Raw genomic sequence first — 72,089 nt, forward strand, 5'->3', positions numbered from 1 at the left:
CCTTCCGCTCCCGAGATGTAACGCCCCGGATATAACTTTCCCAATTTGTACTCCAACTCTTGCTGATTCCGGTGTTAAGTTATATTTATTTCTCGGGTTCGGGTCTTTGTCTCCGTGTGTTGTTTTCGTTTTCATGCATCTCATATCATGTCATCATGTGCATTGCATTTGCATACATGTTCATCTCATGCATTCGAGCATTTTCCCCGTTGTCCGTTTTGCATTCCGGCGCTTCGTTCTCCTCCGGCGGTCATTTCTAGCTTTCTTTCGTGTGTGGGGACAAAACATTTCCGGATTGGACAGAGACTTGTCATGCGGCCTTGGTTTACTACAGGTAGACCGCCTGTCAAGTTTCGTATCAATTGGACTTCATTTGATACTCCTACGGTTAACCGAGGGACCGAAAAGGCCTCGTGTGTGTTGCAGCCCAACACCCCTTCAATTTGGCCCAAAACCCACCAAACTCTGCTCCATCATCTAGAGCGTTCGATCATGATCGCGTGGCCAAAAACCGCACCTCATTTGGACTCTCCTAGCTCCACTTATGCCTATAAATAGACCCCCCGTTTTCGGATCTCTCTCCCCCGTCCAAACCCCTAAAAAAAAGTTCCAGATCCGCCACCGACGGACGTGTCCGGAGCGGACCGGACAACGTCCGCCCCGCCGCCTCTAGCCTACCCGCCGCCGCCACATGGCAGAGCCACCTCGCCGCCGCCACCGTGCCGGAGGCCCACGCCCGACCCCGACGCCGCCCCGCCGGGCCAAAGGAGCCGCCGCCCCGCGCCGCCGTCTTCTACCACCCGCGCCACCGCAGCTCCATCGCCGGCAGCCGCCATCGTCGCCGGCGAGCACGCCATCGCCGCCCAGCCACCGCCTCGCCCGGCCTCGCCTCGAGCCGCCGCAGCGCCGGCACCAACGCCCGGCCTCGCCCCGGCCATCTCCCTCCACGCCGGCAAGTTCCACGGCAAGTCCGGCCACCACCGCGGCCATCCCCGGCGATCCTCGTTGAGCGCGCCTGATCTGGATCCCGATCCGCTGCTACAGTAACCCTAGATCGGGGTTGACTTTTTCCCTCTCCCTCTAATTTTCGAGCATACTTTGACCAGTGATATCTCCGCATCTGTAGCTCCGTTTTGGACATAGAGTATATCAAAATGTTTGCCTCGACGAGTACATCATTTCATTCCATTGCATCATTTTCATTTGAGTTCATCTTGATGCCCGAAATGCTGCTAGAAGGAGGCTTCATGAGATATTTGTCAGATCTGCTAGTTCATCTTAGACTTTTGTCATTTTTGCCATGATTTATGTGTGCATGATATGCCTGTGAGTCCTTCATATGTTTTGTTAAGCATCTTGTTATCTTTCCAGAAGTGCAACCCATGCATTTTTAGGATGTGTGTGGTGACTTGTGCAAGCTTGCAAAGAGAGGCACCCGGGAAATCAGATTTCAGGGACTTAGTAGTTTTCACTAAGTCTGGGATTATTTAGTTCATGATGCCATATGTTCAGCTTGTTTCCTAATGATCCGTGCCTCTTTTGAGGATGATCAGTAAAGGAGTTTTGTTAATCATGTTATGCTCTATCCATCCATGTTTTTCTTGCAATTAGGGAGCAACATAGCTCGAGTCAGTCGAGCTCTACTTTTGCTTCGTTGTGAATCTGGGCAGATCGTCAACTCGTTTGCGATTTTGCCGATGCTATTGTAGTTGATCCGTGCATGCTATGCCATTGTTCTTGCCATGTATAGCTAGATTTTTGTGTCTTCTTACTGGATGTATACTTGCCTTGCCATGACTTGCACCGTAGTGAGTGCATCGAGCTCGTTTACATACCTTCGCGAGTTAAATTTCAGCATGTCTCAGTTTTCACTAAGTCTGAAAACTGATTGTGTTTAGCTATGTTCGTGTGCTTGTTAGTATATTTTGTGATCCCTTGTGGCCCCAGGTCACTTTGGGAATTTTGTTAAGCTTGTTGAGTAGCTCCATGCCATGTTCTTACTTGTCATAATCAGGTCATGTATAATGTTGTTTTGCTGCTCCGAAGAGGGCTTCGTGATCTGAAATTTCAGACTAGTGTTAATTTCACAAAGTCTGAAATCTGTTTTGCATTTGCGTTTTTGCCATGCTTGTTTGAACCTCATAATCGATGAATTGGCCGTGGTTCAGTGCTAGTCTTTTGTTAAGAATCTTGTGTGCATCCCGGCCATGTATTTTGTTGTCATGTTTGGTGGCTGTAGCATGTTCATTTCACTGCATTTAGAGGCCTACTTGCTGTAAATCGCAGACCGGAGTCATATCTTAAAACGCTTGCCATTTCCAAACCGTAACTCGGATTCCGATGATCTTTATATCGTTTTCAAGCGATTTCATCCCATCTTTCCAGTGGAACATTTGGTTTTCCAAGTTGAGTCCAGGTTCATGCATTTCCTGTCATATCTTGCATTTTGCATCCCGCATCGCATCCCGCATAGCATGTCATCTTTGCATCTTATTGTTTGATGTTGCACGTGATTGATTGTATCCTTGTTGCTTGTTTGTCTTGTTTGGGTAGAGCCGGGAGACGAGTTCGCTAATGAGGAGCCCGTTGAGTTTGCTTTTGAGGATCCAATCAACTCTGACAGCTTTGCAGGCAAGATGATCATACCCTCGAAATCACTACTATCTTTGCTATGCTAATTTGCTCGCTCTTGCTATGCCAATGCGACGATGCCTACCTTTTGCTTGTCAGCCTCCCAATTGCCATGTTGAACATCTAACCCACCATGTCCTAGCAAACCGTTGATTGGCTATATTACCGCTTTGCTCAGCCCCTCTTATAGCGTTGCTAGTTGCAAGCGAAGATTGGAGGCCGTTCCTTGTTGGAACATTTATTTACTTGTTGGGATATCATTATATTGCTATGTCATCTTAATGCATCTATATACTTGGTAAAGGGTGGAAGGCTCGGCCTCTCGCCTAGTGTTTTTTTCCACTCTTGCCGCCCTAGTTTCCGTCATATCGGTGTTATGTTCCCGTATTTTTGCGTTCCTCACGCGGTTGGGTTATAATGGGAACCCCTTGATAGTTCGCCTTGATTAAAACTTTTCCAGCAATGCCCAACCTTGGTTTTATCATTTGCCACCTAGCCTTTTCTTTCCCTTGGGTTCTGCAGACTCAAGGGTCATCTTTATTTAAACCCCCCCGGGCCAGTGCTCCTCTGAGTGTTGGTCCAAACTGTCAGCCGCCGGTGGCTACCAGGGGCAACTCTGGGCTGGCCTACCGGAAGTTTAGACAATCTGAGTGTGCCCTGAGAAAGAGATATGTGCAGCTCCTATCGGGATTTGTCGGCACATTCGGGCGGTGTTGCTGGACTTGTTTTAACCTGTTGAGATATCTTGTTGTACCGGGTTACCGAATCTGATCGGTGTGTCTCGGGTGGAGGTCTATTCCTTCATTGACCGTGAGAGCTTGTCATGGGCTAAGTTGGGACTCCCCTGCAGGGATTGAACTTTCGAAAGCCGTGCCCGCGGTTATGGGCAGATGGGAATTTGTTGATGTCCGGTTGTAGATAACTTGAACTAAACTTAATTAAAATGAATCAACCGTGTGTGTTACCGTGATGGCCCCTTCTCGGTGGAGTCCGAGAAGTGGACACGGTGTTGGAGTTATGCTTGCGCAGGTTGTTACTCTAGATTCTCGCTCGTGCTTTGCCTCCTCTTCTCGCTCTCTTTTGCGTATAAGTTAGCCACCATATATGCTAGTCGCTTGCTGCAGCTCCACATATACTTGCCTTATCCTTCCTATAAGCCTAAATAGTTTTGATCGCGAGGGTGTGAGATTGCTGAGTCCCTGTGGCTCACAGATATTATAACTCCAGATGCAGGTGCAGGTGTTACCGCTCCAGTTGACGATTACGAGCTCAAGTGGGAGTTCGACGAGGACTCTCAGCGTTACTACGTGTCTTTTCCTGATGATCAGTAGTGGTGCCTAGTTGGGGTTTGATTCAGGGCCTTGTCGCATGTTGGGTTCTTTTCTATTTTGGCGCCGTAGTCGGGCCATGAGTGTTTGTATGATGGATGTTATTTATGTACTCTGATGTGACGTGGCGAGTGTAAGCCAGCTATGTATCTTCCCCTTCTATTATATATTACATGGGATGTTTGTGATGATTGCCTAACTTGCGACATTGCTTTCAATGCGGTTATATCTCTAAGTCGTGCCTCGACACGTGGGAGCTATAGCCGCATCGAGGGCGTTACAAGTTGGTATCAGAGCCTTCCCCGACCTTAGGAGCCCCATTGCTTGATCGTTTTTAGCAGCCGAGTTGTGTCTAGAAAAATGTTTTGAGTCATTAGGAACTATATATCGGAGAGCTTAGGAATTCTTTTTACTTCCCAGTCTCCTCATCGCTCTGGTAAGGCATCCTGACGTAGAGTTTTGACTCTTCTCTTCTCAAATTTCACTAAAAAAAATTTTAGGATCACGCGAGTATCTTGGAATCGTTCCGATGGCTTATGATGAGAATACTGTCTTGGTGCCTCCTGTCAGGGGTTTAGTGGAAGTGTCCCGGGGAGTTGAGCTCTGAGGTGTTGTCATCATAATTTTATCGTTGCAATTCTGGAATACTTGAGATATGTTCGCCGACATCGAAAATCTCTTTTATGCAGTTCGTTGGTGAGATAACCTCGACGCCACCCAGTACTTGGGCAGGAGTTCGGGAGTATCGCCATAACTTGTATAACGGATGCTTTTCGAAGGTTGAGGTAGATGGTTTCCGAAGGTTTCTTGGTTATGTGTTGAAGGATGGATACAGCTGGATGTAGGAATTGCTAGTTTGGGTGAGATATTATGCTTCCGTGTATCCCCAACACCTGATTGCATAACCCGAAAATTTTGGAAGTTTCATAGGTGGGAATTCTCGTAGCTCTAGTTCTTCTTCCACGAATATTGGTTTGAGATTGGGATTTCTTACCGAGTATTCGTTCTTGAGCCATACCTTGTTGAATTAATTCTTCTACCTTCATTCTACGTGGCTTTGCAATTTAGGAATATGTGACCACTTCAAGAGAAATGCATTCGTTCATTTTGTTCGGATGTGAAGACTTTATGTTGCAAATTTCATTCCATTGGATTCAGCTTCAATATTTTATCTGTCAATGTGCTAATGGTGGTCAACCTGTTCAGGATGGCTCCTCCAACGCGAATGACTCCGAATCCTGATCCGCCGCCACCTCCACCTCCTCCGGAGGCATGGCAAGCTGTGATGGCCGCTACTAATGCAAACACACAGTTGATCATGCAATTCTCCAATAGCACAATCAAGGCAGGCAAGGGAATCAAGGCAACAATCAGCACCACTTTGCTACACTGAACCAGTTCCCTGCAAATGGTCCAAAGACGTTCAACAATTGTGTTGAAGCTTCCGATGCTGACGATTGGCTTGTGGATCTGGGAAAGCATTTTGAATGCAGCAACGTCAGGCCTGAATATTTCGTCAAGTTTGCTTCTTTCCAGCTCAAAGATCAGGCAGCAGAATGGTTCCAGCAGTACAAGGATTCCAGAGGTGGACGTCTGATCACTTGGGATGATTTCCATCGAGATTTCCGAGCTCATCACATCCCTCAAAGTGTGGTTGAAAGTAAGCGTCAGGAATTCCGCAACTTGAAGCAAGGCTCTTTGTCTGTCTATGACTACAAAAAGTTGTTCCAGAAGCTCGCCCGCTTTGCCAAGCAGGACGTACCTGATGAGAAGAGCATGATATATCAGTTCAGGGGTGGTCTACGAGAAGATATTCAGCTCGCTCTTGTCCTCTTTGAGCCGTTGAGATACGATGAGTTTTACAACATGGCACTGAAGCAAGAGGCTGCTCAGTTGAGGTGTGATGTTTCCAAGAAGCGAGCCAGAGATGTTACTCCTTCTTCCTCTACTCAAGTGGCTAAGCAGCAGAAGTTTTGGCTTCCTCCTCCTCCGTTCCGTCAGCCGTATCAGCAGAAGAGCAAAGGTGGCAGTGGTTTCTCCCACCCACCCAACCCAGGCTTTCAGAACAAGACTTCGTCTCAACCTCCAAGACCGAGTGCTCCGTACCACCGTCCGCTTTCAGAGGTCACGTGCAACAAGTGCCAACAGAAGGGTCACTATGCCAACTAGTGTACCAACCAGAGGCGCCTTCCTCCTCCTCCTCCTGTCAGATCGGCAAGTACAGCTGTGGTCAAGCACAATCCCAAGTACGCCAAGGTCAATATGGTGAATGCAGCTCAGGCAGAGGATTCTTAAGATGTCATCATGGGTAATCTTCTTGTCAACGATGTTCCTGCTAAAGTTCTTTTTGACACTGGTGCATCGCTTTCTTTTATTTCAACTCCATTTGTGGCCAAGCATGATTTTGTTACCGAAAGGATTCCTGTTCCGTTGAAGATTGTGTCTCCGGGCAAGCAAATGACTTCTAACAATTGCGTTCCGGATGTCTCTATCACATTGGGTGATTACAAGTTTCTCTCTTCTCCGGTGGTTCTTGGTAACTCGGATATTGATCTTATTCTCGGAATGGATTGGCTTTCTAAGCACAAGGCACATCTTGATTGTGCTGCAAGGCATATTCAATTGACTCATTCGTCTAAGGATGTAATTGTCTTTGCCGCTCGTGATGATACCATCCGTCTGTTTTCTCTCAATGAGAAGGGTGAACTGGACGCTATCTCGCAAATTCCAGTCATTTGTGAGTATCAAAACATCTTTCCAGAAGAGCTCCCAGGAATGCCTCCGCACCGGCCAGTTGAATTCGTTATTGATCTTGAGCCTGGCAAAGAACCTGTGTGCAAACGTCCTTACAAGCTCGGACCTGAAGAGTTGAAGGAGCTGAAGAAACAACTCGATGAGCAAGAAAGAATGGGTCTCATCCGGCCTAGTTCTTCTCCGTGGGGTTGTGGTGTTCTTTTTGTGAAGAAGAAGGATGGTTCGGACCGACTTTGTGTTGTTTACCGCCCATTGAACAAGAAGACCATCAAGAACAAGTACCCACTTCCCAACATCAATGAGCTGTTCGAACAACTCAAAGGTGCTCAAGTATTCTCCAAACTTGATCTCCGTATGGGTTATCATCAGATTCGTATCCGTGAGCAAGATATTCCCAAGACGGCTTTTAGGACAAGCTTTGGTTCATATGAATACACGGTCATGTCTTTTGGCCTCGTCAACGCTCCTCCAACGTTCTCTCACATGATGAACTTCATCTTCAACGCCTACACCAATGACTTCGTTTTGGTCTATCTCGACGACATTCTGGTTTTCTCCAAGAACAAGGAAGATCATGCCAAACACTTGCGTTTGGTGCTTGATAAGCTCAGGGAACATCAGTTCTACGCCATGTTCTCCAAGTGTGAATTTTGGCTCGATGAGGTTCTTTATCTTGGTCATATCATCTCTGCCAAGGGCATTGCCATGAATCCTGAGAAGGTGTCTGCAATTGTGAATTGGGAACCGCCTCAGAACGTGAAGCAACTCCGCAGTTTCCTCGGTCTTGCAAGCTATTGCCGAAGATTTGTTGAAAACTTCTCCAAGATCGCGGAGCCTCTCTCTAATCTTCTCCAGAAGCACGTCAAGTACGTTTGGTCTCCGGAGTGTGATATTGCTTTCAACACTTTGAAAGAGAAGTTGATCACTGCTCCAGTTTTGACTCCGCCTGATGAATCCAAACCGTACGAGGTATTTTGTGATGCCTCTCTCCAAGGTCTCGGTGTAGTTTTGATGCAAGAGAAGAAAGTTGTTGCTTATACCTCTCGCCAGTTGAAGCCTAATGAGAAGAACTATCCCACTCATGATCTCGAGTTGGCGGCAGTTGTGCATGCTTTGTTGACTTGGAGACATCTTCTATTGGGAAGAAAAGTGGACATTTTCACTGATCACAAGAGTCTCAAGTACATCTTCACTCAGCCTAATCTCAACCTCAGGCAAACTCGATGGGTCAAAATGATTCAAGAGTATAATCTGAGTATCGAGTATACTCCAGGCAAGGCCAATGTGATCGCTGACGCTTTGAGCAGAAAAGCATATTGCAACAGTCTGATTCTTAAGCCTTATCAACCCGAGCTTTGTGAAGCTTTCCGCAAACTGAATCTGCAAGTTGTTCCTCAAGGTTTCCTCGCCAACCTTCAAGTCTCTCCTACCTTAGAAGACCAGATTCGCCAAGCCCAGCTTCTTGATGCTATGGTGAAAAAGGTGAAGTTTGGGATTGCCAAGAGTCAGTCCAAGTACAAGTGCTACCGCCTTGATGACAAGGACACTCTCTTCTTCGAGGATCGAATTGTTGTACCCAAAGGTGACCTTCGTAAAGTGATCATGAACGAGGCTCACAATTCTCTCCTCTCCATCCACCCTGGGAGTACGAAGATGTATCAGGACCTCAAGCAAGCTTATTGGTGGACTCGAATGAAGTGCGAGATCGCTCAATTCGTGAATGAGTGTGATGTCTGCAGAAGAGTGAAGGCAGAACACCAAAGGCCAGCAGGTCTCCTCCAACCTCTTGCCATTCGAGAATGGAAGTTTGATCACATTGAAATGGAATTCGTGACTGGGTTTCCAAAGTCCAAGCGTGGCAATGATGCTATATTCGTTATCATCGACAAGCTCACCAAAGTGGCTCATGTTCTGCCTATCAAAGAGTCGATCACTGCAGCTCAATTGGCGGAACTCTATACCTCTCGAATTGTCTCTCTGCATGGTATTCCTCAAGTGATATCTTCAGACCATGGCAGCATCTTTACCTCCAAGTTTTGGGATTCTTTTCAGAAGGCCATGGGCACAAACATCCACTTCAGCACTGCTTTCCATCCTCAAACAAGCGGTCAAGTCGAGCGTGTCAACCAGATTCTTGAAGATATGCTCAGGGCTTGTGTGATCTCCTTCGGCATGAAGTGGGAGGATTGTCTTCCTTATGCTGAATTCTCATACAACAACGGTTTTCAAGCAAGTTCGGGCAAGGCCCCATTTGAAATTCCGTATGGCAGGAAGTGCCGTACCCCTCTCAACTGGTCTGAAACCGGTGAACGTCAGCTGCTGGGTAATGACTTAATCACAGAGGTAGAAGAAATGTGCAAAGTCATTCGTGATAACCTCAAAGCAGCCTAATCCCGCCAGAAGAGCTACTATGATAGTAAGCACCGTGATTTGGCTTTCGAGATCGGAGATCATGTTTACCTCCGCGTCTCTCCGATGAAAGGGACTCATCGCTTTGGTATCAAAGGGAAGCTTGCCCCTAGATACGTGGGACCTTTCAAGATTGTCAGCAAGAGAGGCGACCTCGCCTATCAACTCGAGCTTCCTTCAAACTTTGCAAATGTTCATGATGTGTTCCATGTCTCTCAGCTTCGAAAGTGCTTCAAGACTCCTGACCGCACAGTCAACTTCGAGGACATTGAGCTCCAAGAAGATCGCTCCTATCGTGAGCACCCTGTTTCTATTCTTGAAGAGACTGAACGAAAGACTCGCAACAAGTCAATCAAAATTTTCAAAGTCAAGTGGTCTCACCATTCCGACCGTGAAGCTACATGGGAACACGAGGATCACCTCCGTTCTGAGTACCCGGCGTTCTTTCAGTCCTAGATCTCGGGTCGAGATTCTTTCGTAGTGGTGGAGTGTTGTAACGCCCTGGATATAACTTTCCCAGTTTGTACTCCAACTCTTGCCGTTTCCGGTGTTAAGTTATATTTATTTCTCGGGTTCGGGTCTTTGTCTCCGTGTGTTGTTTTCGTTTTCATGCATCTCATATCATGTCATCATGTGCATTGCATTTGCATACGTGTTCATCTCATGCATTCGAGCATTTCTCCCGTTGTCCGTTTTGCATTCCGGCGCTTCGTTCTCCTCCGGCGGTCATTTCTAGCTTTCTTTCGTGTGTGGGTCCTTCATATGTTTTGTTAAGCATCTTGTTATCTTTCCAGAAGTGCAACCCATGCATTTTTAGGATGTGTGTGGTGACTTGTGCAAGCTTGCAAAGAGAGGCACCCGGGAAATCAGATTTCAGGGACTTAGTAGTTTTCACTAAGTCTGGGATTATTTAGTTCAAGATGCCATATGTTCAGCTTGTTTCCTAATGATCCGTGCCTCTTTTGAGGATGATCAGTAAAGGAGTTTTGTTAATCATGTTATGCTCTATCCATCCATGTTTTTCTTGCAATTATGGAGCACCATAGCTTGAGTCAGTAGAGCTCTACTTTTGCTTCGTTGTGAATCTGGGCAGATCGTCAACTCGTTTGCGATTTTGCCGATGCTATTGTAGTTGATCCGTGCATGCTATGCCATTGTTCTTGCCATGTATAGCTAGCTTTTTGTGTCTTCTTACTGGATGTATGCTTGTCTTGCCATGACTTGCACCGTAGTGAGTGCATCGAGCTCGTTTACATACCTTCGCGAGTTAAATTTCAGCATGTCTCAGTTTTCACCAAGTCTGAAAACTGATTGTGTTTGAGCTATGTTCGTGTGCTTGTTAGTATATTTTTTGATCCCTTTTGGCCCCAGGTCACTTTGGGACTTTTGTTAAGCTTGTTGAGTAGCTTCATGCCATGTTCTTACTTGTCATAATCAGGTCATGTATAATGTTGTTTTGCTGCTCCGAAGAGGGCTTCGTGATCTGAAATTTCAGACTAGTGTTAATTTCACAAAGTCTGAAATCTGTTTTGCATTTGCGTTTTTGCCATGCTTGTTTGAACCTCATAATGGATGAATTGGCCATGGCTCAATGCTAGTATTTTGTTAAACATCTTGTGTGAATCCCTGCCATGTATTTTGTTGTCATGTTTGGTGGCTGTAGCATGTTCATTTCACTGCATTTAGAGGCCTACTTGCTGTAAATCGCAGACCGGAGTCATATCTTAAAATGCTTGCCATTTCCAAACCGTAACTCCGATTCCGATGATCTTTATATCGTTTTCAAGCGATTTCATCCCATATTTCCAGTGGCACACTTGGTTTTCCATGTTGAGGCCAGGTTCATGCATTTCCTGTCATATCTTGCATTTTGCATCCCGCATCGCATCCCGCATAGCATGCCATCTTTGCATCTTATTGTTTGATGTTGCACGTGGTTGATTGTATCCTTGTTGTTTGTTTGTCTTGTTTGGGTAGAGCTGGGAGACGAGTTCGCTAATGAGGAGCCCGTTGAGTTTGCTTTTGAGGATCCAATCAACTCTGACAGCTTTGCAGGCAAGATGATCATACCCTCGAAATCACTACTATCTTTGCTATGCTAGTTTGCTCGCTCTTGCTATGCCAATGCTACGATGCCTACCTTTTTCTTGTCAGCCTCCCAATTGCCATGTTGAACCTCTAACCCACCATGTCCTAGCAAACCGTTGATTGGCTATGTTACCGCTTTGCTCAGCCCCTCTTATAGCGTTGCTAGTTGCAGGCGAAGATCGGAGGCCGTTCCTCGTTGGAACATTTATTTACTTGTTGGGATATCATTATATTGCTATGTCATCTTAATGCATCTATATACTTGGTGAAGGGTGGAAGGCTCGGCCTCTCGCCTAGTGTTTTGTTCCACTCTTGCCGCCCTAGTTTCCGTCATATCGGTGTTATGTTCCCGTATTTTTGCGTTCCTCACGCGGTTGGGTTATAATGGGAACCCCTTGATAGTTCGCCTTGATTAAAACTTTTCCAGCAATGCCCAACCTTGGTTTTATCATTTGCCACCTAGCCTTTTCTTTCCCTTGGGTTCTGCAGACTCAAGGGTCATCTTTATTTAAACCCCCCCGGGCCAGTGCTCCTCTGAGTGTTGGTCCAAACTGTCAGCCGCCGGTGGCTACCAGGGGCAAATCTGGGCTGGCCTACCGGAAGTTTAGACAATCTGAGTGTGCCCTGAGAAAGAGATATGTGCAGCTCCTATCGGGATTTGTCGGCACATTCGGGCGGTGTTGCTGGACTTGTTTTAACCTGTCGAGATATCTTGTTGTACCGGGTTACCGAGTCTGATCGGTGTGTCTTGGGTGGAGGTCTATTCCTTCATTGACCGTGAGAGCTTGTCATGGGCTAAGTTGGGACTCCCCTGCAGGGATTGAACTTTCGAAAGCCGTGCCCGCGGTTATGGGCAGATGGGAATTTGTTGATGTCTGGTTGTAGATAACTTGAACTAAACTTAATTAAAATGAATCAACCGTGTGTGTTACCGTGATGGCCCCTTCTCGGTGGAGTCCGGGAAGTGGACACGGTGTTGGAGTTATGCTTGCGCAGGTTGTTACTCTAGATTCTAGCTCGCGCTTTGCCTCCTCTTCTCGCTCTCTTTTGCGTATAAGTTAGCCACCATATATGCTAGTCGCTTGCTGCAGCTCCACATATACTTGCCTTATCCTTCCTATAAGCCTAAATAGTTTTGATCGCGAGGGTGCGAGATTGCTGAGTCCCTGTGGCTCACAGATACTATAACTCCAAATGTAGGTCTAGGTGTTACCGCTCCATTTGACGATTATGAGCTCAAGTGGGAGTTCGACGAGGACTCTCAGCGTTACTATGTGTCTTTTCCTGATGATCAGTAGTGGTGCCTAGTTGGGGTTTGATTCAGGGCCTTGTCGCATGTTGGGTTCTTTTCTATTTTGGCGCCGTAGTCGGGCCATGAGTGTTTGTATGATGGATGTTATTTATGTACTCTAATGTGACGTGGCGAGTGTAAGCCAGCTATGTATCTTCCCCTTTTATTATATATTACATGGGATGTTTGTGATGATTGCCTAACTTGCGACATTGCTTTCAATGCGGTTATATCTCTAAGTCGTGCCTCGACACGTGGGAGCTATAGCCGCATCGAGGGCGTTACACGAGCTTCCCAAGGTTGACCCTTCCAGCCGGCTTTCAGGCTTCAAATTTGGCCGGAGGCTGCCTGAGCTCACTGGCGACGACCCGTAACAGCTTGATTCTTGTCTTTATTTCTTGTTCTGCTGCTGAGGCTTGACGTCCACATCTCTTGGATAGGCCGGCGCCCGTAGCAAAGAAGCCGAAGGGAGCTCCTGAGGTTCCATCCGTGGCAGCGCCTCTGCCCGCGAAGGAAGGTGACCGTGACGCACGGGCTTCTCCTACCCGGTCTTCCTCACGAGGCCTGGCTGAGCCGGCTGGGGCGAGCTCAGCCCCCATGGCCCAAGTGACTCCCGAGGTGCCTTTGCCTGCTGCCGCCACTACAGCCGTTGGGGCAAAGCAGGCTCCGCCTCAGGATGTTGTGGTCGCGCAGCCGCCTTCTCCTCCTACTCCACCGACTGCTGTCTCTCCGACTCCTCCTGCCGTTCTGGATTGTGCTGCTGCTGAGTTGGACCGGCTGCGGCAGGATCTTCTTGGCGCCGACCCTCGCTTGATGGCCGGGCGCTTGGAGCTGGCTTCAGGATGGATTCGCTCCGACGCTTCGATTCGGGCGGTGCTGGTCCAGGCCTCGACGGCTTGCGATGAGGAGAGGCAGGCCATCCTTGAGGCGAAGGCTTCTCCTGACGCAGCCCTGGGGGAGGTGGTCGACGTCCGTGGTCGCTGCAAGGCGCTGGAGGACGAGCTGCAAGGCCTGCGGGACCAGCTCGCGAAAGAGGCCCACCTTCTCCAAGTGCAGGAAGAAGGCGTGAAGGCTCGCGAGGCGGCCGTCAAGGAGAGGGAGGTCAAGCTCAGGAGGTGCCGTGACCGCCTAGGCGCGCTGGAGCAGGAGTTTGGGGCGAGGAAGGTCGAGCTGGATGACAAGGCCCAGGTTCTTGCCGAGGACCATGTGGCCTTCGCGAAGATGGAGGCGAAGGCTCGCTGCTCACTGAGGACGCTTTACGACAGCAGCCTGGAGAGCCCGCTGGCTGGCACCGAGGACGGCCCTGCCAAGCTGCTTCCCTTCCTGGTTCGCGCTCTTGAAGATGTCGCCCTTGGCCTTGGCCCCACGGCCGAGGCCGAGGCGAGTGTCTTGTCTTCTGCAGTGCTGACGCGGGTCCTCACCCACATCGACCTCGACAGCTTGCTAGAGCCAGTAAGCGGCGAGCGTGCCGCTGCCGCTGCCGAGGCCGTGAAGGGTCACGCGGAGGCTCTGCTAGGGAAGTTCTGGGCCTTCAGCACCAAGCCGAAGCAAGGCGCTGCCGACCCCGCTGCTCCATGAGGCGAACCCACTCCGCGCTGCTCCACCGCCGACAAGTGACTCCGTTGTGGCTCCTGTCCTGCCTTTAATTCCTGCACATGTATCATGCCCTGGGGAGGCGTTTAAACTTGCGTTTGGCATTGAGATAACAGTGTGGACTGTAATATTTGCTTTTGAATTCCTTGAAATTTATGCTTTTCCTTCCTACTTGCTTATGTTCTATGCCGGCAGAGCCCGGCCCCGCGCATACCTCAGCCGCCGTTAGCCCCGACCGGAAACCAGGACGGGACCAAGGAGCGAGGGGCTACGTGACAAGTTAGGCTCCTGAGTCGTGATGCTCAGGAGTCCCCCTTGGCGCACGAACATCAAGTAGGGAGGTGTGATGTGTGTGGATCTATCGTTGTACGTCTGCAGAGCCCGGCCGCTCGCATACCTCAACCGCCGTTAGCCTTTCAGAACTAAGGAGTGAGGGGCTACGTGACCAGTTAGGCTCCTAAGTCACGATGCTCAGGAGTCCCCCTTGACGCTCAAACGGCCTTCGTACATTGGCTCCGCTCGGGGAGAGATGCGCGACGAACCAGGCCCTGGGGGGCCTAGCTGGGTGGCGTGCGTCTGGGCGTGACCCAGGCGCAGCCCCCGTGCCCAGCCCCCTCGCGCGGCACTCCCGAGGGGAGCCGTTACGATGAGGCTAGACACTAAGCTCTGGGCTCCCTGAGGTTGATGCGGCCGGGGGGCCACCCTTAGTTGTTTATCACCAGCGCGGAGCATAGCGCTTCCGTATGTGTACGGGCATAGCCGCTCCTCGGCAGTGTCGTCAGCCAGCGCGGAGCATGGTGCTTCCACTGGTACGTGGGAGGGGGCTCCCCTCCGGGAGGAGCCCCCGGGGCGTGTACAGCCCCGCCCTGACACGTGGCTGGCACGGTAGGGCCTGGCGAGGTGTATCTGGGCACCCGTGAGCTAGCGCGGGACTCACGGGGCCCTACCTCTAGGCGGGTTGCGCCTGGCACTGGGCCTTATCTTGTGATGTGTACCTGCAAATTTGGTTAGATGCCGGCACTCTACGTCCTTGGGTCTCAGCCCTCGAGCTGGTCTCAGCCGTCGCTGGTATGCCAGGTCGCAATGCCGTGGACAAGGCCAGAGGGTGAGGGCTGGAGAGCTAGTAAGAGCCCTGAGTCGCGATGCTCAGGTACCCCCCCTCTAACGTGCAAGTGGTCAGCATGGAGAAGAAGAGGTGTCATGGACCGGCATCAAATAATCAAGCATGGTGGGTCGAACGCATAGCCGGAAATAAACGCAAAAGGGATACATGCCGATAGGTCTGGCCCGAGCGACTTGGGGATGATGCAGCCCGAGGGGCACCCCCAACAAAGTAAGCTAACAACATGAAATAAAAGGGATACATACCGCAGGGACGGACCCACGCGGCCTGGGAATAATGCAGCCCTGGGGGGCGCTCCCAGCTGGAAATGAAACTTGAAAGATGTCACCTAATGATGTTGAGGACGAAGGAGTGTTGGTGCAGTAGACTCGGTGGGCTGCGGAAGCCGATCCTCATGAGCCCCCAGGCCCAGGGGCCTCGGGAGGCTCCGGAGGCGCTGGTGGCTCCTCGCGGACCATCTCCATCTCCGCCAGGGCTGCGGAACGCCTGGCCTCTTGAGCCTCCATGATGCCCCTCGTGAGGCGCTGGTACGTGGCAGCCGCGTTCGGCAAGCCGTAAGGCATGCGAACGTAGCTGTGGGGTGGACCTTCGCAACGCCCCACTCGCGAGGGCCAGAGGCGCTCCAGAGAGGCGACTCGATTGAGCCCTGGTATGTCGATGCAGACGCGCAGCCCACCATCCTCGCCTGGATGGGGAGCCACAGCTGGTAGGCGGCTGCCGCCTTTCATGACTCTTGACTCCTATAGCTCCTGAATGGCCTTGCTGACGAACTCATGAGGGTCTGGCCCTCTTTGCCTTACTCGTTCCTGAGGGAAACGTGCTTCGAAACACGCCTCCATGTGGTGCCCAAGCGCCTCCCTCGTGACCTTAGCCAGGTCGGTGGCCCTCCAGGGGAGAGCCCCCGAGCCCTGCCTGAGGAGGGCGCCGGGCGCGCTTTCCTATGCGATGGAAGGAGGTTCCCCCTGGGCAGGCGCGGGCCCTGAGGGGCCTTCCTCCTGAGGGGCCGGGCTGGACGATGTCTTCTTCTTCTTGGGGGCGGTCTCGGGAAGCCTCCTGCTTCCGCGATCCGGGTCTTCTAGTGATGCGGCCTGAAAGGCTCGTTCCAGGGAACACGCCGCGTCCTTCTCTTCACAGGGCACCGTGATGACTCCGCCACTTCCTGGCATCTTGAGGACGTTGTAGCCGTGGTGAGTTACGGCCATGAGCTTGTCCAGCGCTGGGTACCCAAGGATGGCGTTGTACGGCAGGCGAATGTGAGCGATGTCGAAGTCGATGAGCTCGGTGCGGTAGTTGTCGCGTGCCCCGAAGGTGACAGGGAGGCGGACCTGCCCAATCGGGACCGTGGAGCCGTCGGTGACTCCGGAGAAAGGCTTGGTTGGCTGAAGCTGGTTGTAGGGCACTTGGAGGTTGTTGAATGTTTCCACGGACAGGACGTTGAGCCCTGCCCCGCCATCGATGAGGGTCCTGGTGACCACCACGTTGCTGATGATTGGGGAACAAAGCATCGGGAGGACTCCGGCTGTGGCCGCACACTTGACCTGATCTGCTGAGTTGAACGTGATGGCGCACGCCGACCACCTGAGAGGGCGCGTGGCTTCGAGCTTGGGGAGGACTACATTCGCTTCACGGGTGAACTGTTTGAAGGTGCGCTGAGAGGCTGGGGCTTCAGCCCCACCCAGGATGCAGGCGATCGCGCGTGGCTCCTGGAAGCCCCCAGCCCCCTCGTCTTGATGGCAGTCCTCGTTTCTCCTTGGCTGCGGCGGCAGCGGAGGGAGGCTTGTGTTGCCTTGCGGGCGATCCTCGCGAGGCTGATCCCTCCATTCTCCCTCGCGAGGCCGGTCTTGCCAGCGATCCTCGCGAGGTCGATCGCGCCACCCTTGGCGCGGGCAGCGGTCTTCCCAGTGTCCTGCGTTGCTTCCTCCTCCTCGACCGTAGCCCCGGTCACCGCGGTCGGGACGACGGCCGATCCTTCCTTCTCGCACGGCTCGGAGCTCTTGACATTCGTTGGTGTTGTGGGTGTGGAGGTCGTGGTACACATAGTACCGACTGCCCTTGGAAGATTCGGGCTGATCTCTGCCCCGCTTGGTGTCTGGTTCTGCCGCGAACACGGCAGCCCCCTTGCACTTCACATCCTTGGCCTTGGGCTTCTTCTCTTCTGGGTGTGCGGCAGGCAGCTCGAGGAGGGAGAGACGCCCTTCCTCAGCCCTGGCGCACTTGGTTGCCAAGTTGAACAACTCCAAGGAAGTGCACAGGTCTTCATGCATCGCCAGCTCCTCCTTCATCTTGACGTCGCGCATGCCGTCGGAGAAGGCTGAGATGATGGCCTCCTCGGTCACCTTGGGAATCTTGAGGCGTGCGTTGTTGATGCGCTGGTTGTACTTCTGCAGGGTCTCTCCGAGTTGTTGCTTGATGCGGTGCATGTCGCTCACGGCGGGTGGCCGGTCGTGAGTACCTTGGAAGTTGGCGATGAAGCGGGTGCGCATCTCGTCCCAGGAGGAGATCGTGCCTGGAGCCAGGTTCAGGAGCCAGGTGCGGGCCCCGTCCTTGAGCGCCATGGGAAACCAGTTCGCCATGACCTTCTCGTCTCCGTTGGCAGCTTCGATGCCCAACTCATAGAGCTGGAGGAACTCCGCAGGGTCGGCCGTGCCGTCGTAACGAGGAGGCAGGTCTGGCTTGAACTTGCCGGGCCACGCGACGCTGCGTAGCTCAGTGGTGAAGGCACGGCAGCCTGCTGTGGCCACGGGAGGCCTTGGGTGACAGAGAGCTTGGTCTTGCATGTCCCCACGCGCTGCAGCAGGGAGCAGCGCGGGGTCTTGACGTGCGGGAGCAGGAGCATGGTCGCGACGTGCTGGAGCAGGGAGCGCCCGGGCAGCTTCTTGCGGGCGAGGGACTTCTTGGCAGCTCTGCTCTTGCTGCGCTAGCACCTGACGAAGCGGGTTCCGCCCAGGAGCCACGCGCCTTGGAGCCACGACGCCTTCTTGAGGAGGAAGCGGCTGGGGCGCCCCCGGAGATTCGTCGCCCGCGCGGGGCGGGGTGCGGTGTAGCGGAACGGACGGCGCAGGAGAGCCCCCTGCGGCACGGACGAGCTCGGCGACGCGGTCGAGCCATTCTTCGTAGATGTCGTCGACGGGATGGTAGCACAGGAGCTCGTTTGCCGCGATGAGCGCAGCTCGAGCCTCCATGGGTGCGCGGAGCGCGCGGGACGAAGAACCAGCTGGGGTGAGCGAGGGAGTAGCGGTGCGGCCGTCTTGACGCACGGACGGATGCTGAGACGACGCTTGCTGCTCGTTTCCCGCCGGGCCGGTGGCGGCATTGACGGCAGGTGACGGGGAACGGCGAGGACGCCCGCCGACAGGAGCCGTCTAGGCGACGCGAGAAGCGAGAGCGGCCCGGCGCTCGGCGCGGGCCCGACGAGCGTCATTCATGGACGCAATGGTCGGAGGAGAACGGGGCGGTGGAAGTCGAATTCCGGTGCACCCCTACCTGGCGTGCCAAATGTCGGATTTCGGGTTCCGGCAGACCCTTGAGGTTCGAACACTGGGGTGCGCGTGGAGATTTTGCCTTCTACCTACCTGCACCCCTCCGCCTCGCTAAGATCTAAGCTATGGAAAGAACAACACAAGAGACACAGGGTTTATACTGGTTCAGGCCACCGTTGTGATGTAATACCCTACTCCAGTGTGTGGTGTGGTGGATTGCCTCTTGGGCTGATGATGATGAGCAATACAAGGAAGAACAGCCTCGCGAGGGTCTATTCTTGGCTGAGGGGATGAACTGCTAGGAGGAGTTCAGTCACCCTTCTCTCTCTCTCTCTCTCTCTCTCTCTCTCTTCTCGATTCTCTCTCCGATCTCGATCCCTCTACCCTGTGGGTGGCTAGTCCTATTTATAGGCAAAGGACCTGGGCCTCTTCCCAAATATTGAGCGGGAAGGGCGCCAACAATTGGCCATTTTGAAGGGGAACATCTGGTACACTTATCCTGATTAAAGTTGGTCCTCGCCTGCCAAAAGCTCTGGTGGTGACGCTGGCTTGGGCTCCACAATGACTTCCTCCCTACCGTTGGACTGGTCTTGGTCTCGTTGCACCGAAACGGGTGCCTTTGCTTGATGCTCTCTCCTGCGCTTGCTCCCTTGCACCAAAGAGGAAAGGAGGACACTGCGCGGGCTGGCGCCCGCCTGGCACCCTTGGTCGTCATGTCTTGCGTCACGGGCACCTCGTGAGGTACCCCGCCTTGATCTCTCCGCCTCCTTGCGAGGCAGCCTGATGAGGCCGTGCCTGAGGAAGCTCCGCGTCATCTGCCCCGCGAGGCTTGGCCCCTCGCGAGGGTCTTGGGTCTGTGTTGATGAAGATGGGCCGTGCTGGGCCCCCTTTTGAGCCACACCACAGGCCGCAGGCAGGCAAGTCTGGGGACCCCCGTTCCCAGAACGCCGACAGAGGTTGGAGACGCGGGCGCCGAGGTGTCGATGCTGCCTGGAGCTCCCGAGGCATCATCCTCGGGAACCCGTGATTCCTTCCCTGGACGGCAGTTGCGGAGGTGATGCAGTCCGCTGTTCCTGAGGCCGAAGCTCCTGAGGCCTCAACAGGTCGTCGCGAGGGGGAGCCCGATATCTCTCCTCAGCATGGAGCTCCCGAGGTTGTCCCCTTGAGTGCTTCGCCAGTCACGCACCGCGCTGGTCGTCACGTGCAATGCCTGGGCCGGTTGCGCGTGGACTTCGTGGAACTCCGAAAGAGGAAGGGGTCTCTTCGCTGCAGCAGTGGCGCCGCCCGGATGTTGAAACATAGGAAGTACATTGCTATAGATGAGTAAGTAGCTTATCTCTGTAATTCCTCACGTGCCGCTTTCCTTCCTGACAGTGGTTTTCCAGGATCCCATCTGCCAAGGCATTGGAGCCCCTGGTGACGCAAGCTCCTCCTGCCTCGAGTCCTCCGCTGGCCCTGAGCGTCCCAAGCCGGCACGCTGCCCCCGTCACATGATCGGCCGGAGAGGCAGGTGCGTCAGCTTTGCACCTTGAGCCCGCGCTCCTGCCGTCTCTTCTTCGTGACCTCGTTGGGTGTGTGACGAGCGTGCCAAGGTCTCCTCCTATGGTAATGGACGGCGACTGGATGGCTTCGGTCTTAGATCCTTCTTCGAGCGGTGAACCTCATCCCAACCGGGTTCCTGCTGAAGCCCAGTTGGCATCCGGAGGGGTGCCAGCCCCCAGCCCCTGCAGGAAAAGGGCGAGACTCTTCGGGTCCCATCGACGGCCCCTACTACGGAGGACGGAGCCGGCTGCGCACGAAAGGAGCGTCGTGCTCCATGAGCTCTCTCGGGAGGCGATGGACACGATGAACCGGCTTGGTGGAGAGCTCGCGGATGTAGACGCGCGCCTCGAGGCCGAGGTTCTTCGGCTGGTGGAGGAGTGGCATAATATGAAGGTGGCCATCAACCTCGGGCGCCACCAACGTGAGCTTGATAATGCGAAGGCCGAGGTGTCTCTCGCAACCTCGCGCGAAGGTTGCACCCGCGCTTTGGAAGAAGCTCGGGAAGCTGGTCGATGTCGCGAGATTGCAGAAGAAGCGCGCATGGGAGCTCCAAGCGTATAGTGCTTCCCTGGAGCAGGAAGTGGAGGCGCGCAAGGCCGCCTTAGCGTCGATGAGGGGGACGCTTGTCGAGGAGGAAGAGATCCTAAGGTGCGAGGAGGTGCTGGCGCTGGAAGCCGTGGAGCGCAGCCTTGAGCTCGAGTAGTTGGAGACGAGGCAGCGCCAGGTTGCCCAAGCTGACACTACAAAAAAATACACTTCCGTCATGATACGTGTTTGTCACAGTAGGTCACGTTTTCTGTCATGCATTTACTTCCATGACAAATTTATGACAGAATCAAGATAGTCATACATGTGCTGTCGTAGAAGTGTTCCATGACATTACAGAAATTATCATCACGGAAGTGTCAACTTCCATGACGATAAATCGCGCGTCACAGAAGTGCTTTCGTCAAGGGTGACTGACACGTGGAATCCACCGTAATGGAAAGCCGTTAAGCTATCGGGTCCAGTTTTGGATCTGATAACCCGTTAACAGCCCCGACCAATGGGGATTTTCCACGTATAAAATCATCATTGCCTTGAGGGAACACGTGTCGGCTCGCCGATGGGACATATGTCATCCACTCATTGGACCCAAAGCGCCTATGATACGTCGACACGTGGCACGGCCCAACAGTGGCCCATTCTTGTGAAAAGGCTGGCCCGTTTGACTTGGTCAAAAGGTGGCGGGCCAGCCCACGGCAAGACTGTTAATGGCATGTTTGCATATAGCCCATTTACAGCCCGCTAACCTAGGGCCCGTTTACGGCCTATCCGAATTAGGCCCAGTAGCGTCATTTGGGCCGTCCAATATAATTCCAGCCCGTTTTAACTTCCGGCCCATGTATGGACCATGACGTCTTTCGGCCCATATGAGGCCCTTAGTAACCCTCGGCCCATTAACAGCCCGTGGTAAAACTGGCCCGTAATGAACAGTGTATTACTTTATACCCATTAACGGCCCATTATACCGTTGGGCCGTTTCCAACCCTTGTTATCTTTCGGCCATCTCAGGGCCCATTTATTCTTGGGCTCATTTCCAGCATTCGTTTACTTTCGTCCCGTTACTTTCATTTTCTGCTTGTGGGCCAAATTCAACCCGTGGTTACAGTCGGCCTGTTTGTGGCCTGTTAATACGTTGGCCGTTTTCATAGCATCATCAAATACAGCCGATTAACGACGACCCGTTATGGTCAGCCCATGAATGGACGATTTCAACTCTAGCCCATTTACGGACATAATGTGGTCTGCTATTGGCCCATGTTTGGCCAACTGATCATACGACTCGTAGAAGGCCCATTGATGATACGTCCCGTAGAAGACCCATTGTGTCTACGGCCTGTATAAGGCACATTGTTTCTACGCCCCGTAGAAGGCCCATTGTTTCTACTGCCTTAGAAGGCCCATTGTTTCGATGGCCCGTAGGAGGCCCATGTTAACTACAGTAAATATGTAGCCCATGGTTAATGTGGCCTAGTTTTAAAAAATAGGCTATTGCGGCCACTAGCAAACCACGAAAAAAGAACTGCAGTGACTACAAGAAAACAAATAAACAAGACAATAAGGAAATAAATAGGCAAGCAACTTACGCTAGGCTATGATGGCTATTACACATATTACATCCACTGGGCATCAAAGTTCGCCACCAGTGGAAATATAGGGAACAAAGCAGCATATAAACGCCGCAGCAAAAAAAGTCCAGAACTGTAACCACTTTAGAAGAGCTCAAGAAACAGTATCCTGGGTACCCATAATGCTGGCAAGATGCTTAGCAAGCTTATTAACTTTCTCTTGTTTGGCGCTTAAATCCTCCAGCACTTGCTGTTGCACCAGAAAGTATGCATCTGAATTCTGCAGGGAATTCCTCAGTCCTTCGGCTTCCTGTCGCATAACATCTGATCTATGCCATTCAACTTGAAGTTGAGACTCAAGAAGCCGAACTGATTCAGGAAGCAAGTTCGAAGAGCTAGTGCCAGCAGTAGTAGCCAGTAACTCGAACACTACATCAAGACAGGACTTTGGGGTTGTCTCAGTGTCTTCAATATAGTTTTTATCAGCTTTCTTGGAGACCAACAGGGATGTATCACTATCTTGAACCTTATCTGCATTAATCTGTGTACCATTACATAACGGGGTACTCTTCTCCAATATTGTATCCGCATTCTGAAAGAGAAACAAACAAACACATTACATCACAGGTTTACAATGTAGTATATGAAACTCGTTTTGGTAAATCAGTTCAGTAGTAAGGTGGACAGGATAACAACATGAAACAAACATATATCTATGTAGTATGGTCACTGTATGGTCTATATCATTCTAGTTTATGTTGCCAAATCAAGATAGATACAGTTTGAATCATATCTATTTAAGACAAAGCAGCTTAGACAGAATATAAGTGTGGGAAACTACAGAACCGTAACATCACTTGTAAGGTGCATGGCATGAGAATATAACTGTTTATTCAATTGAAACTGAAATCAACATAGAGCAAGTTACAACAGCAAACACGTTAAAGAAACAAGTTTATAACATACTTGTTTCGCCATTGGAGTTTCAATTGCATCCTTTAAATTTGAAATTAGTTGGTTTGAGTAAATAAAGCATTGCAAGAGTAAAGTAGTATGAACCATAGCTACGGAACCTGGCTTGAAAACAATTCTTCTTCTGCTTTAAGCGTTGAATTGGGGTTCGGAGTGGTGGTCCTCGTGCTCTGGGCACTGCAGTTTCCTTACTAACTGCTCGTGTTAGGGTGCTCTATTGTGGAGACGGTGATGTGTCAACAGGAACTGGGATACTATCTGCTGGGGTTAGGTTAGAAGGGGTGTAGCTGGTTCTCTATCCAACTGGGTAGGGGTACAATCTGCGCAAGTCTGGGTTATGTGTGGTGGGGCTGGTTCTTGGGCAAGTACAACCGTGGTTCTATCTCCATCGACAGGTAGCACAATCTTTTCTGAAGACCGTGTTTTTACTCCCACAGATACTACCATCACCCCCTCCAATTGAAATGGCTGATAAACAAGAAAAGTAATTGAATGTACAGACATTGTAAGATAGACAAGTGCAATCGATAGTAGGGAAGAAAACGGTGCATGAAATAATTCACATTTATGCTGTCTAACCAAACAGAATAGCAGGACATAATTTCACATATATGATGGCTAATTAAATAGGGTAGCATGACACAATTCCACATGTATGATGGCTAACTAAACAGGATAGAATGACATACTTCAAAATATGATGACTATGTAAACAGGATGACATGATATAACTGTACGATGTGTCTATTAACGTGGTCAGCATGCCATAAATCACAAACATGTCGTCGATAGAAACATGATGGCATGATATAATTCACGGATAGAATGACATAATTCAAAATATGATGACGATGTGAATAGGATGAGATGATATAACTATATTATGTCTTTAGAAAATGGGTTGGCATTCCATAATTCAGATACATGCTATCTATGTAAACATCATCGCATGATATAATTCAAATATATGATTTATATACTAAGGAAGTGAGCAGAGGGCAATCACATATATGATGTGTCAACTAAGGAGATGGCATTCAATATCATGTATATGATGTAAAAACTAAGCATTGCAATACAACATATGCATGATATGAGTAATATAACCCTGCCAAGTTTGAGCATACACCTCAGGGGGATAATAGGACTGGTCATCTTCCTCTGAATCCTCCTCTGAAGAGCTATCTGTAACCAGCAAGATATCTGCTTCACTAGGTAGCATTGTTTGCTTTGAAGACCTTGTTTTCACTCCAGATTTCTCCATCACCAATTCAAATGGCTGATGCACAGGAAGAGCAGTTGAATATACAAACATATATGACGCTTGGCTAAACAGCATGGCATTGCCTAATTCACATATATAATGCCCTGCAACAAGATAGCATTGCATAATTCACATATATGGTAATTAGACACTAAACATGTGGCATTCACACAAAGCATGTCTAAACTAAGCAAATGACATAACAATGCAAGATACCATACGCACGACATGAGCATCATAACCCTGCCATGTTAGAGCATGCACCTCGGGGGGGGGGGGGGTGAATAGGAATGGTCATTTGTATCTGAATCCTCCTGTGAGGAGCTATCTGTAACCAGCAAGGCATGCACTTCGTTGGATAGGATTGTCTGCTCTGAAGACCTTTTTTCCACTCTAGATTTTTCCATGACCGTGCCGAATGGCTGATGCATAGGAAGAGTAATTGAATGTACTAAAATTGTTGACAAATTTAACACGTAATAAAAAATGATGTCATGATATAATTCACATATGAGATGACTGGCTAACCAGGGTGGCATTGCAAAATTCACATATATGATGCCTGGCTAAACAAGATGGCATTGCATGATTCACATATATGATAAAGAAACTAAACAGATGGCATTGACACAAAGCATGTCTAAACTAAGCAGATGACATCTTTGATGTATACAGTAAGCAATGCAAGGCACCATATGCATGATATTACAAACATCAGCATGCCAAGTTAGAGCGAAGACCTCATGGGGTAAATAGGAGTGGTCTTCTGCTTCTGAATCCCCCTCAGAACAGTTATCTTCCTCTTGATTACGATCCTAAATGGGTGGAGGGGGGCTGACTTTGCACCCACCATGGAGCGACGTCTGCATGAAATTTTATTACCACGCCAGGCTCGTCTCTTTTGCTCTACATGTTTAGTTCCATTGTGTACAATAACTGACATGCATAGGAATAAAACATAGTGAGATTATGTAAGGAGTGCATGCACAAATCCAGGGTGATGGTAGCAAACTGTGGATAGACCCAAAACAAATGATAGCAGGCAGATAATAGCTTTAGTCAAAAAATACAGATAATGGCTCCTTTAATGTTTGTTTGCACCCAACATGAAACTCATAGTAGACACCCGAGATTAACCAGATAGTAGAGAGATAGTACTGATTGCTGCCCCCATATGTACCCCATAACCATTTAAAAACTCAAGTTTCAGCATAAGTTTGGACCCGAGTCAGAGTCTAATAGGTGAACACGACGATAAAGTAGCATGTCATCATATTAAGCGATGCATAACGTAAGCAGACACAGAAGAGTGCAACCTCTTTTGCGGACCCGTGTAGTCCTCAAGGTCATCTGCTGAGTTGATGCTGGTAATGCAGTTGTCATTTCTGCCGGCGGCGAGGAAGAAGATCTAAGTCGGCGAAAGACAGTCTGGAGAGCGGATCCCTACTGTGGTGAACCCTTCCGTCGTTGGAGCAGCTGAGCTAGGGTGGAACACAACACCGCAGGAGGAGGACAAACCACACAAGGTTTTCTTTGACACATATCTGTAACAAAAGTAATTGTGTAATGGCTTGTTTGAATTTGAGGACTCTAACAATGTAGGGATAGGAAATAGACAGGAATAGGATAGGAATGCACGTGCGAAATAGAGAATTTAAAAACACAGGATTCCTGCCAATCTGGGTGTTTGGTTCACAAGAATTGGAACAGGATGCAAAGAAGCATGTTGAGATTAAGTCAAACCACAAGAAGTGTACAACCACTTTGGCGAAGCCATGTCGATCTTAGCGTGATTGGTTGGCCGGTGAGGATGCTCCGGCTGACTTGGCTGTCGGAGGAGGGGAAGAAGATCTTAGGCGTCTGGAGATTGAGCCCGAGGTACTGCTCCACTGTGATGGAGGGTTTCGTCGTTGGAGCAGCTCCAGTGAGTTGTACGACGCTGAGGCTGAAGCAGGACATGAGAGACAACGTTAACCTGAGTGGAATTCTAATAGCATATCCAATGGATGACGTAAAATACATAACCACAAAGTGCTAGATGTATACATCAGCCGCGCATCTCTGAACTTAACTCTCGAAACTGAATTTAACTGTCGAAACTGAACTTAACTGTCGAAACTGAACTTAACTGTCGAAACTGAATTTTGCTGTCGAAACTGAATTTTACTGTCGAAACTGAACACACTAGAGGTGAGGCTACAAGTCAGTCGACTGACTTTTTCATCTCTGGTCAGTCGATTTTGCAGCCGTTGGATATGAAATCAAGGGCCTGTAGTTCATCTTGAACCTCCACCCCCTGAGCCGCCAGCCACCACCGGCCAAACAGCCACCCCCGCCGCCTGCGGCCGGCGGTGCGCTGCCCCGTCCGCCCCGAAAACACTCCCCACCACCGGTCCGCCACCTCCCCGGCCATCCTGTAGCCCCCCCCCCCCCCCCCGTGCCGAGCTTTTTCTCCGGCGATCCCAACGCCACCGCCCCACCACCGCCCCCACCCTAAACCCTAAGATAGGTAGTGGGGTACCTCTCTGGTGAGCCCTCCTCCCCGCTGCGTCTGGTTCTTCCTTAACTCTGGCGACACCCCCACCCCCTGAAAATCGACTGACCAAAAAGTCAATTCAGTCGACTGAAGTGTAGCTAAATTGGAGCAGCATCGCAAGCAAGAGTGAGAGCGAGAGGAGCAGCGCGAGCAAGAGCAAGAGAAAGTGTAGACCAGGCAGGGGACCGAGAGCAAGAGCACAGCAGCAGCGCGAGCGAGAGCTAAAGCAGCAGCGACTCCTACTGATGTGGACGTCGCCGCCGAGGGAGCGATGCCGTGGAGGAAGTGGCCGGCGATGCCGGTGTGGATGGAGCCACGCCGTGTCGGCTCGGGACCGAGCGCGGGCAGCACCGTGAGATTGAATCAAGAAGAAAATGTGGCGATTAGTGTACAACCTCTTTGGTGGCGCCGATTAGGCCACAACTTCATCCAAGGAAACGATGATGATGATGCTCTTCCGGTGGTGCAGGTGAAGACGGCGGTGTGGGAATGGAGGTGGCGCGAAAGACGAGGGGAACGTCAGGGCAGCTCCTTGGAGGTGGAGGATGGGGTGGATGAACCGACGAGACGACCAGATCAACGACGGATACTCATCCGGTACGGTGGATGAGGGACGTCGAGCTGTCGCTGTGGACGACGTCGTCGGGGAAGAGGCTCCGGCTGGGTGGCAGACAGAGGAGGGTGTGCGGCTTCGCGGGTTTTGCTGGCCTCGGTGTAGGAATGGGTGGGCGGATGGGATGGGAGTGGGGAACCATGGCTTAGGGACACGCTTGTCCGAAATGTGGGTAAGTTACGAAAGTACCCCCACCGATTTGAGGTAGTTCTTTTGGTTCAGGGGTATCACGGGCATTTCGCGTGTCGGGATTTCACAGGAGGTGGGATTTTTCGCACACGTTGTAATTTTGGAATAGCAAGGCGCGGGTTGAGATGGAGGGAGTTGTCAGAGCACAGCGAGACAAAGATATATCTTAAATATTTCAGGCTAACAAGGCGCGGGTTGAAGAGGCGGGAGTTTCGTAGCATGATAGATAGAGACGCTAGCTTGAAATTTCGGCATAATAAGGCGCGGATTGAAATTTCGGGAGACAAGCATAACGTGTACCCAAAAAAGACAATTTACACTAGAATGATATACTATGTACAATGTGTTTAACATGCACAACACACACAGACACCATTTAGACTAGTAAGGTACGCGTGCATTGCATGCATGAGATTTGGTATAGTGTGCGGATAATATATATGTGATGCCAAAGCCACCCATCATCTCCAATTAGAATAGTTTGTCCATGCACGGATGCAATGTGGCCAAACGTTGTCTGCCATCGGTATCTCAAATTCAAACCAATCTGACCTTGTTCAATGTGTATACATTGCAACATGCTCGTTTCCAAACCACACCGCGCAGATCGCCGTTATATTCATGCATGCATGGGTTTCAAACATCACGATCTCTTATTCAAATATTTGAATTCAACTTTACATTGATTATGACCTCACCTAGTCTTTTACACCCACACATTGGTCTTCTCTTTATAATTGTACCACTAACTTTCTCTCGTGCATGCATGCACACACACTACCAGTCAGCATTATCCATCGCACACATGTAATCTTTTTCTTCAGGTCGGTCTCCCATGAAGGCACACACACACACATCCCCCTCTCCATCATATCGGGCATTCTTTATCTCTGACGTGCATGCGCAATGATCGATGTTCCTCTATGTGTGTGTGTATATAGCTAGGTCTTTCATAGTTTTCCCCATAAACCTATCAATCTATATATCTAGTGAGGTCTCACCCTCTTTCCCACGTCCACATCGATCAATCTACACCTCTCTATACAGGATTACATATATAGCTAATACACCCACATTAATTATATATCCAACGCCCCCCTCTCATCATCCACGCCTTCTGCTTCATCTCTTAGAGGCGCGCACAATGGCCAAGACAGGGGGCAGCAAGGGCCCTGCCCCCCTAACATCACTATATATTGAGGCTAATATGAATGTGATCATTAGACAATTGCTGGTAAAAATGGTTTAAGTTGATGAATTGGCCCTCCTCGTAAAGGATTAGCAATGCTTGGCCCCCTAGCTCATGGGACATTTTTCTTGGATCTGCCACTGCGTGCAATAGCGCACGTTCTCGCCCCCTCTCTCTAAATATCGATCTCCCAGTTGTGCACTCCTTCATAGTCTCCCTCCACTCGGCCCCTCGCACCATCTTCTAGCCCCCCACCGGATTTTGCCACATGTACAATCTAGCAGACTCCATGGTTGAACTTAAGCATAATGCACAAATCTCAAAACAACAGTGGTTCTCCTTTGTTCTAGAATCTTCCGTATCGTAACTGCCCAAACTTTTTTCTAGTTGAATTGCCATTCTTTGTTTGTACTTTATGCTTTACAACGCACAATTCCATGAATCATAAAATAGATTAAGGGCTTGTTTGATTCAAAGGATTCTCGAAGGAATTTTGGAGGATTCTAATCCTTAGGAATTTTTCCTATCTTAGTTGTTTCATTCGTATGATTGTAAACCATAGGAATTTTTCCATATGATTCATTTGCACTAGATTTCATAGGAAACATCACATCCACTCAAACCACTTTCAAAGAATTCCAAGCTTTTTCTATGCACAATCAAACACTCATACCATCCTATAGGATTCAAGATGACATTCCACTCTAATCCCATGTTCTTCCTATTCCCGCGTTTTGTAAATCCAACGAATCAAAGAGGCCCTAGGTTTTTTTTATAAAAACTAATAGATTTTGAATGAGATGAACTATAAGAATTAAACGAAGGTCTACTAGGCATATATGACTCAGAGCTTACATGCTACAGTGTGGTATTTATTCATAATTTGGTTGCAAAATCTGACATGTGCAATGCACGTGTACCTTAGTAGTACTTTGAGTATGTGCAAAACACAATGGCACGCTACACAGTGTCTCTCTTACAGTTCATGAAGCCACATGGCACGTGGCATATGTGGAGGCGTTGTCGCAACATCCTTGTGTGGATTGATCACAGTGACGTGCTGCTAGTTCCAAAAGAATGTACTCGTCCTCCCTGAGCCGCACTGGCGGTACATGCACGAAGCGAAGATGTGCACGCACGCCAAGCACACACTCATTCCCTCGCACGCACACATGGCTACACGGGCGGACGCAATTTTGTACCAAGATCCACCCCATGTGATAATTTGACGCATGTAAAATCCTTCACTTCATTGATGGTCAATTAACACAGCGCATGCAAATTGAGTGGACGTGAGGGCAGAAGAAAGTCATTACTATTTTGTGCCTCCACTACGCGCATGCGAGTAGTTAAATCATGGGTTGCTAGTAGTACTTCCATTGGTCTCCTTCATATTTTGTGCCAATTCTTGACAGTAACATAATATTCACGCATCCGAGCAGTGCAGTCTACCTGAAATTTATGTTCCACTAAACTCATAGGGAGCCGTTTCGAGCCTCGAAACCAAAAATCATCAATTAATCTTTACCTTGTTCCCATCACATTCGAAAGTACTAGTGCTGCAATTAATTGTAAGCCTGCTCACACCAACCAGTATGTACCAAACCCGAACGTGTTCCCACTATGCAGGTTTTACTACTAGTGCTAGTACTTAGGTTATAAAAAGGGGAACTACCTAACCGAAAATTACTCTACCTTCCTCCTCATAAGTCCTGCTTCTTCGTCCATCCTTGTCATGGCCGGTGTGCAAAGCTCTAGTTCGAGAACTACTCGTAACAAGGGAGCGGCAACCAAGGCTGCGAAAAAAATAGAGGGCTCGCCGCCACGCAGAGACCTCGAAAGATCTCTCACACTAAACGCGGAGGCGAACATGCCGAGCTGGCGGCGCTGGAGCCGTTATCCCTCAACGGCATGCCCGATCAGCTCAATAAGCACCTCAATAAGTAGAAGGAGTTCATCCATGGCTTGGTGGAGCTGCTGAAGGAGAGCCTCGACAACATGCCCGCTGAGCTCAATGAGTAGGGGGAGTTGACCGCCGGCTTGGTGATGCTGCTGAAGAAGAGCATTGCCTCAGAGAAGAAGACGATCGGTGAAATCCTGCAACTTCAGGAGGACAACGCGAAGCTCTGCCACGAGCTCGACCTGCTGAAGGAGGAGAACGCCGGCTGGAAGAAGCTGCATGAGAATAGTAGTTCCTCGACGAAGATGTTGCAGGCCCTCATCATGGAACAGAAGGAGGAGTTGGCGAAGCTCCGTATCGAGCACTCGGCTACTGTCAAGGTACGTAATGCAGCCGTGGAACAGATGATGAAGGCTCGCGTCGAGAAATCCCGCGTCATGGACACAATGATGAAGATGGCGGAGGAGACGCACAAGGAGATGGAGGCCGTGGAGGCAACGAAGAAGCAGTTACGACTCCGCGGCCAACAACCTTCGTGTAGTGAGAGCAGCGCCCCAGACTTGTGTGTGCATCTTCCTTCTTTTTTGGGGGTGATAATCCTCCTTCTTCTTTTGCTCATGTGTTTCTTCTTTTGCTTCGGGTGTTTCGCCGCACGTGTCACCTTCTCTGCGAGGCACGAATAGAACAATGCTAAAATGAGATGACTAGCAAATTAGATCATTTTTATCGCCAATAGAACAATGCCTCTTTCTAGTAATATATAATAAGAGTAGAGAGTAGAGGATACGGCACTGGGCTGCCGTGTTTCATGCTCGTCCGTCGTACTCCAGTGGAAAACTTGAGTATACCGCACGGTTCTTTGATCCTCCTCAGGTCGTCGGCAAATTTATACTAGCAGTCAAATCACAAGGCCCCGCCTTCCAGCAGTAATGAGCTATCAAATCACAAAGGCCCTCACCTCTCATGAAAAGGACCAAGCTAGACTGCCTCGCCCTCTAGTCTTTTAAAAATTATATACATTTGTACGGTAGTAGTATCGATGGATTGCGCCATGGAGCAAAACTCTGCATATACTATATGACACTACCCACTATGAAGGTACTAGTAACATAGACTAGTAAGTGGTCTATGTTACTCTCCACTATGACCAGCCAAAGTCGAGGCGCGGATACCAACGAGGGACTGGTTGTATCTATACTTGGACAACTCACCGGACTACATGCGCACTAGACGGACGAAGCTCGTGTCATGTTGGCGCCGTGTGCGGCCCGCACATTAACCAAAACCTCGCGCCTCCATCTTAGCCTCCGCGTTTAAAACATCTCAATCTCAATGGCAAGGAGAAACGTGGAACCTATGATAGAGCCAATCGGATGGTTGAGAACACTACAATTCGTAGCTACAGATGCGTGTGTGAGAGAGGACGAGTGCATGCGTGCACCTCTTCTCAGAGTACAACTCAGTGATGGTGCGTGCGAGAAGTCCCGAAAGATAGGTGTAATGCATCTGAAAAAAAGACTAGTCTATAGCTCGCCACCAGGCTATTCCTGTCGAACGCCAAGCGTAAGATATGTATCGGACGGTGCCAGTTTTTGCACGTACACAACAGTAGAAAAAGAACTAGTGGTACCATGGCATATGCTATACCACCGCCGAGAAAATGTGCCGACGTTACGCCATCCGGGAATAGTGCCGCACTTCAAAACTAGAACCGTCAATAAATCTTGAGCGCGTCTCGTCACATTCCAAATTACTACTACTATCACTCTATGTTTAATTACAAACCTGTTCACACCGATCACAACCTAAACGGCTTCCCACTTAGGAGCGTATTAGTAGTACTCGGTTATAAATACTACTATGCTAAGAAGACTGCACATTCCTCCTCAACTCCTCATCCACAAGAAACAATCAAGCCATAGCCAGCATGAGTTCTGGGTCAAGAGATTTCCACCAGGGAGAGGTGAGCATGGAAGAGGAAGCAGGAGAGATGTCCCGCCTCGCCGCGAAAGCAGCCGACATGTACAGCCGCGCAGCAGTAGCAGCACTGCGGTTCCACCGCGTCGCCGAAGTAGCACAGAGGTCCCGCCGCACCGTCGATGTAGCAGACTGGTCCGGTGATACGTCTCCAACGTATCTATAATTTTTGATTCCTCCATGCTATATTATCTACTGTTTTGGGCAATATCGGCCTTTATTTTCCACTTTTATATTACTTTTGGGACTAACCTATTAACCGGAGGCCCAGCCAAGATTTGTTGTTTTTTTTTGCCTATTTCAGTGTTTCGAAGAATAGGAATATCAAACAAAGTCAAAACAGAATGAAATCAACTGGAGAAGTTATTTTTGGAAGGAAAGCAACCCAGGGAACTTGGAGTGCACATCAGGGGAGACACGGGCTTCCCACGGGGGTGGGGGGCGCGCCCACCCCCTAGGGCACGCCCCCTACCCTGTGCGGCCCCCGTGGCTCCTCCGACGTACTTCCTGCACCCATATATATCGTCGTACCCTAAAACTTCTAGAACGGAGATTAAATCAGGAGTTCCGCCACCGCAAGCCTCTGTAGCCACCAAAAGTCAATCAGGACCCTGTTCCGGCACCCTGTCAGAGGGGGGATCCCTCACCGGTGGCCATCTTCATCATCCCGGCGCTCTCCATGAGGAGGAGGGAGTAGTTCTCCCTCAGGGCTGAGGGTATGTACCAGTAGCTATGTGTTTGATCTCTCTCTCGTGTTCTTGAGATGATACGATCTTGATGTATCGCAAACTTAGCTATTATGGTTGGATCCTATGTTTCTCCTCCCCCTCTTCTCTCTTGTAATGAATTGAGTTTTCCCTTTGGAGTTATCTTATCGGACTGAGTCTTTAAAGATTTGAGAACACTTGATGTATGTCTTGCGTGGGATAACCGTGGTGACAATGGGTTATTCTATTGATCTACTTGATGTATGTTTTGGTGATCAACTTGTGGGTTTTGTGACATTGGGAACCTATGCATAGGGGTTGGCACACGTTTTCGTCGTGATTCTCCGGTAGAAACTTTGGGGCACTCTTTGAGGTCCTTTGTGTTGGTTGAATAGATGAATCTGAGATTGTGTGATGCATATCGTATAATCATACCCACGGATACTTGAGGTGACATTGGAGTATCTAGGTGACGTTAGGGTTTTGGTTGATTCGTGTCTTAAGGTGTTATTCTAGTACGAACTCTAGGGCTGTTTGTGACACTTATAGGAATAGCCCAACGGCTTGATTGGACAGAATAACTTTGAGGTGGTTTCGTATCCTACCATAATATCTTCGTTCGTTCTCCGCTATTAGTGACTTTGGAGTGACTCTTTGTTGCATGTTGAGGGATAGTTATGTGATCCAATTATGTTAGTATTGTTGAGGGAACTTACACTAGCGAAAGTATGAAACCTAGGCCTTGTTTACTAGCATTGCAATACCGTTTACGCTCACTTTTATCACTTGTTACCTTGCTGTTTTTATAATTTCAAATTACAAATACCTTTATCTACCATCCATATTGCACTTGTACCACCATCTCTTCGCCGAACTAGTGCACCTATACAATCTACCATTGTATTGGGTGTGTTGGGGACACAAGAGACTCTTTGTTATTTGGTTGCAGGGTTGCTTGAGAGAGACCATCTTCATCCTACGCCTCCCACGGATAGATAAACCTTAGGGAATCCACTTGAGGGAAATTTGCTACTGTCCTACAAACCTCTGCACTTGGAGGCCCAACAACGTCTACAAGAAGAAGGTTGTGTAGTAGACATCAAGCTCTTTTCTGGCGCCGTTGCTGGGGAGGTGAGTGCTTGAAGGTATATCTTTAGATCTTGCAATCGAGTCTTCTAGTTTCTTGTTTTATCACTAGTTTAGTTTATAAAAGAAAATTACAAAAAAATGGAATTAAGTTTGCCTCATACGCTTCACCTTTTAATATCTTTCGTGAGTATGATGGAAAGGATAATTGTGCTCAAGTGCTAGAAGAAGAAATCTATAAAATTTTTGGCACTAAATATTTGAATGATGAGCATGATCGCAATGTTATTAGTATGAATTCCTTGAATATCCATGATGCTAATGATATGCAAAGCCACAAGCTTGGGGAAGCTATGTTTGATGAAGATGATATTTTTTGTCCCCCAAGCTTTGATGAGCAAATTTATTATGATGAAAGCATGCCTCCTATCTATGATGATTATTGTGATGAAACGTATGCTTTAAATAATAATGATAACCATGAAACTTGTCATCTTGATCTTAATTTTCAATCACATGATAGTTATTTTGTTGAGTTTGCTCCCACTATTATTCATGAGAAGAATTTTTATTGTGTGGAGAGTAGTAAATTTTCTATGCTTGTAGATCATGAAAAGAATGCTTTAGGTGCTGGTTATATTGTTGAATTCATTCATGATGCTACTGAAAATTATTATGAGGGAGGAATATATGCTTGTAGGAATTGCAATAATATCAAGTTTCCCCTCTATATGCTTAAAATCTTGAAGTTATGCTTGTTTTACCCTCCTATGCAAGTTGATTCTTGTTCCCACAAGTTGTTTGCTCACAAAATCGCTATGCATAGGAAGTATGTTAGACTTAAATGTGCTAGTCATATTCTTCATGATGCTCTCTTTATGTTACAATTCTTATCCTTTTATGTGAGCATCATTGAAATCATCATGCCTAGCTAGGGGCGTTAAACGATAGCGCTTGTTGGGAGGCAACCCAACTTTACTTTTGTTCCTTGATTTTTGCTCCTGTTTAGTAATAAATAATTCATCTATCCTCTGTCTATATGTGGTTTTATGTGTTTAATTAGTTTTTGTGCCAAGTAGTACCTTTGGGAAGACTTGGGGAGAGTCTTGTTGATCATGCTGTAAAAAACAGAAACTTTAGCGCTCACAAGAATTGCTGCCATTTTTATTTGGAGAGTGATATTTAGTTAATTATTTTTTAAGATGATTAACAGATAAATTACTCAGGTCCAGCAATTTATTTGAGAATTTTATGAGTTCCATAAGTATATGTTTGATTCAGATTACTTCAGACTGTTCTGTTTCTGACAGATTCTGTTTTCATTGTGTTGTTTGCTTGTTTTGATGAATCTATGGCTAGTAAAATAGTTTATAAACCATAGAGAAGTTGGAATACAGTAGGTTTAACACCAATATAAATAAATAATGAGTTCATTACAGTACCTTGAAGTGGTGATTTATTTTCTTATACTAACGGAGCTTACGAGTTTTCTGTTAAGTTTTGTGTTGTGAAGTTTTCAAGTTTTGGGTAAGGATTCGATGGACTATGGAATAAGGAGTGGCAAGAGCCTAAGTTTGGGGATGCCCAAGGCACCCCAAGGTAATATTCAAGGACAACCAAGAGCCTAAGCTTGGGGATGCCCCGGAAGGCATCCCCTCTTTCGTCTTCGTTCATCGATAACTTTACTTGGAGCTGTTTTTTTATTCACCACACGATATGTGTTTTTCTTGGAGCGTCAATTTATTTTGTTAGGATTTGCTTGCTGTTATTTAGAACAATGTTTTGCATCCTTTATTTCAATAAAAGTGGCATTGATAGCCTTTACTATGCCTATGTTACAAGTATACATGCTGCTGTTTGAAAACAGAAAGTTTACCGCTGTTGCAATAATTCCCTAGAAAAGTCATAATGTGATAAAATGTTGAAACCTTTTTAATATTTAGATCTGATAAATTTACTACAGTGGGAATTTTCTTTCATAATTTTTGGAGCTAGGGAAGTATGGATGTTGCAGCATTCTTTACAGACTATCCTGTTTAGGCAGATTGCTGTTATGTTTGCATATGTTTGCTTCTTTAATGATTCTATTTGAGGATAGGACTATTAAATATGCAGAGGCATTTAGTATGCAATGTTTAATAATAATTTTACTGATTTTCTACAGTAGAGTATCATAAGGTTTTTGCAATGGTTTATACTAACTTATCTCACGAGTCCTTGTTGAGTTTTGTGTGGATGAAGCTTGTCAGATTTAGGGAGACCATGATATGAGAGGAATTAAGGAGACACACAAGCTCAAGCTTGGGGATGCCCAAGGCACCCAAGATAATATTTCAAGAAGTCTCAAGCGCCTAATCTTGGGGATGCCCCGGTTGGCATCCCACCTTTCTTCTTCAACAACTATCGGTTAGTATCGGTTGATCCTAAGTTTTTGCTTCTTCACATGATGTTTGTCATTATTAGAATGTCATTTTATTTTTCTTTGCTTGCTGTTTGAATATAATACCAAGATCTGAAATTATTAAATGTTAGAGAGTCTTCACATAGTTGCATAATTATTCGACTACTCATTGATCTTCACTTATATCTTTCGGGGTAGTTTGCCGTTGCTCTAGTGCTTCACTTATATCTTTTTAGAGCACGGTGGTGGTTTTATTTTGAAGAAATAGATGAACTCTCTTGCTTCACTTAGATTATTTTGGGAGTATTAAATAGCATGGTAATTTTCTTAAAATCCTAATATGATAAGCATAAAAGATTTGTAAGAATTCTTATGAGTGTGTTGAATACTAAGAAAAGTTTGATGCTTGATGATTGTTTTGAGATATGGAGGTGATAATATCAAAGTCGTGCTAGTTGAGTAGTTGTGAAATTGAGAAATGCTAGTGTTGAAGTTTGCAAGTTCTGTAGCATGAATGTATGGTAAACGTTGTGTAACAAATTTGAAACATGAGGTGTTATTTGATTGTCCTCCTTATGAGTGGCGGTTGGGGACGAGCGATGGTCTTTTCCTACCAATCTATACCCCTAGGAGCATGCGCGTAGTACCGAGGTTTTTGATGACTTGTAGATTTTTGCAATAAGTATATGAGTTCTTTATGACTAATGTTGAGTCCATGGATTATACGCACTCTCACCCTTCCATCCTTGCTGGCCTCTTTGGTACCGTGCATTGCCCTTTCTCACATTGAGAGTTGGCGCAAACTTCGCCGGTGCATCCAAACCCCGTGATATGATACGCTCTTTCACACATAAACCTCCTTATATCTTCCTCAAAACAGCCACCATACCTACCTATTATGGCATTTCCATAGCCATTCCGAGATATATTGCCATGCAACTTTCCACCATTCCGTTTATCATGACACATTCATCATTGTAATATTGCTTAGCATGATCATGTAGTTGACATAGTATTTGTGGCAAAGCCACCGTTCATAATTCTTTCATACATGTCACTCTTGATTCATTGCATATCCCGGTACACCACCGGAGGCATTCCTATAGAGTCATCTTTGTTCTAGTATCGAGTTGTATCATTGAGTTGTAAATAAATAGAAGTGTGATGATCATCATTCAATAGAGCATTGTCCCAAAAAAAAGAGAAAGGCCATAAAAAAGAAGAAAGGCCAAATAAAAAAAGGCCAAAAAAGGGACAATGCTACTATCCTTTTTCCACACTTGTGCTTCAAAGTAACACCATGATCTTTATGATAGAGAGTCTCTTGTTCTGTCACTTTCATATACTAGTGGGAATTTTTCATTATAGAACTTGGCTTGTATATTCCAACAATGGGCCTCCTCAAGTGCCCTAGGTCTTTGTAATCAAGCAAGTTGGATGCACACCCACTTAGTTTCTTTTGTTGAGCTTTCATACTTTTATAGCTCTAGTGCATCCGTTGCATGGCAATCCCTACTCCTTGCATTAACATGAATCGGTGGGCATCTCCATAGCCCATTGATTAGCCTCGTTGATGTGAGACTTTCTCTTTTTTTGTCTTCTCCACATAACCCCCTCATTATTCTATTCCACCCATAGTGCTATATCCATGCCTCACGCTCATGTATTCCGTGAAGGTTTATAAGTTTGAGATTACTAAAGTATGAAACAATTGCTTGGCTTGTCATCGGGGTTGTGCATGATGAGAGCATTCTTGTGTGATGAAAATGAAACATGACTAAACTATATGATTTTGAAGGGATGAACTTTCTTTGGCCATGTTATTTTGAGAAGACATAATTGCTTAGTTACTATGCTTCAAGTATTATTATTTTTATGTCAATATGAACTTTTTTCTTGAATCTTTCGGATCTGCATATTCATATAACAAGTAAGAAGAATTACATTGAAATTATGCCAACTAGCATTCCAGATCAAAAAATATCTTTTTTATCATTTACTTACCCGAGGGCGAGCAGGAATTAAGCTTGGGGATGCTTGATACATCTCCAACGTATCTATAATTTTTGATTGCTACATGCTATATTATCTACTGTTTTGGGCAATATTGGGCTTTATTTTCCACTTTTATATTACTTTTGGGACTAGCCTATTAATCGGAGGCCCAGCCCAGATTTGTTGTTTTTTTGCCTATTTTCGTGTTTCGAAAAAAAGGAATATCAAACGAAGTCGAAATGGAACGAAATCAACTGGAGAAGTTATTTTTGAAAGGAAAGAAACCCGGGGAACTTGGAGTGCACGTCAGGGGAGACACGGGCTGCCCACGAGGGTGGGGGCGCGCCCCCTTCCTCGTGGGCCCCCCGTGGCTCCTCCGACGTACTTCCTACACCCATATCTATCGTCGTACCCTAAAACTTCTAGAACGGAGATTAGATCGGGAGTTCCACCACCGCAAGCCTCTGTAGCCACCAAAAGTCAATCGGGACCCTGTTCCGGCACCCTGCCGGAGGGGGGATCCCTCACCGGTGGCCATCTTCATCATCCCGACGCTCTCCGTGACGAGGAGGGAGTAGTTCTCCCTCAGGGCTGAGGGTATGTACCAGTAGCTATGTGTTTGATCTCTCTCTCGTGTTCTTGAGATGATACGATCTTTATGTATCGTGAACTTTGCTATTATAGTTGGATCCTATGTTTCTCCTCCCCCTCTTCTCTCTTGTAATGAATTGAGTTTTCCCTTTGGAGTTATCTTATCGGATTGAGTCTTTAAAGATTTGAGAACACTTGATGTATGTCTTACGTGGGATAACCGTGGTGACAATGGGTTATTCTATTGATCCAGTTGATGTATGTTTTGGTGATCAACTTGCGGGTTTCGTGACATTGGGAACCTATGCATAGGGGTTTGCACACGTTTTCGTCGTGATTCTCCGGTAGAAACTTTGGGGCACTCTTTGAGGTCCTTTGTGTTGGTTGAATAGATGAATCTGAGATTGTGTGATGCATATCGTATAATCATACCCACGGATACTTGAGGTGACATTGGAGTATCTAGGTGACATTAGGGTTTTGGTTGATTTGTGTCTTAAGGTGTTATTCTAGTACGAACTCTAGGGCTGTTTGTGACACTTATAGGAATAGCCCAACGGCTTGATTGGAAAGAATAACTTTGAGGTGGTTTCGTACCCTACCATAATCTCTTCGTTCGTTCTCCGCTATTAGTGACTTTGGAGTGACTCTTTGTTGCATGTTGAGGGATAGTTTTGTGATCCAATTATGTTAGTATTGTTGAGGGAACTTACACTAGCGAAAGTATGAACCCTAGGCCTTGTTTACTAGCATTGCAATACCGTTTACGCTCACTTTTATCACTTGTTACCTTGTTGTTTTTATAATTTCATATTACAAATACCTTTATCTACCATCCATATTGCACTTGTATCACCATCTCTTCGCCGAACTAGTGCACCTATACAATTTACCATTGTATTGGGTGTGTTGGGGACACAAGAGACTCTTTGTTATTTGGTTGCAGGGTTGCTTGAGAGAGACCATCTTCATCCTACGCCTCCCACGGATTGATAAACCTTAGGTCATCCACTTGAGGGAAATTTGCTATTGTCCTACAAACCTCTGCACTTGGAGGCCCAACAACGTCTACAAGAAGAAGGTTGTGCAGTAGACATCATCCGGCCACGCCGTAGAAGCACCAGAGATGTCCCGCCGTGCCGCCGAAGCAGCAGGGAGGTCCCGCCGTGCCGTGGCGGCCTGGGAAAATTTCTCACTGGCAGGTGAGGACTCTTACAAGCGCATGCATGTTTTAGTCCATAGCTAGATGGATCAGATCTCCGGCTAGGCGAGGATGCAGGATGAGGCTACCGGCGTCATCCGGCAACTCGGGGAGGGCAATGCGAAGTTCTGGGGCGAGCGTGACCTGCTGAGGGCAAAGATCGCTGGAAGGGCGAAGCAGGAGGAGGAGACCGCTGCCGTGTTGTAGAGGACGGGCGTCATCATCAAGAAACTTATGGATGAGAATGACATGCTCCGCATCGAGCGCAACAGGCTGGTGGAGGAATCCATGGATGGTGCCAAGCAGCGTATTAAGGACATGAAACTTATGAAAGAGATCATCGCCCGCCGCGAGAACTAGTCTCCGCGACCTGCACCGCATGAAGAAAGTAGAGATCAGCGAGCCAGATGGTTGTATGCGTCTTCCTTCTTGTTTTTCCCTTGTGTATTTTGGGCGTAGCCACATGTGGCTTTTTAATTATATTCCTAATTATCTAAGACAATTATTATCCACTCTCGTCGTCCTGATATATATATATATATATATATATATATTCATTAGTCTTGCTATATGTCGCAGTAGATGCTATATAGGTCCGTCAGATCTTACATCAAGATCCATGCAAAATTTTCTTTTCAGATTAACTTTTTTCTCTCTTAAATCTCAGTCGAGTGAGACATTGCCATGCCATTAAACAGATCCTCGAGCGCCATTAATGGTACCTTGGGAGATAGGTGGACGGCAGATGGAGATCAAAGGGCTCTCCTCCTGATAAGCACGCGTAGGGGTCTGATCGCACGCCTCCCGTACTCAAATAGCTACCCTGCACGACGCCTCCTAGCTAATAAAAAAGGGGACACGTGGCAGCACGTAAATGGTAAATAGAACGCCCACGGTTTGAATAATACTTGTGTTTCCGATCGTAACGTGATAGCACTGTAGGGTAACGCAGCAGAAAATAAAAAAATTCCGACCTACGCACCAGCCCAGGACCACTATGGAGACTGCATACATGGTTTGATCTTTTTCATTACCGACTCGTACCACAGCGGGAAGTAGAGTCGATGACGATCGACGATGCAGATCCCCGTAACTAGGATTTACAACCTCCCAACCGCGAGGATGTATACCCTCATCTGATCCTCAGACAGCCCTTCGGGAGGCGGTCGAACAGTCCCCCGGACGGTGTCGCGGACAGCCCTTGGGAGGACCTTCGAAACTCGAACGGTCACTCGGACAGCCCTTCGGGAGGACCTTCGGAACTCATACGGTCACTCGGACAGCCCTTCGGGAGGCACTCACGAACTAAGACCGAAACTACGATCTCTCTATAGAGTTGCACATAGACGGTGTCATCTATATGGCAGGGCTTCGCCATCCAGAGCTAGTTCCTGCCGGAACCCAGATAGCCTTACGGCTCTACGAAACTCTTTTCGTGGGAGGGAGAGAAGAAGCCAGATAATGCATGGCATGTGTATGAGAGCAAGGGATGAGAATGGAGGGGTGCCCCTCCACCTCTATTTATAGGAAATCCCAAGGGGTAGGGTGATTTTACAAGAAAACCCAAAAGCCACATGAAATGGAGTCCTTCCCAAGGAACTAAAGAGTGAAAACAAGGGACAAGTGGGGCCCCATGGATGAGCTGCACCCATGAACGTCCCACCCCTTGTGGGTCCCCCTAAAAGGAGGTTCCCACCCTTCCATGTCATCCCTAGATCTTTTGGGCAAAGCCCCAAAAGGTGGCTTTCCATAAAATATCCCAAAAAGCACTTTCACTATTCACGACGACATTTTTCAGCGTCCGTTCGAACTGAAAATACTTATGTTGGCTTAGAACATTTACAGTACCCACCATAATATTTTTCAACATGTTCTGGAACAATTCCAGTTTAGTTATTTTCATCTGCGAAAAGCATCTGAACTGGTTCCGGCAGCTCCGGAACATTTCCGGTTTTTGTTTCTGAAAATTCAAAAAAGTTTCCAGAATGATTCTGGCACCCTCCAAGAATTATCAGGCATGTGCCGAAACCATTTGGACTTAATGGCATACCCCGAAACAACTTTTTCGGTTTCACCGAAACTCATCCGGTGACCTCTCTCTCCGGAACTTTTCCGCTGTCCGAAACATTTCGGTGTCCAAAACTTTTTCGATGATTTTGTCTCAGACTCCCTATCTAGTATTCAGCAGATGGATGACCCTTAAGCGTTCGACCCTATAGGTTCGGTGAAGTATAGACATGACCCGGAACCCCTTCCGCTCAATGATCAACATCGGAGCCGTGGACACCCATATTGAGCCCTATACCCACACGAATAAATATTCGAGTGAACCTCTAGTTGCAGTGAGCTATTCCTGTTGCTTCGCGATATGTCACAAATACCCGAGGTGAGATATATTTCATCCCCATGGATGAACAATTTGTCCACCATGCAAGTTACCTCGTTACTGGTTTTGTTCTCCTTTCTCATTTCCGTGTTCCGGCATCGCAGTGATCAAATCACAAGGTGTCTGGCCGAACGATTATGGATACCATAACACCGAGAGGGCCCGATAATATCTCTCCGTCGTCGGAGGAGAAAATCCCAATCTTGAGCTATCAAGTTACTTGACATACTTTTCCATGAACCCGTAAGCCGCCGTAATAGCCACCCATTTACGGATGACGTTTAACAAACCACAAAGTTCATGAAGCAAGCATGAAGAAACTCGATACTCTCCCAGTCTAAGGAATCATGCAAACGTTAACCATCTCTGTGTTATGTACCATTAAATGTGTGACGAATGAATCTCATAGCATAACATCAATCCAGGTCGATTCAACACAAATGTTCTCTTAACATTGTGCCCTCAAAGTTGCCGGCATAGACATGCCCATGACTAGGAAAACAGAATCATCATGCAACACTTGAGCTAGTCTTAGAGGCCATACTAGGAATACTTCTTACTGTTTATTATTCCACACGTGCATATGAGTCTTCCTCCGAGCCTCGTCTTATTGCAGACTCGAGAACCATAGCAGTTATCGCATGGAACATAAACATAATTATGAACATGGAGATAAGTAATAGCATTTATTATTGCCTCTAGGGTATATCTCCTATAGACTCCCACTTGCACTAGAGTCAATAATCTAGTTAATGCTAATGCACTTTACACCCATGGCATACCGGTGTAAAAAATGCTTCGCATGTGGTATAGCCTGATGTCCATCGGATCTGACAACTTCAGCTCCGTGTCTATCTCTGCATATCCTCGCGTTTTCACGCTTTCGCAAAATTCATATTTTGTGCGGACTTGGCTTTTATGTATGTGAATCACAGGTCGAACCTTGATTCCTCAGATTGAGTTATGGAGAAACTACCTGAAGTAGTGTCCCATTGACAAAAGCCATCTTGGAACCGTACTAAGTTCATGAATGAACTATATGATTCAACATCTTGTTTGTCGCTACTAAAGAGTCAACATACTTAGTCATTTGTTATAGAATTCACCACAGTATCCTGTTGGGAACAATTTCCAACTACCGTGCCACCATATTGTGTATTACACAAAACCCTTAACTTAAATCGAAAATCGCATGGAGAAAAGATGAAGACTGTATCGATGTAACATTTTACAACAAACTCTTCATGATCTCCGCTTGCGAGAAAACATATCATCAGTACTTACTCTAGTACTCAATGATATCTTTCACTGTTGTCCCACGATCAGTACTTTGATCACTTTAGTATCCATGCTCGCAACACCTTGGGAGTATAGGACATATCTGGTTGTTTTACATACCATGGAATACATGATTAATCCAAACACAAAAGTGTGTGGAATCTGCATCATGTATTTTGCTCATCAGTATTTTGGGACACCGAGTCTTGCAAAAAACTCTTCCATGTGACTCTGGCAAGAATCATTCCTTGGCGATTTTAAATTCTAAAAGGTTTAAGCCCCTTGTCAATATGTATTCATTGCTTAGCCCTATTAGGTAAATCTATCTCCATAGATCATTATGCCTAATATTGAGGCTATTCAGCCTAAGCACTTCATCAAAAAACTATTTTCAAATGAAGTCCTAATTCGTGTCAAGAAATTTATTTCCAATTAACAATGTGTCAAGCACACAAGGTTTTTAGAAATATTATTACACTCCCACTTACTTTCTTGAATTACAAGCATCTTCGTTACCTATTGATGAAGTCAAACCCCTTTGACCATTTCATCAAAGCACGAAGATTCCAACTCCATTTTGCTCTCTTCTGTCCATCGCTAGAACTCTGAAGTTTGCACCCTTACTAGCATCCTCTGGATAGAGAAAATGCCTTGGACTGTAACACATGCAAGTCCTTGGTTTCATTTCCATCAGATGGAAATCCAATTGTCATCCATGTTTCATATCTCATGATTGAAATATGTATTAATTGCTAGTTCAACCCGAACCGACATTAAGCATCGCTACGATGAAAACAACCTAATTGTAGTCAACTCTTTAACATGTTATTTCAACAAGTCGAGCTTTATGGATCAAACATTTTTATCCGTATCTGTTTTAAGTTCCCTAAATATTCGTTAGACTCTAAGTCTTCTGAAAGGTGTATCAAGGTTTTAATCTTGAATTACTTATATGGAAACTAACTCGGGTTGTATTGCCATTTAGCCAATTCCAGAGTCAGGGCCCATCAACGCTTCCTTGTGTATCGTAGGTATAATGTTGTCTAACAACAATATCTCATCTGTGCACCTGAGAGGTTTGCACGAGCCTTGCCTACGTGGTTTAGCTGCAAGTTCGACCGAAGTTCATACATTTTATTGTAGAGACTTCCGTATCAGTCACAGTAGGAAACTCTATAATTACTTCCAAGGTCTCTTTCCTTTGATCTGATGATGAAGATACCATTTATCTCGCCGAGCTGCACTATTCTCCCACTCACCTTTTTGAAAGAACCATTCTCTTTAAAAGAACAACATTTCGCGGCAAAACTATTTGCCTCGGTATAGTGAGGGAGGAATACCCAACATTTTGGTATAACCTACAAAGTAGCACTTGTCCGATTTGGAATAGGTTCGTAACCTTTTACACAAGAGCCCCATATTCCAAATGTTAAGAAAAGATATAACATGGTTGGGCGTACCATACCATGGCTTCATTTCAACAGACCCGATGTAGCTCTTTTCAGTGTAAAAGCTGCAGTCTCTAAAGCATCACTTTAAAAGGGATAATGGCAAATTTATTTATGTCTTCTTTGACCTTACCATGTCATAAATTGTTAGATTACATCTCCATGGACTTTTCAATTGCAGTGGTGTTCCGGGAGGTGCAAGTTATGAAACCCGTTCCACAACTCATCAGACAATCGCTAAACACGTAACTCAAATATTCCTTTGTGCAATCAAATTGCAGAAACATAATTTTCTTATTACAACAACTTCTACTTCATTTTTGAAAACCTTTCGAATGATTTCAAAAGATCCAGACTTACATCTCATCAAGTAAATATCCATATATCTATTTGAGTCATTTCTGAAGATAAATAAATCCAACACTAACAACACTTATCGGACTACACACATCAAATGTATGATCACTAATAAGTTTGTTCTTCGTTCCTTTTGGCCTGTGAACGGTATTTTAGTCACTTGACTTTTTGGAGGAAAGTTGCAAGTGTCAGATGATTCAAAATCAAAAGACTTCAAAATCCATCATAATGGAATTTTCCATGCGGGTTTCTCCAATGTGACCAAATGTAGTGCCACACTTGTGTGGTATTCTTTTAGTCTCGTGACATTTAGCGTCAGTGTTATGGATGTATCATATTACCATCAATATTCATAACATACATCCCATCTTGGATGGAAGCATGGCCCTTCATGTTATTCATAATACTTAACAACAATTGTTGTTTTTATGAACAACTCTGTTGCAACAAACATTGTGCAATGGGCTAGAGTGTATGAAACTCTAAAATGTATTATGAAAGTAAACCTAGAGGTATTGTATTATTATCAATATTCATAACATACATCTCATTCATAATGTTAGTATGGCCCTTGTGTTATTCATAACATCGAACATAAAAAGTTCTCTTATAAACAACCTTCTCGCAAGATACCTTATGCAATGGGCTAGAGTTTGTAAAACTCTAAATGAATTACGAAATAAATACAGACAACAATACACCGATGGAAGGTATAGTAACATTTAGTATATTCCCTGTGTATACCTTAACCTCATTTCTGGCTATCCGTTTAGGCCATAGTAGCTCTTACATTGATTCATAACAGAATGCAATTGAGCGGGTATCTTTGATTAACTCACAATACCCAAGAATTAGTGATTAACATGTTTAACCATAATTCCCAAGAACTATATCTTTGACCAACCTACTATACATCAAAAACTTGTATGACATTCATACATGAGCTGGATATTCCAGTCATCTTTCTTTCTGCCTTTATACTTCTAACAGTTTAACTTTTAGTATTTCTCCTACTCGCAAAAGAAGCACCCAACTTAAGAGTGGCGTTATCCCCGGACTTCCTAGGCGTGTAAGTCATACTAACACCCTTTGGACACTGCCTTTCACTTTAAGTTGTTGTTTTATTCACCTTTCATTATATGACAGGCGTTCTTCTCAATCCCTTTCCCACTAGTCAAATGCATAGTAAACACTTTTACTAATACTTGGAAACAAACATTGCTTTGTTTGTATCTGAAAATAATTTTCAATTCCATGAATATCATATAACTATCCCAACTTTCGAAGTTTGGGTTTCATGGAAGCAAACATATTCCACTTGACCGTAACATAATTCTAGCTTTTGGATTGAAGGACGAGAGTCACATGATCCATAGCATTAGCGGGAGGATACGGAAAGCATGCGATAGTACAAAGTCCTTCTCAGCACTTTTGAGGACAATCCTCACATTACGTTACCAATCGTAAAGTTTTAACCAGATATTTAACAGCTATTCAATTTTAACAGGGAAGGTGGAAACACGAACCATTATTCTACAACTATTTTGCAAGAAACACTTAGACGGTGTTCATAATTAATTGCACTAAGAATTAAACATGTTAATTCAACAGTGCGCTCCCACTCAAATCAATATCTCTCATAATTAATTTCGAGTGATACAAGATCCAGACTTCAATTCATCGCCATAGAATCATCATATCATAATGGGAATTTTAATCGGTAGGCCAAATTGCCGATCACATCTCTATGTGACTCTTTCTCATCTTTCGATGTGTGTGTTCCGAGCTCAAGACGATCCTTCCATGAACGTCAAGACAACCAAGTGATCTTGCTGCGAGGTTTGACCTCACCCGCCTCACACTTCTCTAATCGTTCGTACCCATGCATCCATGGCGCACCCCGAAAAGATAGGTGTCGTGACGGTGCTACACTTGGGAGAACACTAACTACTTGATATTTTAGTGAGAGATCACCCTAATAAAAAGCGACTACCGCGCAATCAATAAGGGTGCATCATAAGGGATAAACATCTCAAGCAACTCATAATATCATGATATGGTATAGCCCTTTCTGACGAAGAAGTCTTTCATTTCTTCGTCTTCGGCATTCATGTCGGTGTGCACCTTCACGAAGATTGCCACCACCTTGTCGATGCACCAGATAATATTGCTATCTCTATAGCTAATAAAATAAGTGCATTACTTAAGGTTGACACGCAGGTCACTAAAGTGACAATCATATGGCTCCAGCCATCGTGCCGAATCATGACACGCAGGTCATGTTAATCAATTTACATCATATAGTCATCTCATACATAATCAAATTATTATGAGCACTGCTATACCACATCACATGAACATGTAAAACCCTACTGCAAAACCAAGTTAGACACCTCTAATCGGTTCATGCAAAGACTTTTTTTTCGTGGCTTCTAAGGTTTCGAAACAAACCAAAGCTACCAACGTCCATCATTAAGTATGATAATTCAAGTCGCTAGATTAACTTCACGGGGTGTATGAAACACGAGATAATAAAATCTCGAGCCCCATACTGAACTTCATCATACGCATGACCCCCATGAAGATCATATCTGCATTGCCCTTTCGTCTGCTAAATTTCATCTTTCTTTTTAACTACGGTGGAATTCAATGAACTGTTAGCACTTCGTTGATCAATCAGGATCGCGGATTGCCAGAACATTGAAACTCCAACATAATTTTATCAAGATCAGAAATATGCAAATTCCAAGGAAGCAACAAGAACATCGGGTAATAGATTTCATCTGTCACTCGCATAAATAATTTTCAGCAATATATCTCATCTACTACCTAATTATATTATGCAATACCCATACATCTCTATGTATTCTAGATCGCAATCTGCATCTACGCATAGCACGGATCATGATGCCACTATAGGGTAACGCAGCAAAAAACAAAAATATTCCGACCTACGCACCATCCCAGGAACACTATGGAGACTGCATACATGGTTTGATCTTTTTCGGTACAGACTCGTAGCGCAGCGGGAAGTAGAGTCAATGGCGATCGGCGGTGCAGATCCCTGCAGCTAGGATTTACAACCTACCAACCGCGAGGATGTATACCCTCATATGATCCTCAGACAGCCCTTCGGGAGGCGGTCGAACAGCCCCTCGGACGGTGTCGCGGACAGCCCTTCAGGAGGACCTTCAAAACTCGGACGGTCACTCAGACAGCCCTTCGGGAGGACCTTCGAAACTCGGACGGTCGCTTGGACAGCCCTTCGGGAGGAACTCACGAACTAAGACCGAACTACGATCTCTCTACAGAGTTGCACACATATGGTGTCATCTATCCGGCACGGCTTCGCTGTCCAGAGCTAGTTCCTGCTGGAACCCAGACAGCCTTACGGCTCTACGAAACTCTTTTCGTGGGAGGGAGAGAAGAAGCCAGATAATGCATGGCATGTGTATGCGAGCAAGGGATGATAGTGGAGGGCTGCCCCTCCACCTCTATTTATAGGAAATCCCAAGGGGTAGGGTGGTTTTACAAGAAAAGTCAAAACCCACATGAAATGGAGTCCTTCCCAAGGACCTAAAGAGTGACAACAAGGGACAAGTGGGGCCCGATGGATGAGTTGCACCCATGAACGTCCCACCCCTTGGCCCCCCCCAAAGGAGGTTCCCACCCTTCCATGCCATCCATAGATCTTTTGGGCAAAGCCCCAAAAGGTGGCTTCCAATAAAATATCCCAAAAAGCACTTTCACTATTCACGACGACATTTTTCAGCGTCCGTTCGAAATGAAAATATTTATGTGGGCTTACAACATTTCCAATACCCACCGTAATAATTTTCAATGCATTCTGGAACAATTCCAGTTTAGTGATTTTCATCTGCGAAAAGCATCTGAACCGGTTCCGGCAGCTCCGGAACATTTCCTGTTTTTATTTTTGAAAATTCCAAAAAGTTTCCAGAATGATTCTGGCACCATCCAAGAATTATCAGGCATGTGCCGAAACCATTTTGACTTAATGGCATACCCCGAAACAACTTTTTCAGTTTCACCGAAACTCATCCGGTGACCTCTCTCTGTGGAACTTTTCCGCTGTCTGAAACTTTTCGGTGTCCAAAACATTTTCGATGATTTTCTCTTAGACTCCCTGTCTAGTATTCAGCAGATAGATGACCCTTAAGCGTGTGACTGTAATGCCCTCGATGCGGCTATATCTCCCACGTGTCGAAGCACAACTTAGAGGCATAACCACATTGAAAGCAATGTCGCAAGTGAGGTAATCTTCACACATCCCATGTAATACATAAGGGAAAGAGATACATGGGATGTGTGAAGATTACCTCACTTGCGACATTGTTTTCAATGCGGTTATGCCTCTAAGTCGTGCTTCGACACGTGGGAGATATAGCCGCATCGAGGGCGTTACAAGTTGGTATCAGAGCCATCCCCAACCTTAGGAGCCCCCTGCTTGATCGAATCGCTGGCGTTATTGAGTCTAGAAATGATTTGAGTCATTTAGGAATTATATATCATGGAGTTAGGAATTCTTTTTACTCCTCAGTCCCTTCGTCGCTCTGGTGAGGCATCCTAACATAGAGTTTTGACTCTTCTCTTCTCAAATTTCACTAAAATTTTTTTAGGATCACTCGGGTATCTTGGAATCGTTTCGATGGTTTTGTGATGAGAACATTGCTCTTGGTGCCTCCTGTCGTTTAGGGGTTGTGGCAGTGTCCCGTGGAGTTGAGCTCCGAGGTGTTGTTGTCACAATTTTATCGTTGTAGTTCTGGAATACCTGAGATTAGGTTTGCCGACATCGAAAATCTCTTTTATACAGTTGTTGGTGAGATAACCTCGATGCCACCCAGTATTGGGGCTGGAGTTCGGGAGTATTGCCATAACTCGTATAACGGATGCTTTTCGAAGGTTGAGGTAGACGATTTCCGAAGGTTTCTTGGTTATGTGTTAAAGGATGGATACAGCTGGATGTAGGATTTGTTAGTTTTGGGTGAGATATTATGCTTCCCCTGTATCCCCAACACCTGCTTGCATAACCGGATAGTTTCGGGAGTTTATAAGTGGGAATTCAAGTAGCTCTTAGGATTTCTTTCCGACAGATGTATGATTTGAAATTGGGGTTCGATGTCTAGTGGTCCGCCTATTCACGGTTGGTTTTACAGTGGTCTCGTTGTGTCTTAAAGAGTCCTTGGCTATGCCGACTCAGGGACGCTTCGTATGTCATGTGCACTGCCTTGTACATGATGGTACTGTACGATCGAGCCCGTGTAGGCCCCACCACGAAAACTTCGGACGAAATCTCTATCATATGTTTGTTCTGGCTTATTCTGCAAGCTGATCCTTGTTTTTTTTTGAGTTGTGCTATTCGAGTTGCTTCGAAGTCAAGTGTTGATTCCATAACTTCCCTAAGCGGTGTTCTCATATTTCTATGTGAATACCAATCCTTCATGATCATCGAGATTGCCATGTCAATCCTTTTCAACCGGTGTGCTTCTCTTCAAGTGGGTCAAATCTTGTCAATTTTTGCAAGATCAATTATCAGTCCTTCTCAACGTTGTTCGTTTCATCTGTCCTCAAGTTGCCTTTGTTTTTCCCACCCACCCACCCTTTTTCTTCAAGGATTCAGATTTCTTAATCACTATCCATTTTATTGATGGAATTCTCTCCATTCTTTTTCCTTCATGTTTTTACCCGGTGTTTCTCATGAAGATGCTCTACTCGTTCTTCATTCTCCATTCTTTTCTTCTCCGGTGGTTTCAATTCAAGCTTTTGGTGTTGATCATATCCTTTCCTCGTTTCATAAGTTTTATCATACCAGTGCACCTCATAATCATCCATTCTTCGCTATTCATTTGTTCCGAAGTGCTCAAGAAATCTCAGAAGATTCGTGTTTCCACTCTACTTTCGTATTCCTTCCAAGCCCTTTCGAGATTGTTTAGCTCATTCTAGCCATTTAATTCAACCGGTGCAACCTCTCTTTTAAATCTTTTCAACGGTGTATCTTTTGAGTGGGCCCTAACCCACAGGTCTTTTCCTAGGATCTTACCTAAGTCTTCTAATTCTCCCGGAGATATCCTTAAAATTCTTTTACATGTTTGACGTAAGAATGATTCATCATCAGTCATATGTTTTTCTCCAAGATCTTTCAAATTCTTTTCATCGTTGGTTCAAATTTTCCATTCTTCTTTATTCCGGAGTATCTCAACAATTTGGTGGTGTTTCTCGTCGTAATTCTTAGATTTCGATGACCGAAGAAGAGTTTTCCTCAAAATCTTAACCATTCTCTCAGAGATGCGTAGTTCAAGCTTGTTGCCATCCTCCCATAATTGTTTTCGATTGTGAGATTTCTTTTCACCCATCCGGTGCAAATTCAGGAGTCTTTTCAGTTTGATTCTCCGAAGGCCATCATCTCATTATTATTCATTTCAGCTGGCAGCTCACATTCTCCAAATCATACCGGTGCATCGTTCGAATATCCTCTAATCAGTTCATGATCTCTTCGTTATCATGGATCTAAACCCTCTCATGTACCTTCGTTCATTTGCTAATTTTTCCCGGTGTTTCTTTATCTTTACTTCGTTCATTTTCAATCCTACCGGTGTTTCGTTGAAGACCTTATCAAGTTATCGATATCTCTCCTAATCCTTTTCAACGAGAATAAGTTGTATGCAATCCGTTTGCTCGTCATCAATTTAATTGGTGAAGGAGGAGCATAACATAATTCTTATTCTTGATTCACAGAAATGATTAATTCCTTATTCCGGAGGTTCATCAAATTCCTGATTTCAATTGTTCATCTTCTCTTTTTCCCGGAGTTCCAATCTTTTTCAACTATTTCACCACGGAGATTCATCTAAATCGGTACAAGGATTCACCTTGTGTTTTCAACCTCTTTTTCCATCCGTTTGAGCATCCTTTTGTTACCGGAGTTCTTCATGGATGTTCTACACGATGGTTCATCAAGGAAATAATCCCTTCTCCAAGTGTTCATTGAGATTCTTTTCTAAGGAGCTCAAACATTCTTCTTCTTACATTCCGGAGTGCAATTCTTTTTAACTTTTCTTTTGAGATGGTGATATGTCTTTCTTGACAATTTCCCTTCATGTTTCATGATTCAAAAGTTGTCAGGAATGAGATATTTAAACCCATCAATTTCTTCTTTGGATTTATCTTGGTTTATATTTCACCTAAAGCTTTCCCTAAGGACTGTTGCTATTTATGGTGCTTATAAATGACCCAAGTTCTTCATTTATCCTTCCAGTGGAATAAGTTTTCCCGTCTCCTTGTTGATATCAATCCAATCCATTGTTTCCGTTTGTGGCAGAATTTCACCTCATAATTTTGAGATATTCTCCATAATCCCACTACAAGCTTACTCTTTTTGTTGTTGGTTTTCCAACAATTACGTTCAACCCTTCTCCTAAGATGCTTTCAAGCTCATTCGAGATAAAAGATATTGTTTTTCTCCTCCGTTAATTCCATTTCATTCTCTCTTTTCTTCCGGAGGCATTGTGATGTTGCTCTCTTCAACCCTTCTTCTTGTTCTTGTCAGGACCTTATTCTTTTCGTGCTTATCCTTTCAACCGGAGTGTTACCCAAATCAGTTCTTTCTTATCCTCTTTCTTAACGGAGTGTTTTCAACTCTGTTCATCTTCGCTGTATTCTTTCTTTCAAATTTGTTCAACCTCTCAAGGTTCGTGGTTTCAATAATTGGTCAAAGAAGCAACTTAGTTTTAGCTCTTCTCTTCCTCTTTCGTTTTCCCTCTGGTGCCATCCTAGATCTCGGGACGAGATCCTCTCGTAGTGGTGGAGTGTTGTAACGCCCCAAGACCGGAGCTTCAGATGGCTTCCATGATTTCCGAGTTTCATCGTGTGATTTGTTTGGTTCGTTGCTTTCTTATTTGCATCATTTGCATTGCATCATGTCATCATGCCATTTTTTTCTCAACAATCAAATCGTAAGGATCTTCGATCCATTTAAATTGAGGGAACTCGCATGGTGATTTCTCTATATAACATATCCTCCCAATATATTAGGGAGCTATAATAAATATTCCATTCTTATGGAATCAACCAAAACACACTTGCATCTTTCTCTTGTCAGCAATCCTCATCAAGTGCAACACCCAATCACTAGTTTTCTTCCTTTCAATTCTCACCCATTTATTGCAAATGACATTTTTTTGTCACCTAAAAATGTTCATTCATTTCCTATAATTATTGGACCATGATATTTACCTCTCTGCCAAATCTCATCTTTTTCTGAGTTGTTTTGGTTGGGTCAAAAATGCGTCAAGTTTGAATTAATTCAAACTTGGATCATTTTTCTACCTCTAAAAAAGTTGCCAAAGCATTTTATTCTAATATCTCAGAAACGCAGGATCCGAGGGATGTTCTTATATACTCCACACCATTCTCCTTAACCCCCTAATCTTTTCTTGTAACATCTGTTTTTTTTAAAGACAGAATATGAGAATTAGGAGGGAGAAGAGAGAGGGTGAAAGGAGCCCAACAGCTCCAGCCGGCCTCTGACCACTTCCCTCTCCTTGGGCCGGCCTCCAAGGCCCAGTCTCTCCCCTGATCTAACCTAGACCAAGCCGCTCCCTCTCCATCTCCTTCGTTCCCTTCCCTCGTCTCCCTCCTCACGCCGCTAGGAGCGCCTGTGCCCGATGCCATCTGCTCGACCCCTGTCCTCTCGATCTCTCCCTCGATCCCATCTCTCTCGCCGCAGCGCCAGAGACTGGGTCATCCCTCGACGCGCCATTAGAGAGGGAGAGCAGCGCCGCTCCCTTCTTCGATCCACCTCCCTCTCCCTTCGTTCCCCTGCTCTCCTTCCCTCGCGCCGGCGACCTCCTGCTGCCTCTTCCACCACCAGATCAGGCCAGCCTCCACCGCCCTGCCCGTTTCCGGTCGAACCTCGTCGACAGGACCCCATCCCCGCCTCTGGTTCCTCCTCCATCACGCCTCGTCCTTCCCTCCTACATCCTCCGCGCCGCTGCCTCCTCTGAATGCCGCGCCCGAGACCCGGCGAACCTCCCGCTCGTCCGCCACGCTCTTGTGCCTCCTCCTCCCTCCCACCGGAGCCCAAGTCCAGCGCCTCCTCCCTCCAGCGCCGCCTTGCTGCTCCCTCCCGTGCACAAGCCCCTCCTCTGCCATGGCATTCCTCCTCCTGTGTCTGCAGCGACGTTGTGCTGCTGCAGCTGCTCTTCCTGTGTGCTGCCTTCCTCGATGAGCCTCGTGGCGTGGCCCTTCTTCGGCAACTAGCGCCCCTCCATGGATGAACACCACCATCGTCGAAACACCCAGAGCAAGACGACCACAACTCTGTGGCTTTCTGGTGTAATTGGTTCATTTTGGCCTTTGGGTCACTGTTGTCATTTTGTTGCAAGTACCTCGACGATCACTGGTTTCGAAGACCACAAGCACCACTACATCGACGTGTAATCGCAAAACTGTTGGTGACCTCGAAGCATTTGGAATTGTTAAGTTCGACCCCATGGCCGAGTACCCCTACAACAAGTGTAACTCTACCGCTATCTTCGGAATCGCTAAGAATGCCATGTGCCCCTTCGAGTTGACGAAACCGGCAAGTTTGAAGACGCCAAGTACCACCAAGTTCCTAATGGATGCGCCAAGTCCCCAGCGAGACCCGTTTTCTTCAAGTTCAACTACACGGCTATGACCTCGGAGTCGGACCGCAAGCGCCAAGTACCCCACCGGCAAGACCACACGGACGCTCGAACGACTACAGACCGAAATGTCAAGTACCTCGTCGATACTACCGTCGCTTGGGTTCAACAAGACACCGAGTACCACTATGTTTGCCATGTACATCATACACCAAGACCGGACCGACAAGTACCCTGAGAACGTCTGTACCGCTACCATCGATGTGCTTTCCGTCAAGTTCCACTACCGATGACCCCGAAACGACTACTTCGACTACCGTCGCGTGAACCACTACTTCCCTCGACGTCCGAGAACGTCTACTTCCCCTACACCGCTTCGAACTCGAACCCCTCCGATAATGCACGCTTCGAAGGTATAACCCCGAGACGACCATCCGAGAACATTTGCATGTGTTGTATGAGATGCACCCGTTGTCTGCACCGTGTCCGAGTTGTCACTTGCTCGGTCCTCCTCTTTTGCCGCTAACCCGTGGGGACCCGGTATCCGGGAGCTCCCCACCATCCTTACATGACACGCAATGTCACTTTTCCTTTTGCATCGGCATCTCAATCGAGTTACCGGAAACCGGGACGTTGCCGTGGCATCGTTTCGTTATCGTTGCCATGGCACTCCTTTTCTTTTCCGCCAGGATGACAAATGCTTCTTAATATACTCTTATCAATGTTTCCATAAATACAACATAAAACTTGCACATGTCATTCGCATCATGATAATAACATTTAAATGTTTAAAATTGGTATTTGCATTAAATTTCTATTGCATATGGGGATTTTCCAGGTTTGTTGTTTATTATATCCGGCCCCATTTAAATTGTTTAAATGGTATAGTTTTGTTATGACTCACCTCTTGCCATGTTTAACAACATTTAATATTGTTGGGTACCTAAACGAGAGAGAACTAAATAAGTCCCGTGGTGTTTCGTCAATATGCAACTCCTTGCATATTGAGCTCCACTTAACTTGTAGCTTTGCTTGTGCACTTTGCCATGTCATGCCCTCTTTAAACCGGACATGCATCATACTTGGTTGTGCATCGTGCCATGCTTATGTGATGTTTGTTTACTATGTTGTTTGCTTCTTTCCGGATTGCTTCTCGCGTTAGCTTCGGTTTCGTTCTGGAGTTGTGAGGATCCATTCGACTACATCCGTTTGTCTTCTTCATGGACTCGTTCTTCTTCCTTGCGGGATTTCAGGCAAGATGACCATACCCTCCAAATCACTCATATCTTTGCTTGCTTAGTTGCTCGCTCTTTTGCTATGCCTATGCTATGATACCTACCACTTGCTTATCATGCCTCCCATATTATTGAACCAAGCCTCTAACCCACCTTGTCCTAGCAAACCGTTGTTTGGCTATGTTACCGCTTTGCTCAGCCCCTCTTATAGCGTTGTTAGTTGCAGGTGAAGATTGAAGTTTGTTCCTTGTTGGAACATGAATATTTTGTTGGGATATCACAATATCTCTTATTTAATTAATGCATCTATATACTTGGTAAAGGGTGGAAGGCTTGGACTTATGCCTGGTGTTTTGTTCCACTCTTGCCGCCCTAGTTTCCGTCATATCGGTGTTATGTTCCCGGATTTTGCGTTCCTTACGTGGTTGGGTTATAATGGAAACCCCTTGACAGTTCGCCTTGAATAAAACTCCTCCAGCAAGGCCCAACATTGGTTTTACCATTCGCCACCTAGCCTTTTTTCCCTTGGGTTCTGCAGACTCAAGGGTCATCTTTATTTAACCCCCCCCCCCCCCCCCCCCCCGCGCGCCAGTGCTTCTCTAAGTGTTGGTCCAACTGAGCGATGTCCGGAGCTACCAGGGGCAACTCTGGGCTGGCCCACCCGACGTCTTGCTCATCCGGTGTGCCCTAAGAACGAGATATGTGCAGCTCCTATCGGGATTTTCTCGGCACATCTGGGTGGCTTTGCTAGTCTTGTTTTATCATTGTCGAAATGTCTTGTAACCGGGATTCCGGGCCTGATCGGGTCTTCCTGCTAGAAGGAATATCCTTCGTTAACCGTGAGAGCTTTTGATGGGCTAAGTTGCGACACCCCTGCAGGGATTTGAACTTTCGGAAGCCGTGCCCGCGGTTATGGGTAGATGGGAATTTTGTAATGTTCGGTTGTAGAAAACCTAAAGTTGACCTTAATTAAAATGCACCAACCGTGTGTGTAACCGTGATGGTCTCTTCTCGGGGGAGTCCGGGAAGTGAACACAGTGTTGGAGTTATGCTTGACGTATGTTGTTCTAGGATCACTTCTTGATCATAGATTTCTCGAACGTGCTTTGCCTTCTCTTCTCGCTCTCTTTTGCGTATATGTTAGCCACCAAATATGCTAGTCGCTTGCTGCAGCTCCACCTCATATCTTTTACCCTTCCTATAAGCTTAAATAGTCTTGATCGCGAGGGTGTGAGATTGCTGAGTCCCTGTGACTCACAGATACTTCCAAAACCAGCTTGCAGGTGCCGTTGAACCGTGCAGATGACGCAACCAAGCTCAAGGTGGAGCTCGATGAAGATCTTGTCCTTTTGTGTTGTTTCGTTCTAGTTGATCAGTAGTGGAGCCCAGTTGGGGTCGATCGGGGATCTGTGTAGCATTTGGGGTAGTCTTCTTTTTATTTTGGTTCCGTAGTTGGACCTTTGATTGTATCTGGATGATATAATGCTTTATTCATGTAATTGTGTGAAGTGGTGATTGTAAGCCAACTATGTATCTCTTTCCCTTATGTATTACATGGGATGTGTGAAGATTACCTCACTTGCGACATTGCTTTCAATGCGGTTATGCCTCTAAGTCGTGCTTCGACACGTGGGAGATATAGCCGCATCGAGGGCGTTACAGTGACCCTATAGGTTCGGTGAAGTATAGACATGACCCGGAACCCCTTCCGATCAATGATCAACATCGGAGCCGTGGACACCCATATTGACCCCTATACCCACACGAATAAATATTCGAGTGAACCTCTAGTTGTAGTGAGCTATTCCTGTTGCTTTGCGATATGTCACAAATGCCCGAGGTGAGATTTATTGCATCCCCATGGTGAACAATTTGTCCACCATGCAAGTTACCTCGTTACCGGTTTTGTTCTCTTTTCTCTTTTCCGTGTTTTGGCATCCCAGTGATCAAATCACGAGGTGTCTAGCCAGATGATTATGGATACCATAACACCAAGAGGGCCCGAGAATATCTCTCCATTGTCGGAGGAGCAAATCCCAATCCTGAGCTATCAAGTTACTTGACATACTTTTCCATGAACCTGTAAGCCACCGTAATAGCCACCCATTTACAGATGACGTTTAACAAACCCCAAAGTTCATGAAGCAAGCATGAAGAAACTCGATACTCTCACGGTCTAAGGAATCATGCAAACGTTAACCATCTCTGTGTTATGTACCATTAAACTTGTGAAGAATGAATCTCATAGCATACCATCAATCCGGGTCAATTCAACACAAATGTTCTCTAAACATTGTGCCCTCAAAGTTGCTGGCATAGACATGCCCATGACTAGGAAAACAGAATCATCATGCAACACTTGAGCTAGTCTTAGAGTCCAGACTAGGAATACTTCTTACCGTTTATTATTCCACACGTGCATATGAGTCTTCCTCCGAGCCTGTGTTATTGCAGACTCGAGAACCATAACAGTTATAGCATGGAACATAAACATAATTATGAACATGGAGATAAGTAATAGCATTTATTATTGCCTCTAGGGAATATCTCCTACAAGCACTTGTTCCAAAATGACTTTGTTTATTGTTAATGTGTGCGCCTTCGCAAATTGGACAGCAAAATTACCATAGCATGTTGGTGCCATGTCATGGCACCAAGACAAGTTTCATGATTTTCATGCGTGTTTCAGATTTATAGGAATTAAAAAAATGAAGTTTCTCAAGGTTGACACTCGAGCGGCGACGCCCAGATGTTTGAATTTCATTCCCATTTCTAGCATGGGACCTAGAAATTTACCCGAGGACGCACATGTGATTTTTCAACCAGCTTTGGTGCACTGGAGCATGTGCTTGTATTTAAAATTTGAATTATGCACACAAAGGTGACATGTTCCCTCTCAGAACCATGAGCCTTCTTGACAGAAGCTCCGGTTTGCAAGAAACTTATACCAAAACTTGTTCCTATTCTGCATTTTTTTACCACAACAAGGTAGTACCTTGACATGACACCATGCCAAGTTTCATGATTTTCAGGCGAGTTTTGGATTTACAAGAATTTTAAAACCAAGCTTCTCAATGTTCTCGGCCGAACCACGATGCCCAGATGTTTGAATTTCATTCACATTTCTTGCATGGGACCTAGAAATTCACCCGAGGAAGCACATGTGATTTTTCAGTCAACTTTGGTGCACGGGAGCATGTGCTTGTAGTTCAGATTTGAATTATGCACATTAAATGACTAGAAACTCAATTAATGTATAAAAAAGGCCAAACGAACCCGGAATAATTCCAAAATTTAACAGGGCACTCATATAGTTCTATGTTGCCTCTGTAAAGAAAATCTGGCGGTAGGCAGTGTATATTGTTTCGCACACAAAGGTATAAAGAAATAAATAAATTAGCCCTATTTAATTCTTGGGTTCTTATTATTTATGCCACTAGTTGTGTATCACTACTCAGTTTTGCCATTAGAAGTTACAACTACTCAAAAAATGCCATCGATCCGTGAGATGCCTGCTCAAAAATGCAATTAGATATCTAAAAAATGCCATCGTGAAGTTACATGTTTGCTCAGAAATACCATTAGACATTGTTATTTTCACGTCAAACCCCGTTGACCATGTTACATGACAAAAATAAGCCGATTCTCACAATGATAAGTTAATGGTGTCCAGCACAACACACCCCTCAAATAAAACTAAGCACGCTGGAATTCTTTGACAAAACTAAGCACCCTGAAATTCTTTGACAACTAAACTGCTGGCTATATGATATTCGCCATATATATTGTACGTATATAATGTCAAGAAACGAGTGGTAGTACTATACCAACTAAAAGATGAAATGTATGAAATATAACTAGAAGAAGCATAACATAGTTCTGCTAGGGATCAGCACAACATACCACTCAAATAAAACTAAGCACACTAGAAATTAAACTAAGCAACTAATCTGGTAGACACTACATTAGAACCACCATGAGCAACGACACTGCCCCCTCACTCAGAGTCCTCGTCCACGTCCTCGACTTCGTCCTTGTCCCTCTTCCTCTTGGGTGATACTTCTTTGCTTGAACCGCACACTTGGCTCTTGCTCTTCATCCAACCCTTGTAGATATTGAAACAAAGGTAGCCATCCATTGCAGCGTAGTGGATGTGGTCCATATATAGTACATTCCGCTGCCATGCATGATGATGAAACGTGTACGGAGGTTTCTCTAGTTTACCATACGAAGGATGAACCATGGCTCCTGCCAGGGTCAGCATTGAAGGCTAATCAAGGGAGGGAACCAGCCCTTCCTTCTGGAGGTCGAAGGGGTCTCCTACAACGAGGCCTGTCCGACCCAAGATTTCCTTGATGTTCCTAAATTCTACAGTAACGAATTTGACTCGGCCACCCTTGAGGAACTTCTTAAATTCCTCGCACTCAACGTCGGCATGGCATATCTGGTAGACCAAGCATAAGTCATGCACACAAACCTGGATCACGGCAGGCTTCTTCTTCGCTGCCTCCTTTAGTTTCTTCTTGCTTCCCAGGAATGTGGTGTACTCAACATCTCGCACAACGACCCACTCATCATTTGAGTTTTTGAACATGCGTTCAAAGCGAGCAAGGCATTCTTTCACCGTTGCGGAAGAACGGGTGTAGATGACGTCGAACTCATTGCTGCTGATGGTTCTAACCTTGTACTCACCGCCGATCATGGAGATTTGGGATGCCATGGATTTGGGAGGATGGTTAGGATTAGTGGAACTGCCATAATGTGAAAGGACGGGACGACTAGGAGCGGTTTATCAATTGTAAAAATGTCGAGTGGGGGGGGCGTGCGAATGGCAGGGTAGTGGCTTGCTTGGAGGATAAATGGATTCATGCACAGTACTATGGGGGCCCAATTGGATGTCATGTCTACTCGACACCAAATTAAATGGCGTTCGATGTCATGTCAAGCGTCGGGAAAATTACAGGTCATACAAAGCTTTCCATTCTCCCATGGTACGGGCTTCTGAGAGCCCTTGGATCTGAGATCGAATGGTTGCATGGCGTGATTCTAGACCTATGGGTGAATATCCTATCCTGGAGAGTTATTCTACAAATTTGTAGCAACTTAGCATGCGACCGTTCAAGGGCTGCTAGCAGCCTGTATCATGGTCGCACCTACCATGACCGTCGCCTCGCTCACGTGGTCACACCCTTTGAGATTTAACATGGTGCGTTAGGTTATCTGATGTTGGCATGTCATACATAGTAATCACTTACTCCTACAACAAGGTTAGCTATAAGGTTGGCTATAAGAGTATTTTTTGTTTACTTCTCTCTATCTCTTTCTTCGTAGTATTTATTGCATTTGCCAAGGAGTGATCTCTCCCAATGAAATGGTGCTTCGATGAGGTGCTATGGGCATTAAATGGCTTAGCAACTCAAGTCCCCAATGCATAGGTGCTTAGTTTTTTATTGCTAAGTTTGCTTCATCTAGGTACATGCGCTTAGCACCGTTTCTTCTTGGGGTCCCCAAACTAGTCTCTCTCTTCTTAATTAACTTGCCACATCAGACTTTATGCCTATGTGGCAGGCTTAGCACCTATAGGATCAAGTACAATAGTGGGCTATAAGCCGGCTTTACATGGCATTTTTGCATATGTGGGGGAAAGAGGCAAGGAAAAAGTGGAGTAGTGGGCTCTCAAGCAAGAGCTAGCCTCTACATGGTGGAGCATCGGAAGAGGCACCTGTATGGAGGTGGTCAGGAATCAGGAGACTCAAGCCGGTCGTAGAGCCGTAGTTAAAATGACAATGGCAAGTCAAATCACCGGGCCCCACCTGTCCAGCAGTAACTCACTGTCAAATCACACATCCCTATGTTTGCAGCAGCCTACTCCCTCAACTTCTCGTGTCTCTGTCGAACCGACTAGGCGGAACTACCCGCCTACCGCACGGGAAAAGCCCCGCCCTCGACTTTTAAATAGTACAGTATACTAATTTTATATCCATGGATTGCGCCATGGAGCAAAGCCTCAAGAAAATGGCGGCACACATGTACGGAGTATACAGAACACCCGTCGCATTCGCGTTGCACCCCAGACGGTCGGTCGGTCTGGCACGCCGCTCTCCGAATGGAATGCACGTCATATTGCGTTTGCACACACATGTGGGACCGCAATTGAGAACCGACCATAGGCACACTCCCCCACCCCGCAAGTCGGCTGAGTTAATAGAAGCACATACTCCACCTTGGTACCTGGACGATCCTTGTAAGACACCAAAGATCAGTTCGACCATGCATGTGACCAGACTCTAGCAGACATGCCTGGATTGGCTATCATCTACATATCGTGCAGGCTGTGTTGTATAGGGCTGTAGTTCTGGTGAGAATTTTAAAAAAGGTTTCTTGTCATCTCGCAAAATTAGGTGTCATGTGCTTCAGATCACTGCGAGGGTTAAACAGCGACAACTGAGTTGGGCTAGTCCTTGGGGGCACATGCACGAAGACTACTCGGCTGCCATCTAGGTCAAGCCGGCTATGTTAATTAGGACATCTATCGCTAGACCCCTTTTCTACGAGTTTATCTTTAATTTGAGCTTTGATCCTCGTCTAGTTTGTCCGTCGGGATTCATCTTGTCTCCTTTGGGCAGTGAGGTTATGATTTCTTGTCATGTGGCATTTTTTCGTGTTATATGTTATAATCCGGTGCTTCAGATTAAAATGACAACAACTACGCCTCTGGGGCACGTGCATGAAGAGTTCTCGATAGCCATTGTCGAGGTCAAGCCGGCTCCAGCTGGTAGACAAAAGAAAACTAGTACTCCACTATATAGGCAGGAGCCTCCATGCTTGCTTGCTAGTGTTGCTCTCTTCACACTGTCTCGTCCTCTGCAGATATAAACACGGCAGCGGTGGCCACACTCTCTCTCTCTCTCTACTCACTGCTGGTCACAGATCCAGTCGGATCGTCTCCGTCGGGGAAGGTGATAAGGTGCAATGTTCACGTGGTCGTCCTCGGTGACGGCTCTTACCCAGTGCCGACGCGTCCCGATCAGCGTGCCTTGCCGTTCTCTCCCAAGCACCGCTGGCGAGGGAGGGCCTCCCACCCCTTCTTCCTCGCTGCCGTAGTGTGGGCAGATCCGGCCTCCCGCCACCCACCTAGCGACATCCCGGCGACCCTCAGGTATAACTTCCTTTGAAACCGGCCTTGCTCTACTTCCCGAGCTCCTGACGTCGCTGCATTTGTATCTTTTACTATTTCTCAGGCCCCCTCGTGTAGATATGATCGGCTGTTCGATAACCACCTATTTTTTTACTGTTAAGAGGTAAAACTAGTTCATGCACTCGAATCTAGTAGTACTTGGTTCAAACAAGGAAGAAAGGGGGTGGGGGTGGGGGAAGATTTGCTACCTGAATCTAGGACTTGGTCGAAAGAGGAAATAATGGGGACGAAAAGTAGCAGAGACTGGCTATCCAACTAGTCTCTAGGTCTAATAGGGAAATAGAGGGAACACAGTACAAACTCAATATAAACCCGATCTATTGGTTGAAAAAGGAAAGAAAGTGTGGACTGGGGGACAAGTCAACAGAGTAAGTCCATCACTAGATTTGCTAGCCTCACACATAAGGTGGATATATACCGAACAAAAATGGGACCAACCCAGATATCCTCTTCTGATGTTTGTTGACCCGAGCCGCTCTTATGTAATGCCACTGGTAAAATGTAGCAGTCGCACTGTTAAAAGTAAGGACACGTTAAACCAATGTTGTTTTCAATGTAATGCCTCCAGTCATATGAACCAATGGCACTTTTTCATATCCTGCTAAATTTCCCATTAAGATAAGTTGCTTCTTTTCGTTAGAGATGCAACTGTCCTGGTCCGCCTACTCTCCAGGAGCTTCACGACCAACCTTGATGTTGCTCAATTTTATTGCAACTAATGAAGAAGCTCTGTGGGTTTTGTTTTCTAATGGAAATGGAACTGGGGCTGGAGCCCTTTTCTTTAAAAAGAAGAAGAAGAAGCTGCTAGCTCATGGGACATTGCTTCCTTTTAGGTGAACTGCACCAAACGGTCCCATGAATTGAATCATCCATGTTGGTGACTGGTGTCATGCCTTCTACGATGGCGTTGACTGCAGATATGGTTCCCATCACGAGGTATGTTCCTTTTTGGTCTGATCGTTTGCCAAAGATCATGCACGTTGATCCTGCTCTTGTGCTACTGTTTTGGCACTGCCATGATAAAGCAGTAATGCTATTGTTTTGCACCTTAATCTAGTGGCACTATTAAATTGAGGCAATGTTTTGGCACCGCTAGTGCCATTGTTTTTTTAATATATCAAAAGAGGGGGATCCCTCCGATTTCATGAAAGAAACCCAACCATAGAGAACCATTATCCGACAACATCTCAGTGTAAACAGGCAGTTATGCAACTACTACTAGGACGGACTGAGTACTAGCAGGAGACAAGTTCGCCACATAAGCTAGGCAGGTAGGGGGACGTAGCACCAGCTCGACCAAGTTTGGATTACAACCCAAATGCTATCAGAGAAACATCAAGGGAAAGATAGGGACTGAAAGAGCCAGCTTCAGCATCCCAGTCTAAGCACTCCCGGCCTTCATCCTTGCGACGCACGGTACACCTCGTTTGCCACCTGCTCGACCCTAGTGTCACTGATAAAATGAAGTAATAATACAGTTAAAATAGAGCCAGTGTCCTCTCTATCATTTCATTTCCAATGTAGATAAAGAAAGTGCTTCTCTTTGTTAATGTATGTTTCATCAACTAGTCCCATTGTTAATGTTTAAGCATTTCTGCAAACTGGGGTGCTTAATTTTGGTTGATCTGCACAAAAATATAGATTTGAATGTCTCAAGGCCCCTCCTTATACTACCGCCGTACACTGATGTTCATCACTGGCAGAAGGTGTATCGGGGAGACTTGGGTCGATTTCTAGTATGATGTAATATTTTCTTCTGTTTATTATTGTATGTTTCATCAACTAGTGCCACTATAATCTAATCACGCCTTTTCATTATTTTTGCAAACAGGGTTGTTCAGCTGCATTTTGGTGGAACTGCATAAATGTACGGATGGAACCGGCATATATGCAGAGTGCGAGGTGCCAAGTAAAAATTACTGACACCAACCCTGCTCCATCTAAGCATTGGCATCCACCACCATCAGTGGGATGTGTGGCGCTAACTGTGGACGGACCTTTCTCGGCAGCAAATCCTCTAACCAAATACTAGTAGCTTAGACTTAAAAAAATACTAGTAGCTTAGACTTAAAAAATACTAGTAGCTTATATTGGCAGTTTTCTAGGGGTGTACTCTTTTCTGAAAGAAGGACGAATATATTTTTCTTTATTTGTACACAGTGTCACAACTTTCACCCAAAGGTCCAGAGCTATTTTAGGGTGATTGGCGTAGTACTCGGAGACTGATTGTAAGCATTAGCAGATGGAAGATTAGGTCAGTGCGAAGCTTACCTTAAACCCTACCGACGCCGTTGAAACGAGGCGAGCATTGAGGGAACCGTGGAGATCGGCGGGGAAGCGACGTCGCGCCATCCGGCCTCCTCTTGCGGTGGGAGAACGAATAAGGATCTCCCACTCATCACCGTCGTCTCGCTCTTTCGCATGCATTGCCACATGGCCCTCACTGTCCTTGAAATCTCCCACTCATTTTCAAACCAAGTAAGGATCTCCTTCAACCCGGCTAACTTTGCCTGGTCACCGCCGGTGATCTGCTAGATTCGCTGCTGCATCCCCTCCATAGATGTGCTTCTGAGTGGTCCAGTGCTAGGTTTGGAAGATGGGAGGAGAGACAGTGGTCTTGCAACAGAGAAGAGGGAGAGGCGAGACGGTGGTTTCGTAATGGAGATGATGGAGAGGAGAGGTTCCCCCTGCCTTTTGGTCGCTGACAGGTGGCCCCCGCGCTTGGTGGGACCCATCTATCAGTGTCTCAATGGCAGGATGGGCTACGTCAAAGGATCCTCGTCCGAGGAGAGAGGAGGTGGTTTTGCAATGGAGTAGAGGGAGAGGCTTGATGGTGGTTTTGGAATGGACATGATGGAGAGGAGAGGAGGTGGTTTTGCAATGGAGAAGAGGGAGAGGAGCGTGCGGCAGCGATTTAGGATTGGACGATAGGGCCAGCGCGCTGTGACTGGATCAAAATCAAAGTCAGTTTACCCTTCAATTAAGAAAGCGACCGCACATTAACTAGTATCCCTTTTATTCTGGGTCATAATTGACCATGATTTTCGCAAATAAAATATATGTTATACACTTCAAAAATAATATAATTTGCAAGTACATTCAGATATGAACCAAACGATACAATTTTTGGTGACATGCATTCATATTTTGCTTGTCAAATACAGTACGTGGTCAAACTTTGACCCAAAATACGCAAAACAAAAAAATACTTCCAAGACCGGAGCCACTCTTCCGCTCTTCTCCTCTTAAACCACCGCCGCTCCTCTCCTGTTCCAATCTAAATCCAGCGCCGCTCCTCTCCTCTTCCATTTCAAAACCACCGCCCCTCCTCTCCTGTTCCAATCCAAAACCAGCGTCGCTCCTCTCCCGTTCTAAACCAAAACCAGTGCTGCTCCTCTCCTCTTCCATTCAAAAACCACCGCCGGCAAGTGAAGGTGCTGTGGAGAAGTAGATCAATGGAGAAGTACAACTAATACGTGAGGATCGCAAACGGCGACCCTGTGAAGCTAGCTAGTATGTTGGAGATACAGTCTTGGTTTGACAACAAGGACCAGCTAGCAGCGATGGCGACATCCATGGCCAAATATCTGCAATAGAGCGAAAAGGCGGTGATACTCCTAGAGGGAGTCGCGCGGGAGTACATAGAGCTGCTCCTCTGGGCCATGGAGCAAACAGATTCACCGAATCTGATCGTGAGGGGGCAGTGGTGGTAGTATCGATCCTAAATGAAGCATCCACTAGAGATTTATGGATCGAGCATCTATAGGGTGCCGTTTGTGAGGGTTATGTGCGAGAGAAAGCCGGTGGAGTCTTCGTCGACAACCCAACTGCAAGAGGAGAAAAAAAGTTGCCCCGACGATGCTTCCCAGCCATCCTCTCCCTCGCTGTTCACATCATCTCATGGGGCGGCTGTTTCCCGCCGAGGAATAGGAGGGATTTGCCCCCCCTGACCAATAGTCGGGCAGGTTGTGAATTGTCAGGACAAGCTTAGGGTTGTTAGTATTTGCAGGTTGTGAATTGTGTTTTGTGTTGTGTATTTTGAGAGTACTTTCAGATATGAATGTCTTTTGAATTTCAGATTTGCAGTATTGAGCATATGAAGTATTTTATGAATTCTAGAGATCTATTTTTAGCACTTAAAAAATGTAGTTTCATAGGAGTATAAAACTGCACACAATGTGATTCTCAGAGAAGAAACTACAAGTTTCCGTTTCAGATAAGAAACTCCAAGTTCAGTTTCAGATAAAAAACTGCAAATTTCAGAGGCAGATCATTTATATTAACACGGCCTTTCCAGCGCGTACTCCTGGTCCATCATGCGGGGTACGTAGGTCTCCGAGGCCGCCGCCTCGAAGACCTCGCCGTAGTGCCCCACGCTCCATGTCCCCAGGCCCAGCGCACCGCCCAGAGGGCGGTAGGGTGGCACCCCGCCGGGGCCGTAGGTGGTGACGCTCGTACCTTCACTCATTGGAGGGGGCGGGGGTGCGATTGGGCGTCCTGTGCCGTTGGCCATGCCAGTGTCGATGAAGCCCAGAGGTGCGTACGGGGGCGCATCAGCGCGACGAGGCCCGCCATGCGATCCGACCGCGGTCTGAGGTGTGAGCATGGAGCAGAAGGGAGGCGCTCCTGAGGCCGCGGGGTCTAGTAGCTCGGTGACGCGCTCCAGTAGTGCATCCCGTCCGCTCTCCATCAGTCGGCATCGCAGCAGCTCGCGAACCACCATGAGCGCGGCCCTCATGTTTCCTTGTTCCTATCGGGTGTGCGGCGCCGTGGCCGCGGCGTGGTTTGAAGCCCTTGCAGTTGCCCGTATTTGGCGTGGGGTAAAGGTGGATGGCGCTTGACTGTGCCGCCCGTGCCCTGCAGCGCTTGGCAGCGCGCGTGCTGCCTGGGGCGCGGGGTTGAGTTCTTCTTGGGCAGGCGGGGCCACTCGGGCCGGCCAGGCTCCCAACCGGTTGACGTTGGTCCTTGGGTCGCCGGACATTGGAGCCGTGGAGTGCGGGTGGATTGATTCGCGAAAGGAAGACTCTGGCGCACCCCTACCTGGCGCGCCAAATGTCGGATTTCGGGTTCCGGCAAAACCCTTGAGGTACGAATACTAGGGTGCACACGAAGATCTCCCCCCTCTCTAGCTCGCACACTCAACGTTCTCACGGCCTAGCTTCAACGGACCCAAAGAACACGAGACACAAGATTTATACTAGTTCTGGCCACCATTGTGGTGTAATACCCTACTCTAGTGTGGTGGGGTGGATTGACTCTTGGGCTGAGGATGAACAGTTGCAAGGGAAGAATAGCCTCGTAAGGTGAGGTGTTCTTGTGCTTCGGGAACTTGTGTGTTCAAGGAAGATCTCTCCCTTTCTATGGGGGTGGCTAGTCCTATTTATAGAGGCCCTAGTCCTGTTCCCAAATATCGAGTGGGAAGGGATCCCACAACGGCCAATTTGAAGGTAGAAAACTAGTACAAGTTATCCTGATAAAAGTAGTCTTTGCCTGCCAAAGGCTCTTGTGGTGACGCCATCTTGGGCTCCACGGTGACCTTCGTCCTGCCGTCCTGCTGGTCATGGTCTTTTTGCACTGATATGGAAACCTTTGACTGATGCCTTGGAACTCCTCGCCTGCACTTGCCTCCTTAGCACCAAAGAGGAAGCGAGGACACTACGCTTGCTGGCGCCCGCCTGGTCTTGATCATCATGGCTTACGTCATTGGAACCTCGCGAGGTTTTCCTTGCCTTGATCTCTCCGCCCCTCGCGAGTCAGCCTGGTGAGGCCGCCCCTGAGGGGGTCTTGCATCATCCGCCTCGCGAGGGTCTTGGGTGTTTGCTGGTGAAGATGGGTCGTAAGGGGCCACTGGAGGAGCCACGCCGCGGGCCGCAGGCAGGCAAGTCTGGGGACCCCCATTCCCAGAACGCCGACAACTTTAACATCTCTTCAGCAATGATGCCATGTGATATTTTCCTGTTTATTCAGCTGGGGACGCCCCTCGGGCTGCATTATCCCCAGACTGCATGGGACTGTCCCTGTGGCATGTATCTTTCTTGCATCTTCTAGTCGCTCTGTTGGGGGTGCCCCTTGGGCTGCATCATCCCCAGGCCGCGTGGGTCTGTCCCTACGGTATGTATCATTCTTGCATTTACCTGAACTAGCTGTACCTCCACCCATGATTTGCTTTATGATTATTATAAGGCTGTTCAGTACTTCGATACCATGAATGTCGTACACCCTTGCAAGCCCACCCACGACCGCCTGATGACTAAGGACTGGCATGGCGTCTGTGCTCGGGTCTGTCCCTGCAGCGTTGCTCAACCCAAGAGGCTGAGCTCTAGCTCGTGGGCCAGCTCCCATGTACATCACCTCCCATGGTCCTCGGTGCCTTGTCCTCGCATGAGGTAATCATGGGCAGACGAGCTAGGGCGCGCGACTAGGTGCCTCGCCACCATGGGGCGGCACGCCGGTTGTCTTCCTTCAGGATTTTCGCAAGAGAAGACGGGGCACGGTGTCTGTGCCTAGGTCCATCCCTGTAGCGTCGATGAACCCAATGACTGAGCTCTGTCTGGCGGGCCGGTCCCATTCACGTCACCTCCTGGGGTCGTTGGTGTTTGGCCTTCTCATGTGATCACCTCAGGAGATTCATTCGGCGCAGGTTGTCTAACCATCTCACAGGGCCATCACAACTATCAAGAATCAAATTCAGGTGCAACCCGCCTTGAGGTAGGGCCTCGTGAGTCCCGCACTGGCTCACGAGTGCCTAGAAACACCTCGTTTAGCCCTACTGTGCAAGCCGCATGTCAGGGCGGGCCTGTACACGCCCCGGGGGTTCTACTCAGAGGGAGCCCCCACCCACGCACCAGTCGATGCATCATGCTCCGCGCTGGCAGTCGACACGGTCGAGGACCGGCTATGCCCGTGCAAGGGCAGAAAGTGCATTGCTCCCTTGGCCGCATCAACCTCAGGAAGCTGCTATGCTCAGTGTCCAGCCTCATCGCAACACTTTCCCCTCGGGAGAGTCACGTGAGGTGGCTGGGCATGGAGGTTAGGCTCAGGTCATGCTTGGCGCACGCCACCCTGCCAGGTCCCTCGGACCTTGTCGTCGCGCGCCCCTCCCGAGCGGGACCTCGGTGAGGAAAGGTGAGGAAAGGTATGGAGGTCTATTTATACATCAAGGGGGAGTCCTGAGCATCGCGACTCAGGAGCCTAACTGGTCACGCATCCCCTCACCCCTTGGTCTCGTCCTGGTGATCCGGACTACCCAACGGCGGCAAGGTATGCATGGGACCCGGCCCTGCCGACGCAGAATGCTAATGCCTACTCTCGCATCTCCTCCCCACTTGTTGTTTGTACGTCAAGGGGGACTCCTGAGCATCGCGACTCAAGAGCCTACCTGTCCACGTAGCCCCTCACCCCTTGGTATCGTCCTGGTGATCCGGACGACCCAACGACGGCTAAGGTATGCGCGGGGTCGGGCCCTGCCGACAAAGAACATCAAGCAAGCGGGAAGGAAATCGCAAAATCCTAGCTAATTATGTCAAGAAACGATGTCTCTTAAAAGGCGCATAACACATAAAGTTTTAACACCTCC

This window comes from Triticum urartu, chromosome 3A, assembly GCF_056163025.1.
Source record: "Triticum urartu cultivar PI428250 chromosome 3A, HENAU_Tu73, whole genome shotgun sequence".
Classification (NCBI taxonomy): domain Eukaryota; kingdom Viridiplantae; phylum Streptophyta; class Magnoliopsida; order Poales; family Poaceae; genus Triticum; species Triticum urartu.